The 60,948-nt window shown below is 35.2% G+C and overlaps 1 protein-coding gene and 1 long non-coding RNA gene across 3 annotated transcripts; one reads left to right on the top strand and one right to left on the bottom strand.

The window, feature by feature from the left end:
• Window positions 1-1,121: 1,121 nt before the first annotated feature.
• On the bottom strand, window positions 1,122-12,000 carry HSPA13 (heat shock protein family A (Hsp70) member 13). 2 transcript variants are annotated; one of them, XM_027102452.1, is made up of 5 exons: window positions 11,877-12,000; window positions 10,236-10,306; window positions 7,121-7,334; window positions 5,223-5,390; window positions 1,122-4,264 (listed from the first exon to the last, which is right to left on the bottom strand). In XM_027102452.1, exons 1-5 carry the CDS (start codon window positions 11,899-11,901, stop codon window positions 3,597-3,599), a joined length of 1,146 nt encoding a protein of 381 aa, XP_026958253.1. In that variant the 5' UTR covers window positions 11,902-12,000; the 3' UTR covers window positions 1,122-3,596. The 2 variants fall into 2 exon arrangements, with proteins under 2 accessions (XP_026958253.1, XP_026958244.1); XM_027102443.1 differs by having other exon boundaries at window positions 9,966-10,306; window positions 11,877-11,997.
• A 102-nt stretch (window positions 12,001-12,102) lies between these two features.
• Window positions 12,103-28,746, top strand: LOC113618373 (uncharacterized). Its single transcript, XR_003431993.1, has 3 exons — window positions 12,103-12,221; window positions 26,390-26,583; window positions 27,912-28,746. It is a non-coding gene; the product is annotated as an uncharacterized LOC113618373 (long non-coding RNA).
• The last annotated feature ends 32,202 nt before the right edge of the window (window positions 28,747-60,948 follow it).

Below are 60,948 nucleotides of genomic sequence, written 5' to 3'. Positions count from 1 at the left end.
TTAGTAAGCTTAAAACAACAAAAAATGTATTATCTCAGTTTCTGTGAATCGTGACTCTGGAACTGCTTAGCTCAGTGATTCGGGCTTAGGGTCTCTCATAAGATTACATTCAAATTTGAAGTATGGCTACACCATTTGAAGCCTTGAATACCAGGTCGAAGCATTGGAAGTCACATAAGCTGCCTCCCTCAATAGGGCACTGTGTATTTGTTAGTCAAGTGAAATAAATGTGGATGTATCACTATTATTTCCTCATATATTTTGAATCTCCGAGCAGCAGTAGTTAAAATAACTATGAAGGAATCACAGGAACTAGTGATTGGAGAGTCAAATCTACTGTTTTTATTTAAGGGCTCATTTGAAAAGACATTTATCAAATGAACTTAAAAAAAATTGTATTGAGTTTCTTGCCCAAAGAATAAACTTTATTAGAGAATTATAAAGTATTAATCACCAATCAAAGGATTACAGTAGTCTATTATGCAGGATTATTAACTATCTAGATTAGTTTTGGCTCTGTTATAGTCGGACTATAGCCGACTATAACAGAGCCAAAACTAATCTAGAAAAACAAATATCATATATCGCTTATATGTGGAATCCAGAAAACTGATACAGATGAACGTATTTGCAAAGCAGAAATAGAGACACAGACGTAGAGAACAAACATATGGACACCAAGGCGGGAAGGAGCGGTGGATGAACTGGGAAATTGGGATTGACACATATACACTACTATGTATAAAACAGATAACTAATGAGAACCTACTGTACAGCACAGGGAACTCTACTTAATCCTCTGTGGTGACCTAAATGGGAAGGAAATCCAAGTAAGAGGGGATATATGTATATGTATAGCTGATTCACTTCGCTGTACAGCAGAAACTAACAAAACATTGTAAAGCAACTATACTCCAATAAAAATTAATTTAAAAAAAGAAAAGTAAGTAGAAAAGTAAGCAATTCCAGGGACATTCAGGATGTAGGGAATTAGGTAATAGCTGCTGAGGTCACGTGCCGTGAGCATCAGATCAGCTCTATTCCCGTTTCCTTTCTTATTTACATACCTCAAATATGTACTCTGGGCATAGTCCAGAATAGAAAATGAAGGACACAATTTGAAAAACAAACTGCAAAGTGGTATTTATTTACATTAAAATGTGAAATACCTGTATACACACAAATCTAAGAGGCACAATCTGTTATGCACAATAACTATGATCTTCAGAACATGTTATACACAACAGTATCTGCTGATACATAAGTGGTTCCAGTGAAAACAGTAAACACCAAAACATTCCTGACACAAAATAAATTATTCATTCACGTATTCTAATCATACAAGACAGTTAATATTTTCAAAGTTATGTACTTCAAAAAACACTAGCAAGATGTACAACCAAAATGTATTGTTTTATGAAAAATGTCTTCAGATTATTATGCATAAAATGATCCCTTTCAGAATGCATTTTTACCTTTTAAATAAACTACATTGATTTCAAGACTATTTATATATAGCCCCCTAATATGATTGAAGACTTTTTTTTAAAGGTATAACTATACTAGAGAATAGTTATGCTTTTCTAATATGCTAAACTAATGTCCCCCAATTCCAACACTGCCTATTTTTCAGAAACAATCAAATTATTTAAATTCCAATTTTAGAGTATGAGATTAGCTGCCCTGTTTTGCAAATTGTTTCCTCTAAGGACTGTTAACAGATTGTCCTGAACTATCTCATATACTGGAAAAATTCAAGCTTTTTAAAAAAAAGTCTTAAAATGCTTTAGGTTAAAGCTGGTTACTATCTATGGAGATTTTGATAAATTGAACACTTTTCTCTTAAAGACCTTTGCAAAAAGATATTTTTCAATTTTAAAATCTAGTAAAGATTTTTATAAAGTCCAAAAGAACACTTGAATATTTTCAGAACGCAGTGAAGGATTCCTCTTTGGCATTTCTCCATTTAGGTCTAAAATAAAACATGTCAACATTTTATATTTTTCTATTTACCTACTACAGACATTTTCTGTACACAAAAGTATTTGATTGAAATTGTTTTAACAGCAATTTCATTGCTAAGAAATTTTTTTTTTTTAGGATCTGCAAAAAACACTCAGATTTTTACTATGAGAAGCAGAAATGTTTTGATGTTGCTGAAATGAGCTTGCTTATTTCTCTTTTTCAGTGGTTGGAACGTCAACATCCTTTCAAATTCAACAATGGATAAAGCAGACATATTTTATATTAGCGAAACTGCTGACCAGAGTTTAATTTTTGAATATCGATAGGAAGTAGCCTCTATTAAGGAAAAAGAAAATCTTCAGATAATATGGGCATCACATAAATAAAACTACTATATTTTCTTTCTTGGTTCCTGCATCTTTTCTAAAAGGAAACAAACCAAAACTACTACAAATACGGATTTGTGGACATTTTTTTCACATTGTCTTCCACATTAGATTTCCACATTATTTCCAGTATTCGCAAACTTTTTGCTCTCATCACACACTAACCTTAAGGCTAAAAACAGTCCAAGTCTGATTAGTTTTAAATGATGGTAGGAAACAATAACAAGGTTTTTACAAATGAGTACAATTTTCCTCATTCAAAACTAAATACGGGTAAAAATCTCAGTAAAACTGAATCAAATGCAAGCTAAATTCTCCAGGGCTTACTGAAAATAAACAATGAAACAAAAACAAAAACATAAAATAAATACTGTACCTAATTACTGCTGTTTATCAATGTCTACAAAGGTCTTAAATAACGAAACAAATTTATAGTAATGACGGCTTTATTGTGACATTAACACATTTTTAAAATGTAATTAATAATTCTCTATTGTTTTCAAACCATGCAGAATCATGGAAATCCAAGCAGAGAATGACACATAGCAGATGAAGGAACTAAAATATAAATTGGTAATGAGACATTTGAATAAATCTGTAGCTATTTTAGAAAGAGAATAAATTGATCCAATAAATATATTTTGAAAGTCTGGAGAATGCAGGTTATAGGAATAGGACACAAAATGGGATACTGAGTTTGTGAAAGTAATTTTGTTATATATGGCAGTTACTGAATATTATATATGCAGCTTATATTAATAACACTGCTATCTCCCAGCCACTCTAAGTACCTGACATCAACACTGTCCTTCAAGTATAGTTCAAATTTAAGAGTTACATGTGATAACCAAGTAAATAAATTACCAGCTCCTGCTAATACAATTTAGTAAGAACTGGGAATCCTATAATTGGCACTAGGCAATGTTTATAGAAGACAGTTTTAAGTGCACATGGATATCTACTTCCAGAATGCAGAAAATACAGTCACCTATGCTCCTGTAAGAGTTTTACCTCAATTCTTTCACTTTAGAAGTATTTGTTGAAATGGGATCTCTCCAAAATCAAGGATCAATCTGGCCACATTCAATTCTAAAGCAAAATGTTCTGTAAAATTTCATATATATAAATGTTACCTTTTAGGTAAATGTGTGAGATATTTTAGAGACTTGATTTAGTGGACAGAGGTGGTCTGATAAATAGGAAGAGATCAGCAGACAAGATCTCAAATGACCATCCCTCCATAATTCAGTTGAAGTTGGTCTTTTGTAAATGCTTACTGGGAATTTCTAACGCACTGACTTGGAGAGGCCAAGAGCCTCCATCAATCCCTGCTTGGATTGCCACTCCTGTCACCACTGCCAAGTCAGGGTCTACAGACGTGTTGGGATCCTTTCCAAAGAACTCTTGAATGACTTGGCGGATTCGAGGAATTCGAGTTGAGCCTCCAACCAAAACCACCTCATCAATCTCAGTTTTTTCCAGGTGGCCTTCTTCTAACACTTGCTGAATGGGTACTAGTATTTTCTGGAAAAGATCTTCATTAAGGGTGTCAAAGAGCTTCCGTGAAATTTCTGTTTCAAATAAAACCTGACTTTCTCCATTTTTCTTTTCAGGAAGGCTAGCTCCAAACATGCTGTTCACATGGGGGCTGTCTGCTGGGGAAAGTTCGTCCTTTGGCAGTTCAGTGTCACTACTCTGAGGTTCCTTCCCGTCCTTTTTCTCCACCGTTAGTAATACCGACATCTGGGCAGTCTGATGAAGAGTCAGGTTTAATTTGACCATTTCTACAGCTTGTCTTAATCTGTGGATTTCCTCTTTCCTAGAGGGTAGGAAGCCATATGTTTGATAGATCTGTTTATATAAGTACTGAAGCAATCTTTGATTGAAGTCTTGTCCTCCAAGTTTATTGTTTCCTAAGTTAAAAATTAAAAAAGTTTATATTATATTTATGAATATATGTGTATGTGTGTACATATATACGTGTGTCTGTGTAGTATGTATGTATAAATGATATTCTAGGAATAATAAGTCCTTATTTAATGTATTAAGATTTTATTCATATGAAGACTGATTAAAAATAACTGGATTAAAATGATTTTAATTCAAATGTGTACTATTAAAATACAGTGCACATCCGGGTTTAAATGATGTAATAGGAAGTATCTCAGTGATATCAAATACTTTTGCAGAAAGTAAGAAATTGAGAACACTGACCGGCTTTTAAGTAGCAATTTAAAAACACTAAATGTCATTATTTTCAACAGAAGGAAGTCGTTCTTTTAATTAAAAAGTACCAGTAAGCATTTTCCTTTTTAAAAAATCCTTTTGTTTAAATGATTAAGGGCTGAAAAGTAGAAAAAATAATTTAATTAGGAAAAGAATAATGCAATATAAATGCTCACCACTGAACTTTGTTCTAAATGGAGTCCAGTCAGGCCACCTATAACTTAAGCTACACAGGCTTAATTCCTGAAACTAAATTAACCTTAAAAAAAAAATTTAGAATGCAAAATACTATTATTAGATTTCCTAAAATATCTATTTTGTGAAACAGATTATTAAATGAAATAAACTGATCGTCCTTCATTTTAAAATAATTTCTTTCCTTCTGTTCCCTTTACCATGGAGGTGAAAACTACTGGCTCAGTTAGCTACAAATGGCAGTATATTTATTTGACTTACAGGATGTCCAGTTATTTTTTGAGACTTAACTTTTTGCTATAAATACAGTAAGTGGTGGCATAAGATTACATGTACAGAAGATTACCAAAATGAACGCAAAGAATACGGAAAAATTTTTAAATGAACACTTTACACATTAGATATGTTAACGTGCCTCAATCTCGTTAACGCTCCCTCTATTTTTCTTACCAGACATCGCTCGGGTTAAAAACATTCCTCCTTGTTTATTCAGCAATGACACATCTAGAGTTCCTCCGCCCAAATCTATCACCAAGACGTGAAAGACATCAGCTTTGTGGAGACCATAGGCCATAGCTGCTGCTGTGGGTTCATTTATTACTCTTAAGATCTTCAGTCCTATAAAATTGGTTGGAGGGAAGAACAATCATGAGAGGACACTATTAAGAAATTTCCTCATTTAATCTTACAACACATTAGTATCTTCTCTGATGTGAACTCCACTGAGTACACAGTCACAAACCCAATAAAAATAATGACATGGGATGGGTAAATATACGTTCTTCTAAATGGGTGTCATTAAAATTATTCTAAAAGAAGATTATAGTATAAAGAAATAAAGGCCCAGATTCACGGAATACATCATTCTATTATTTATTAATACTTAATTTTTAAAAATCTCTCAGCCTCTTCTAATTTTCCTATTTTACTTGGGAATATATGAGCAAATAAACTTTAGTCATTATGCACTGTAACAAACTGCTATAGAAATGAGGTAAGTTTAGTGTGCTCTTCTTTTAAAAATGACTTTTTGATAAAAAGAACACATGAATAAACAGAGAAGAAATGATAATAAAATGAAAAATCCAGATGATAGGCTCCAATAGCTACAATGACACTTTTAAAAAGTACTTAAGATGCAAGACCCTTGAATGCAAATCTGAAATATACAGCAAAATCTGACTTCAAGGTAAAGTTAAACAGTAAATGTGCAAGCAAAAGATCAGATTTCCTTGAGCAAAACTCCTGCTTTAAACTAACTGCCACACATAACGAGTGGCCGTGAAAGTCGTATGGCTTTATGTATCACGAGCTATAGAAACTAGTCAACCTCTGAAGAATTTATTCAAAGACCATAATACCTTCCCCTTAGCTCTCTGACTTCATCACTCACTCTGCTCTGGCCACACTGGCCAACTTCCTATCTTCTTATGTACCAGCAAATTCTCATATTATGGCTGCTACACTGGCACTCTCTCTCCTACAACACAGTTCCTCCATATATCTGCTTGGTTCACAACCTTGCTTCCTTCAAATCTGCTTAAATGTCACTTTCTCAATGAGGTCTACCTGACCGCTCCCTTTAAAACCTGCAAATCCCCCTATTCTCTGATCACCCACCCTCTCCCCTTATCCTGTCTTTTTTTCTACGGCAAGTGACTTTCTGACATACATTGTATCAAGGCTCTCAACCAGAGGTCATTTTGTTCCTCTGGGGACAACTGGCATTATCTGGAGACATAAAATTATCACTACTTGGTGGGGAGAGTGCCACTACCTTCGAGTGTGTACAGGCCAGGGGTGCTTCAAAATACCCTATAATACACAGGACAGTTCCCCACAGCAAAGAATAATCCAGCCCCAAATGTTAATAATGCTAAGTAAGAAATGCCATAATATACTTATCTTCGAGGCTGATTTTCTGTTCCCTCCAATAGAATACAAGCTCCATGAGAAAACGGATTTATCTGTTTTGTTTACCTAGGCACTTAATACTTGCTGAATGGTGGTGAATGAATTTTCTCCCACCTCAGATTTTTAAAAAACATTATATTATATTCATCTTAACATTAAAAGAATTTTAGAAGAAAAATTCCTCATTGCTAACGTGTGTCCACGTTCTTTCTTAGCCTTTCTCATATGCCTGATAGGCTGCTGTCATAATATACATATTTTACATTGTACCATGGGGCTTTCTAAATTGTTTGTAAACCTATATAAAAATCCATCTGATTTATCTACCATATAGATAGGTGCCTAGTTAGGTGGTTTGCAAATGATACACATTACTACAGATTTTCAGCCTAACAAAATTTTGAGCAAAATGTAACTTAGGCAAGTGATATTACCTGCAAGGTTAGCAGCTTGAATTGTCGAATTTCTCTGTTTTAGATCAAATTCTGCTGGTACAGAAATAACAGCATTGGCAACTGGCATTCCAAGATATTCCTCTGCCATCTCCTTTAATTTCAACAACAGTCTAGAGCCAACATATTCTGGGGAAACGGTGATCGTCTCATTACTTGTCACAGAAAACTCAACCATTCCATTTTTGTTTAAAACCTGTGAATAAGATTTGCAAAGATAAAAAAATATATATATAAAACTGTGTGTGTATATATCTACATATACATACATACACATACGCTAACACACATACATATGGAATGTATTCAATCAAAACTTACCTTTAAAGGGTCATAAAATTCATTTGTTATCTAGCAAGTGCATTTACTAAGATTAGAAGTTATTAAAAGTCATACTTTAAAAGCTATAAAACGAATCCACTCCACAGTTCTCAATAAGAGCAGAAAAATAAAATTCATTACTAAGCATATAATTGAAACATAGAAGATTCTCCATATATATCTGTTAAATGAAAGAAAAGATGAATGATAAAATAGAAGGAATAACAGTGGCTAAGTCATGTTTGTGACTCAAGATCTTCTTTTTTAAAAAATTAATTTATTTCCAAAAGTAATAGATAATTGAAAGAATGTTCTGGTACATATTAACAAGAATAATTTTAGTACTTCGATATGTTCTTATCTAAGAATCAATATCACTCACATTCTTGTTTCCATGGAAACATGTATTAGCATCTTTTTCCTGCTAATGTAGTTGTACATTTGTACATTTAAAAAATTAGACTAATTCTAAAACATACTAGTTTCACCAATAGATTGTATTAACATCAATAGTAAAAGAGAATTAGTCTGTTCTAAGAAATTATAAGAAGTTTACCCCAATCATTCAAGACTACATAATTAGTTTTCAATTAAGAAAATCTGACCTTCCAAAAAGTATTTTACCTGCCTGGGGAAAACAAAAACAAGCTATGAACACTTAAAATAAGGTCCTTAAAATAAGACCCAAATATACCAGTACCTTCAGAGTGATCATGAAACAGAAACAACAAAAAAATATGATCACTTAGAAACTTAAAACAAACAAAAAAAACCTTTAAAATAACTCTTGGATCAATAAGTAATGTACCCAAAGCTGTAGAGGAAACTGTATAGCCTTATATGATTTTATCATTACATAACAAAAATTACAAATTAGTAAAGGGTCTTAAGAAAGAAGCTAAAAGAGAACAAAGAAGTAAACCTAAGAAATTCCTGGAGAGATTGTTTTTTTGCTCCTTTGAAAATGAATAAAAATTTGAGAATTTTTATGATGCGTTAATCAATAAGCAGCACTGATACCACTACTTTAAAATCTATTTATTTAGAATCTCACTTCATAATTAACCAAAAGGGTGGGGGGAACCCTACATGGAATAAACATTTAAATGTTTAAAAGAAAAAAAACCCAGCAAAACCTAAACCTACAAATACTTATATAAAAGCATTAGAAAAAAAGTACAAGTGGATAGGATGGGAAAGGCCACTGTAAGCATGGTAAGAGTCCAAAAACATTTTTAAAAAATTATTAAGAGATGATTTTACCACATAAAAATTTAACAGTCTTGACAGTTCAAAAATAAAATTATACGTCAGTTTTATTAAAAAAAGGAAAAAATACTGAAAACACATCACAAAGGTATTTTATAGTCATTAAGGGAACGATAAACACCCCAAAAGAAAACAGGACAAAGCTTAAGAAGTGGATCACTAAAGAAAATGAAAATGCCAATAAACACATTTTTAAAAGTCTGACCTCAACAGAAATCACAGGAATGTAAATTAATACAAGATACCATTTTTTATTTATCTATTGGCAAAGATTGAAAAACAATAACTAGTGAAGATATAGGCAGTCTAAAAAATAGGTAAGGGCACATAAACTTTTCGGTGCACAATCTGGCAATACAAATCAAAACACTTAAAAACATGCAATCATTTGGCCTATCAATTCCAGTTCTTGAATTCAAATTTAGGAAATTATCAGAGAAGTGTAAAAACATACATGTACAAGGATATTCACTGAAGCTCCAATAATAGTGGAAAACCAGGGAAAAAATAAAACTTACACTGACAGAGAATGGACAATTAATTGGCGGAACAGTCGTTTCACAAAACCATGAAAGATAATGATGTGAGCCCACTGACTAACTGTCCATGATATATTGATGAGTTTCAAACAAGTCATTACACAGCATGCCTAGTATGATCTCTTTTTATGTATATAAACATGTATACACACAAACACAGGAAGAATATCTATTTATCCATCCACCCATCTATAGGTACGTGGGGCTTCATTAGCCTCCGGCTACAATGAAAGAGCTGTGCAGACATTCTGAGGATAGCAGAGTGAGGAGAGGGTAATGTCCTAAGTCCTCAGTAATACTGCGGGACCACTGAATTAGCTAACCCTGGAGCTGCTGTGGGATTGTTTGTTATATGAGATAATATAACTTCCAGGCAAACTGAGTCTGTTGAAATAGAATGTTTTGTAACTTGAAGCCAAAGCATTAATTTTTTTTTTTTTTTTTTGCGGTATGCGGGCCTCTCACCGTTGTAGCCTCTATCGTTGCGGAGCACAGGCTCCAGACGCGCAGGCTCAGCGGCCATGGCTCACGGGCCCAGCCGCTCCGCGGCATGCGGGATCCTCCCGGACCGGGGCACGAACCCGTGTCCCCTGCATCGGCAGGCGGACTCTCAACCACTGCACCACCAGGGAAGACCCAAAGCATTAATTGAAACAGTATGCTGAACTAAAGTTAAAATAGATTTTGGCTTCACTTACCTTAAATGGGTATCTGCCAATTTCAGCTTCTAGCTCTTCTGGGGTAAAAATCTTGCCTATGAATCTTTTAGCGTCATATATTGTGTTCTGAGGATTTGAGTCCGCCAGCTCTAAGCTTTCATACCCCACATAAACATCGTTGTCAGTAAAGGACACCATGCTGGGTAGGCTGACGTGCCCATTTTCATCTGGAATGACCTTTACTTTTCCTGTTCCAGGAAAAAACACCCCAACTGAACAGTAGGTAGTGCCAAGGTCAATTCCAATCACCTTAGGAGTAGGCAGTGGTAAATACTGTTGCGCGAAATAGCCAGCCAACAGGAGAGTCAGAACAGCTGATCCTGAAATACAGGCAAATTACAAGTTGCGTCTTATCAAACTAGTACAATGTGCAAAATTACAACAGTAAAATCCCTTTACTATCACGCTTCCATACTAGACTAAAAATACTGTCCAAATATTTTCTTTTATAGTACTCACGATAACATTTCTCAAACATCAAGTTTTTCATAATGCAAACTGACTATAATACAATTAAAATGAAGTAACAACAAAAACAAACAAACAAAAAAACCCCTGTATGTTTGTGTGCTTCACTTATGGGTGAGTAAAGGAATAAAAAATAAAAACATTTCGATAATAATTGTGCTAATGCTGACAGGAGAAGTCATTCATCTGGAGCAAAAGCTAGAATATAATCCAATTCTTGATCAAATGATATTTAGATTTTATAGTTTTATAATTAGCTTTAGATATCATTATTAAAAAGAAACTAGCATTAAAATTTCCACAGCAAAAGCTCTGTTATTGTAAACGTGAAACTCTTTATATCCCCTCTCTTTTTTCCTTTCAAAAGGATGAAATGGATAAACTGGATTAAAATAATTTTGGAAATTGCTTAGATATTTTTAAACGGTCACTTCATAACAGAACATAGTTAACTTTTTCTGTATTAAATACGAGTTGAGGACATCTTGCAGAGGTGATATTTCGGAGAAGAATTAAAAGTGTGTAACCCTGATGATAACATAAATGGAAGCTCTTAGAAGTCAGGTTTTAGTCACGCTGTATTCCCTGCACAAATGGTTCCCAGCCAGTAGAAGACTGTTCAATAAATATTAATTGCTGAAAAAGCCAAATACGAACAAACGCCACGCAGACTGTAAACATAAGTGATGGAGAAAGAAGTCAATTCGTATTTACAGCTAACCTGTTATTTGGTTTCAGGAGGCTGTGCTATACACCTGTGTCCGTCCACATTACATACAACTCAAAACACCAATTTGTAGGAGTCGGCTTTACTAATTATTAGGTCATCCTCATCAACACATAATGAAATGACATCAAGTGCCAATCCCACCTTCCTCTTGCCCCTACGTACACATTTTCGGAAGCATTTCATCACCTTCTCCTCCGGAGAGGGTAATTCCTACCCGGATTGGTGGAAAGAACACTGGACTATACATCAAAGAGGTATCTGACTCTCTCAAAATCCAGCATCCCATGAGTCTACAGCTCGGGATGCTGCTGCTGTTCCTCTCCCTTCCTCCACAAAGGGGTCTAGGGATCTAGGAGATGCACATTCTGGCAGCCTCTCAAAGGCCCCAATTCAACCAACGATTCAAAAATCGACGTTGCGTAGGAAAGAACCCTTCCCGAGGCCCAACGTCCCTGGGATGTATGCAGAGGTCGCCGCCGGCCTTACCCGGGCCTACTGCGGCTCGGGCCTTCCTAGAGGCGACCCCCAACCCGGCGTCGCGAACAGCCCCAAACCGCCTCTGAGTCACCTTTCTGGCGCCCTACCCGCTGCGTCAGCGGGATCCAGCAGATGCAACAACGACCCCAACACCCCGGCCTCCCTCAACCGCTCAGGTGCCCGCAACAGCGCAAAGGACCCTCCTGATCACTGACCTAAGATCGTCATCTCTCCGGCCATCACAGTCCCGCCGAAGAGGCTTAGGATGACTGTACCGGACGTGAGGCACCGCCCCCACGCCGCCCGGCAGCCCCGCGCTCCTCTGGGAAATGTAGTCCTGTTGCTCTGACGCGGCCCGAGAAGCTACATCTCGGACCAGAGAAAGGACTTCCTTTACCGTGAGGACGCGGGCATGAGGGCCCCCATTCAACCGCTGCCAGGGGCGCCCGAGCCGCCCTCCACGCAACGGACTACAGAGCCAATTAGGCTGGGGTGGAGGAGCGCTAACAAGAGGGACTGGAGTTTCTAACCAAACCTGTAGCGCCTGGAGCCAACTTGAGGTAAAAACAGTGTTTTTAGCACCGCCTCGCCGCTTTGCCTTCTGGGAAGTATAGTTACGGCCTGACCCATTCGCCTGAGGGACAGTGCGCACCATTAGGTTATTGCGTTTTAGGGTGATGTCCCTAACCAGGCCCAGGATCCAGCGTTTGTTATTTCGTTCTTTCTACCTTTTAAAGCGTTCTCGTTTGCCTGCGATCTGGATTCCAGATTGCGGGGGAGGGGGGGGTTGTCCCAAACATTCCCCCCGCCCCCGCCCCTCGCTCCAGCATCCCTAGAAGAGCCCCTGCCACAGTGCGGGCGTTAGAGGGAGGCAGGGGCTGGCGACCCTGGAACTTGGATACGATCCTCACTCCTGTGCTTTCGTTTTGGAAAAAAGGAATTCGAGGAATCCTCAGTTAATGCGATTTATCCAAAGGAGCAGGGACACATTTTCCTCTATTGCTAACACTGAAGAGGGCCGTTGAAAAGAAAAACGTAAACGAAATACCTTAACTTTCTCTTGAATTAAGTTATAAGTGTCAGGAATTGTTTTCATGCACAAATCACTTAACATGCAATGGCCATTTAGGACACTTGTGAACTGTTTTTCTGGTTCTAGTCTTAAATAGACCCGAGTTTTCTCGCTTCCTGGTCCCTAGTGTACTTTATGTGTGCTCTCCACTTTCGTGTATATTTTAAATGTGTCATAATGTAAAGAATAAAAAGCATGTGTGCCTATAGTGAGTAGTGTTCACTACCATTTCCTTATGAAGAATGCATAATTCAAACACTCAGTTCCTGAATATTACTGGGTATAATGATCATGTTAACATTTATTGAGCACAGTGTTAGCCACTAGTAACAACCAGAAGGAGAGACAGAAGATAAACACATAAATGTAACTTATTATGGTGTGTAACATAATTGCAGTATGGCCATAGGGCAGAAACAGGATTGAATAAAGGCTGTATAATTTTACCTTGAAGAGACGACTTGGTGGAAGATAATACGTCTAAGTAGTACTTTGAAGAGTAAAAGGGAGCCACGAGATGGGTTGATGGGATAATAAGAAGCAGTTGGCTGGAGGTGTTCTAGGAAGAGGGAACTGAATTACCAAGAGTGTGGAGCAGAAGGCAATCTCATAGAAGGCTGCTGGATCATAAAGCGTGAGGTGGAAGTTTCAGAGATAGAACTAGAGGTGTAAACCAAATCAGGAGGATTAGTCATTTGTGGCAGGCACTGGTCATTGCCATTCTCCTTGCCACCCACCCCTTCCTCCTTGCTAATAGGAACAAAAATTACTGGTAAGACTATCCCAGTTGTTTCTCAGGGGTATAGTGATGTTATTAAGAACAGAAAACACCGGAGTTGGGAAATAAGGATGAGGGCAGGGATATGGAAAGAAATGTGGATATACTGATTTCTTCATTTTTCCTAGCAGGGAGTTAATAGGTATTATGTAGAATGGCGAATTTCAGAAATAGAAACATAAGTAGATCATTTAAGTTTATGAAGGCAACTTCCTGAAGGACCAAAAACTGATAAAACTTATAGAAAAAGGAATAGGTTATTAAGAATAAGTGGGATAAAATTAAAATGTACATTTTTTCAGTTTTTCACGGAGGAATGTCAGTATATATAATTTAAAGTTAAACTTTTAAAATCTATATAGCAAAATATATCAACAAAGGAAGCAGTAAAACCAAAAAATATATCAGATGACAGATTTAAGATCAATTTTTATTATATTTATAAATATAAATGGGCTAGACTAAAAACTGGCACATTGTCAGATTTTCTTTTTTTTTTTTTTATGCAGTTGTAGCTATTTATGAGAGAATTTTTGAGTGGATAACTAAATGAAGTTCATAGCTTGAAAATATCCTAGAGGGCAAGGTGGACCTACCCCTTATTTACAGAGAGAAAAATAAAAGGCCAAGAGAAGTCAAGAAAATTATGCTCTCAATTAGCATTCATTCTCTTAATAAATTAAACCTTACCTTCAATTTAGTGATTAGAGGTAGGTAATCTTTAAAAATAGTAGGCAGAGTGAAAATTGTCTAATTATATATCCCAGTAATTCACATTATTATTTCAGAAATGTGCTCCATTAGGAAACTCATTGCCAAATAATTAAAATCTTACAACATATCAATGTAATTCAGAGGACAAATTGCCCTTGTTGTTTAAGAAAAATTCATTCAATGGAAAATTGATCCAGTTCTCTGCACATTCATTAAAAGAGTAAGCATATTGAAATTACAACTTACTGTGCATTACATTTTTAGACTGTATGAAACACTATAATATTTGAACATAAAAAATTATTCCTTTGTTAAAATTATGCCATAACAGGACAAATTTCATTTAATGAACCAGAATATGTGTACTTTTTTTTCTTTTACTAGAGTGTTATGGCTTCATATATTTCTATCTTCTGGGGACTGAACATTTATTACATGAAGATTTTTCATGTAGAGGTATAGTAAGTAATAAATTTGGTTTGTAACTAAAAAGCTGATGCCAGTGTTGTTTTTTTCAAAGAATCTATTACACTTCAGAATCTTTGATAAATGTATTTGCTATTTAGTTTGGAAATATCTTTTATTTTGGATATTGCCTATACGTTTCCAATGAATTTAATTGGAAATATATATTACATATGTCCCCAATAAGTAACATATTGTCTTTTAAAAATATATTTCTGATCAAAGCAAAACATAATAAAAACTCAAAGGCATAAGAAGGCATTAATACTTCTTACATGATCAACAATATATATCCCAAACAATAAACCAGACAAAACTTAGAATTATTACCAGTAAAACTGAGAATGAAATAAGTATACCCGTTTACAACTATTATAGAGCATTGCTCTGGAGTTAACAGCCAGTGCAAGAGAATAAAATAGAAGTATAAATTTGGAGAAAGAATAAAGAAGAAAATGTATGATTCTTTTCTAATTATATAATTATTGTCTTAATTCAGACAACTGTAACAAAATGCCACAGACTGGGTAGCTCATAAACAACAGAAATTTACTTCTCACAGTTCTGGAGTCCAAGTTCTGTGAAGTCCAAGATCAAGGCACTGGCAGATTTGATGTCCGGGAAGAACCTGCTTTCTGGTTCATAGAAAGCTGTCTTGTCTTTGTGTCTTCACAGAGTGGAAGGGACAAGGGAACTCTCTGGAGTCTCTTTGATAAGGGTACTAACCCCATTCAGGAGTGTTCCACCCTCAAGATCCAGTCACCTCCTAAGGTCCCACCTTATAACACCATCACACTGGGGATTAAGTTTTAATATGTGTATGGTAGGGGAACAAACACAAACATTCAGTCTATAGCAATTATATACATGGCAAAATTAGCACACCAAAAATATCTGAGAAACAATAAGAATTGAATAAGGGGCTCCTTTAATAATATTGTGCACAAATAATTTTCCTATATGCAAACAATAACCAGTTAGAAAAATATGGCAGGAAAGATCCTGTTTAATGTAGAAACAAAAAGGTAAAACCCATAGAATTAAATTTAAAAATAAAAGGAGAAACTTTCAAACTCCCCTAAGACTAGAACAATATATTTAAGTAAATGAAAGATAAAACCTTCTTGGATAGGAAAACTCAATAAATTTATTATAGAAAATTTTAAACATACGTAAAATAAATTAATTACATGTACTTTATCTAGATTCAATAATTATCAACTAGTGACTAATCATGTTTTGTATCTATTTCCACCCATTCCCCATTCCATATTAGTTTGAAACTAGTAGAAAATAGATATATTTTTTATCTTTAAATATTTCAATAAATATATTTAAAAATTAATAATTTGCAAATACATATTGTCAAACCCAAATATTAAAAATAATTCTCTACTATTAAGAATCTAGTTAGTACTCAAATTTCCAATTGCTTCATAAATATTATATCGTTTTCCAGTTTGGTCCATTGACTTAGAATTCAAATAAAGTCTACAACTTGCAGTTTTAAAAAAATTGTCCTCCAAGGTTTTGTATAGTCTGAATTTTGCTGATTACATCTCTATGGTATAAACATGTTTGTTCCTTTTGTGTATCTAGTAAAGATTGTTAGTTGGATATGGTGGTTTGATCGAATTTAGGCTCTTTTTTGTTTTGTTCTTGCAAGACTATTTTGTCTTTGGTCATGTGTTTTTCTATTGGAAGGCAAATAATACTTGGTTGTCTCCCTTTTAGTTGATGATTAATGCCCAAGCTCATTAATTTATTAAACATTGCAAAACAATGATATTCTATTTTTCCTTCTTTGTTAGGTGGAATATATTTATAAGCAAGAACTTCTCTCATTTACTATTTGATTACCTAGTGGCATAGTTTATGTCAAAAGGCAAGATTAACGCTTGATTTGTTCTCTTTACTTTCTACTTTTAAAAATAATCAGTTAGCTTACTTGCATCCTCCAGTGGTGACCAGTTAATTTGTTGTTATTGTTACTGTTTTTGTGTGGTGGTATATGTTCCAATCTATTTTAATTATTATCCTTTTAATACTTAGATTTTCTTAACTTTGGCCAGTGGCAGCCTCTTCAAAATTCACTGTTGAGTGCTTTTACCACAACCCTAGTAGGCTTTACTTATTTCCTTGCTACTTGCTCTGAAAAGATGCCTCAGGATCCCCTTATTCTTTTTTTTGCCTCATATTTATTATTAGCCATACCTCCAAGGATCTCTGCTTGGATTTGGTATTTAGAGACCATAATTTGTGAGATAGGGAGTTACTATTTTAAAGATGCAGTTCTCCTTATATTTTTAATTTCAATGAAATATCAAATACAATGCCAGAAGGATATTTTATAACTTGACAAAATGACAATAAAACTCATTTGGAATATTTAGGAATAAGAATTTAATGAGAAAGCCCTTTCACATGTTAAAATAAATGACAAAGCTACAAAAATCAAAACAACTTTATACTATAGAGGAAACAGAAAATAGACCAAAGAAGAAAGTGGCATTTCCTTTAAAATGAGGAGAAAGGGAGAGATGGGTTATCCAATAAGTTTTATTGGAACAATTGGCTATGTCATTAACCATAGAGATATTTTACTTTAACATCAAAATAAATTCCAGATGGATGAAAGATTTAATTCAAAAAGTATAGGTGGTTTTATTCATTAACTTGGGATTTGAAGAGGTATTTCAAATTAAAACTTAAAACCCAGAAATTGTGAAGCAAAACTATACAAAAAAAGAGAAATTTCATTATATAGAATTTTAAATTATTCATATATAAATATATATGAAGTCAAAAGACAAATGACAAGCTGAGGAAATATTAAACATACATGAGATACAAGAGAGATTAACTTCCTTACTTTATAGAGAGCTCCTCTAAATATAAATATTTACAACCTAATTAAAATATCATAAAAGTTATTAATAACCAATTAATAGAAAGAAAATAAAAATGCAAGTGCAGAGTCTGCACCAGAGAATCAGTGTCTCCTTAAATTTTGCACTCTGGTTATGGCCCTATGACAAAGTAGACTCTGAAGCAAGAAGTATTATTAGATGTAAAAAGGAATATTTCATGATAATAAAGGATAACAGCAATCTTAAATTTGCATATGCCTAAAAAAAGAGCTTTGAAATATATAAAGCTAAAATTGACATAGCTTTAAAAACACATGCAGGAAAAACAGTAAAACCCAGAACCATAGATGGACATTTTAGCATACCACTCTCAGTAACAGAACATGACATTATCATCATATGACATTTCTCTGTGTGTCTCAGTGTATCTTAGTTGGCCATTTTCTTATAAGGACATCAGTAATATTGGATTGAGAAACCACTCTACTCCATTGTGACCTCATTTTACCTAATTACATGTGCAACAATCCTAACTTTCAAATAAGGTCACACTCTGAGGTACTGAAGGTTAGGACTTCAGCATATCTTTTTTTGGGAGGGGGACACAATTCAACTTATAACAGACAGCAAAAAGTCATGTTACTCTTTTGATTTACATTTATTTAAATGTGATTAGAGTTTCTTTCCATTTACCACTCCTATCCTTGAACTATTGTTATGTTATATTTTGTACATAGAGTATGTTATTAACCCCACAAGGCATACTTATTATTACTTTTAAATCATAAATATGCATTTGATTTAACTTTAACTTTTATAGTGTTCATTTCTTTCATCTTTGACTATTTTCTTTCAACTTGAAAATATTCCTTTCATGGGCTTCCCTGGTGGCGCAGTGGTTGAGAGTCCGCTTGCCGATGCAGGGGACACGGGTTCGTGCCCCGGTCCGGGAGGATCCCACATGCCGCGGAGCGGCTGGGCCTGTGGGCCATGGCCGCTGGGCCCGCGTGTCCAGAGCCTGTGCTCCACAATGGGAGAGGCCACAACGGTGAGAGGCCTGCGTACCACAAAAAAAAAAAAAAAGAAAAGAAAATATTCCTTTCATGTTTCTTGTAGTGCTGGTTCACTGGTAACACATTCTTTCAGGTTTTTTAAGGAGGGGCTGAAAACATCTTTAATTCACCTTCATTTTTGAAGAATATTTTCATTGGATATAGGATTTGGCAGTTTTAATTTTTTCTTTCAGTGCTTTAAAGATGTCATTCCATTACTTTTGTCTTTTATTATTTATTTTGGAAAGTCAGTCATAAATCTCATTCTTACTTTTGGAAGGTGATGTGTCTTTTTTTCTCTGCCTGATTAAAAATGTTCTTTTTCTCTATAATTTGAGCATTTTAACTGTGTTTTTTGATATACAGTTTCTTTGTATTTATCCTTCTTGGGGTTGGCAGACATTCTTGGATCTCTGGTTGATGCCTGCCATCAGGTTTGGAAAAATTAGCAACCATATCTTTTCAAATATTGTCTTCATCCCTTTTCTCTTCTTCTGAGATTCCAATTACACATATATTCATGTCCTGCATTATTTATTGTCCTATAGTCTAATGTACAGTTCCATTTTTTCCAAGTTGTTTCTCTGTGTACTTCTGTTTGAATATTCTATTTTTATGCTCACTAATAATGTCTTTATTGTGTCAGTCTGCTATTTACTGTGTGTAGTCTGCTGTTAAACACATTCCATGAGTCCTTAAACTCATATATGTATTTTTTTTCAGTTTTAGAATGTCTCATTTAATTTTTATGTTGATTCTAATTATATACTGAAAATCTTTTATTCTTTCCAATTTACTTTATTTACAATTATTCTTGTTATTTATTTTAAAGGTCTCATCTGTTTATTCCAATGACATGATGGAGGGTGGAGAATCTCCTTATATCATCTTGTTTCTTTTTCTTTTTCTTTTCAGTTACATTCTCCTGCTTCTTCAGATATCTCATATTTATTTTAGCATGCCAAAAACCATAGAGAGAGAGGTTGATCTTATTTTCCCTCAGTCAGTATTTGCTCTTCTCTGTTACACACATAGACTGAGGGCAAATTACTTCCGTTCAATTGGAAATTTAGTGTGATGGGTGCTGAATTGTAGGTTAAGATAAATTTAGTACTTCTTGGGTTTCATATATTTCAAGTAGAGACATTTCTTTTGTTTTCACAGGCCCCTCCCTGTAGAAGGGCTTTGTCTCCTAAGCATTGCAAGAAAGCAAGAGTTTTTTGCACCACCCCAACACTCATATTCCATTTCCAGTGACTACCCAAAGCTCTGCTAGTTTCTCTTCTCCTAGTAGAGTTCCTCTACATAAGTCTTAACTAGATCTTCAAATCACAGATTTGACAAATGCTCCTAATGAAGCTAATCACTGCTAATCTCATCTTGCCTAAGAAGAGATATTCCATCTCTGGAGATAGTTTGTCCATTCCTTTTTGCTTCCTCACTGCTCTGGTGTCTTTATAAATTTGACTTATGGATGCATGCATTTTTCCCTTGTTTGTTAGCATGGTGGGGGGGGAGTTATAGCTTGCACCTATATTCTGCATTCTACTCAGTGGTTTAAATAGATATTTTAGCTTTTTTGTTAAGTCTAATTGATTAGTCATGGCTGGTATGAATACTGTGATGAAAAGGATTTTGACATCACATTCAGACTCTTGGGGAATGAGGGCCATAATTAATTAACAATTTCTACCATGGGTTTGGATATGGGAGTGTGGCACATATGCTAGTCCTGTGTCTAACTGCACTATTACTGTGTGCTACAAACTTTGGCGGGTGGTGGATGTGCCCAAGACAAAGAAAGATAAAGACGGAAAGAGGCATGTACATTATAGACTATGAATGGAGCCTCCATGGGAGAAGGGGCTTTGTTGTCTTGTTCTCCATTGTATTCCCAGTTTCTGAAACAGTGAGTGCTAAATACATTGGGGCTGCTTAAAATATATTAAGTGAGTGAATAAGTAAGAGAAGTAAATATGGAGTGAATATAATTGGATGTAGGTGAGACCCTTTCCTGAATTTTGGGGACCCAGCTGCTTGCAGACTATGATCATGTCTGGCTCATCTTAGTATTTCCACAGCATGCCATACATGGTGATTAGATGCTTTTGAATGAGTGATTGAATGTGTATTGGAGCAGGTTATCATATATATTTTTAGTGTTGCTAAAATAATTGGATTTATCTATTCATTACATGAACTTTTACTGATTGCCTATCTGTTGTCAAATTCTACATATACTGAGGACAGCTTTTACTTAAAGTAATAACAATATGAAAATTTATACAAACAATAAGATAATATCTTAAATTTCTTTTTCACTAAATGCTACATAAACAGTGTATTTCTTTTTCACTAAATGCTACATAAACAGTGTATTCAACAACGTGTTAAAATAATTTTAGTCTTTTATCTTGTTTAATGAGCATTAGTGTCTTCTGCCACAAAGCTAGTCGTTCAAAGATTATACTACCTTGAACTTGAAGATCAAAACAAATGACTCTACTCATGAGAGATAAACCACTTCTTTCTGAAAAGCCATTTATTAATGATGAATTTGTATATAAATATGTATTATTTAAGTTCTCTTTAAGTTATAACAGTCTATGATTTGCTAAACAATTTATTTAAATGATGAATAAAACAAAATAATATTTATCATTTATTTAATTCTATAATAACTGCTTTATGTGTATTATAAGCTGTATTTCTAAAAATGGATTTGGGGATAGGTTAATAATTTTTTACAGACAGGTAGCTAAGATTTAGAGAGTTAGCTAAGGCAGAATTTGAAACCAGGTCTATCTTATTAAAAGCAAACAAAGAAACTATCTTCTTGTCTTAGTCAGCTTGGGCTGCCATTGCAGAATAGACTGGCTGGCTTAAACAACAGAAATTTATTTTCCCATAGTGGTTCTGGAGGCTGTAATATCCATGATCAAGATGCCAGCCAATTCAGTTCCTGATGAGAGTTCTCTTCCTGGCTTGCAGATGGTTGCCTTCTCACTGTATCCTCACATGGTTGAGAGAGAGAGAGAGAGAGAGAGAAAGATCTTTTTTCTTCCCTTTAAGACCACAGTCCTTTCAGATTAGGGCCCCATCCTTCTAACCTCGTTTAATCTTTCTTACTTCCTAAGTACCCTATCTCTAGATACAGTCACATTGGGGGTTAGGGCCTCAACATAAGATTTTAATGGGAGTTCTTCAACACTATAATAGGCAATTTTGTAATTAGTACTATTTATAATTTTTAAATAAGGATGAAATGATTTAATATCTTGAGCTTTTTTCAGTTATTTTATTCGTCTTCTGGATGTAATTTGCTTTGTGACCTACAATTAATAACTCCATGAATAACTCTCTGGCAAATAGTAATATTTGTTGAATGAATGAATGAATTCTATTTCCTAAGAGCAAGTTTATGGTCATACAGATTTGTGTTCTTGTATGATTTTCAAGTTTTTCTCTCCAAAGTATAAGTTATACATTATTTTTAATGCAAATGACACTCTGTAATTATTCTTCCTAGTAGCTCTAGAATTCAGGGAATGGTTATAAACCTAAACTATCTTTGGTTTCCTAAATTTAATTATGCCTTACGATATGGCACTTCAACAGTCTAATCCTCTTTGCCACCTTCATTGTTCCTCAGCCCATCAAAAGAGTATGTAGCCACAGCAAGATCATTATATTTTAGATATGGTTTTGGAGCACATGAATAAAACTGTCCCAGTGGTTAAAAATTATTTTATATAGCTGGAACATTCCATGGGGAGTTAATATGGGTTCTAGAATATGACAGCGTGTATCAATTTTCAGGTGGTTTTCTCTTTTTCAACAAAGAAAGCCTTAAGAAACATGGTGTTTTTCAAAGTATTTATTTGTTTTCCATAACAAAAAGTTTTGGCCTTAAATTTTTATCTGACATAAAGAAGAAGTTCAAGAGAAGTGCAAAATAAAATAACTTTCTAGCCTCAACTACATACAGGCTGAAGATAGAGGAGAGAAGGGGAGGGATGTAAAATGTTCAGAATCTCTAGGTCCTATTCAAATGGTCTGACTTAAATATTTTAACAACAACCTATCTGAGATTTTAGTGATAAGTGTTGAAAAGTTTGGCTAATTTTTACCAGATTGTCTGTACTAAGATACTCTTTTGGTTGAGATTGGGATGAAATCTATAAACTTGAAACAGAATAGCATATGTTGCCTGGTAGAACAGGAATAACTCTGGGCCAGCTATTAGAAGAGAGTTCCAGGGCCAGCTCTGTGACACTGATTACATCTCTTCAACAGAGATGGCCTTGGAGATTCATTTTTCTTCTAAAATGTTGTAACTGATTTCTCTCCCTCCCTTTTCCCACCTTTCTTCCCTCCCTTCTTTCCTTCCTTCCTTCCTTCCTTCCTTCCTTCCTTCCTTCCTTCCTTCCTTCCTTCCTTCCTTCCCTCCTTCCTTCCTTCCTTCCTTCCCTCCTTCCTTCCTTCCATAAATATTTATTTTACACCTACCGTTTCTTACAGTAAGGAACCAGAATGAAAGAATTTCTGAGCTCAAGGAGCTTATAACTTAGTTGGAGAAGCCCACATATTTAACAACTACTTGCTAAAATAGTCATACAATTTTAAGTGTGATAACTGCTTCAGAGAAAGATTTACCTTAATGGAGAGGGGACGTTTTGGATAATATTTTATGTCTTTATTTCCCAACAGTTATTTCCATGTATTAAAGGGAAGCATTCAGCCTTTTTTTTTTTTTTTACTGTAATGAAATAGAGATTTAATTGCTAATGGGCCAAAATTTCTATAAAGAAGATAATACTGATAATGCAGTCTACTTAGGACTCTTTTAGACTAACTTTAGGACTATTTTAAATATATTTTTAAACAAAATTAGCTGTACTTTCCTAAAATTTTTCTTTTGCAGTATTCTAGGAAATAGGTTTAAACTTATTTCAGTGCCATTTCAAATGTTGGCAATGAGTTGTTTTATTCATGAAGATGATGAGCTCAGAGGATTAGGTGAAATATACTGTTGCTCTAGATTTCTCATTTTTTATGTGAAATTTTTTTCTGTAAATTTTAGGCCAGCTGAAAACATTTTCTTTATATAGCTTGTTGTAAAAAATTTAAACAATGCAGTAGTATGTAAAATTAGAAAACTTTTCCCCTTTGAAAAATCCAACTTTCCCATATGGTGTGTTTCCTTGAATTTTTTTTTTTTTCTGCAGACATACATAACATAACTATACATTTTTTAAAACAGAAATGTGCTCATATGATATATATTATTCTGTAATTTTGCATATTTTCCTTAATAATATATAGTAAATATCTTTCCACGTTGTTATGCAAAATTCTATTCCAATCTAATAGCTATGTAATTCTCCACTACACTAATGTACTGTAATTTATTTAAGCAATCAGATATGTACTTGGGTACTATTGGACACTTGTGTTATATCTAGCTTTTTGCTCTTATAATTATGCACTGAAATCTTTCTGCATCTGTCTTTCCTTCTTCTATAATTATTTCTGTGTATCACTTATTAGGAGTTAAAAACTTTAATTTTGAATAGGTATTTTGATAAGTATTGCTAATTTGTCCTCCAAAAATCTGTACAAATTTATACTCCTGTATATAAATGTGTATGTGTAGCTGCCCCTCCCTTCCTTCTGGCCAGTGCTGCATATTATCAATACTTGCTAATCTCATAGGATTTGCTAATCTCATTACAGTAACTGTAATCTTACAGTTACTTTATTTTTGCGTTTATATGTTTATTAGTGATGTTAAAAAATCTTTGTTAATATTTATAGTTCATTTATATTTTATTTTGTTCATATCCTTCATTCATTAGTTGGTCATTTTTATTTATTATTTTGTGGATACTTCTTATTAATATTCATATCAAAATTCTCATTTATATGCTGTAGTAGTTTTTCCCAGTATGTTGTTTGTTTTTTATTCTGTTTATGCCATCTTTTGTCATGTTCAAGTTTTAAATTTTTATATAGTCAAGTGTTTTCTTTTATGGCTTCTAAGGTTGGTGTCATTCATTGAAAGAACTTCCCAAATTAAGATTTGAATAACGTTCCCACATTTTATTCTTATATATTTTTGTTTTATATTCAAATCTTAAAGTTAACAGAAATTTATTATAACATATGTTGTGAGATTGATTTCCAATTCTATTCCTAAATATACAGGCAATTGTTTAAATAATAGTTACCAAGTAGGCTGTTCTGTTCCTCACTGGTTTGAAATGATTCATTTATAGTGTTCAAAACTTCCATATGCTCATGGGTCTTTGCTTGACTATTGTGTTTCATTAATCCAATTATCGGGGTCAGTAACATACTGTTTTAATCACTGAAGCTTTATCATAAATATTGTATCTGATTGGATAAGTGTATATTTATTACTCACTTTTGACAATTTCTTGCCCCTTTTCATTGACTTACTTTTCCACATGGATTGAAGAATCAACTTAGTTCTTTTTTCTCTAAAAAATTCTAATAGGATTTTGATTAAAACTTTAATCTTTTGTATTGGTTTGAGGAGAATTGACATCTTTCCAGCAATGAGATTTTCTATCTAGGAATAAGATGTATTTCCGTATTTAAAGAGGACTTCTATGTCCAGTGGTACAGTTTTAATTTCCTCAAATAGGTTTTACACATTCCCTGTTAAGTTATTCAAAGGTAATCTGTAGCCTTTGTTGGTATTATTATGCAATCTTTGTTAGAATTACACTGTCAATTAAAACTCTTAGACTACTGATTTTTTGATACATTTAATCAGTTTAATTCTCATTTGATTTATTTCTGATTTTCTAAGTAGCTATCATCTTTAAATAATGATAATTCATTACTGTTGTGGAGTGAGAAAATAGTGAAGGAGTTCCCTGCAAGTGTGGGGAAGCATTTTTCTTTTTATTTATACTGTATGGAGCAGTGCTATATGGGGATACTATTCCACTTTTTCTTTGGCTTTGAGAACCGTGTTAGGAACCTGTTTAACTTTGTCCAAAATGGAGTCCTCACTGGTTGTAGCCTTCATTCATTAGACAGACAAGCTAGTACCTCCAGAGTATTATAAAGGCATGCTTTACTCCTAAATTTTTCCAATTACCCTGGGAGTTGCTTACTCCCGGGCCTGCTCTTGTTTCCAACCTCTGCTGATGGGTTTCTTCCTAGCACTGGTTCAGAAAGTTGGTGCAGCTTCGCTCTGGATACTACATTCTTTTCCTGTTGAATTTTTGATTTTTTTTTCTTTCTTTTCATGCCCTTCTTATCTCAATGCTTTATTTTTTATGATTCTTGTATAATATTTGGTACACAAAATTATGTATATAATCTATGTGTAAATTGTGAAGCAAAATAATAAAATGTACACTGATGAATCCCCCTCCTACCTTAAGAACTTTACCCATGCCATTCCAAATACCACTGAATCTACCAATGTGTTTCTTTCCTATCTTTTCCTATTCCTGCCTTCCTCTTAGAAATAAATTTTGTGTTACCCATTTCCTTTCTTTAAAAATTATCAATATGATGCATACCAAAACAGTACATTATTTAGTTTTAGTTTTGAGCTGTGTAAAACATTTGGCCACATGTTGGCATCAGTTAGGGTTTGCTCGGGGAAGCAGAACCCATATGAGTGATATAGAATTAGGTATTTATCGTAGGAATTAGAATTTAGGCAATTATAGAACCAAATACGCAGTCTCCATAGGTCTTTTTTTTTTTTTTTTTTTTTTTTTACTCCCCTCAGTTTGAAGTCAGCTAGGACTGGGTCTGTAAGTGAAGCTGTACATGAAGTGCGAGAGACCGAGGACAAACTGGAAACATATTTGCCTCCCATGGCCTCCAGTTTTGATGAGGCAGATGACCTGCAGGATAAGATGACTCTCTTGACCCTGGAGCTGAACCACAGCCAGAATCAGAGAAGCTGAACAAGACCTGGAGGTATCTGGGGGGGGAGCTGTTGGCCTGGCTGCTGTCCTTTGCCAAGATCAGTCACAATGTTTGTGAACTGCAACTGCACATGAATGATACTGATATTCTGGGAGTTAAAAATTTCACCTTCCAAATCTCAGATAAATTTCTCTTGTAGCAACCTAACTAAAAAGCACAGAGACAGGGGGACTCTAGGGCACATAGTTTCAAATTAGTTGAATCGACCTAATGAAAAGTTATCCACTCTTTATAGATTTCTGTAACTTTTTTCTCTCAATATTTACTTTCTGAGCTATTTTTTGTAGTTATATATCCTTAATTTTATTGGTATATAATAGCTCATTATGTGAAGAAACCTCACAACTTATCCATTCTGCTGTTTTATGGACATTTCATTTGTTTCCAGTTATAATTGTCGTTATGAAGAATGCTGCTGTAGACATTCTCCTGATGTAATTATAAAAGCATTTCCCAATGGTTTAGAAATAGGAGAATGTAGAATACATGAATATTTGGCTTTATAAAATAAATCCAAATTGTTTGTTAGAGTGGTTTTACCAAATTTATACTCATAGCCATGCCATACAGAGTTTTAATTGAACCACATGGTTGCCAACACTTGGCTTTATCATACTGGTTAATATTTTCTACTCTGATGAAAGTAGAGTGATATCTCTTTGTGATATTTATTTGCATTTTCCTGATTGTTAATGAGATTGAGTTCTTTACATGTTTTTAACACTATATTTTGCAGTTTTTAGTACTAATATATGTTGCAAATATTTCTATGGCCTATCTTTAGCTTACCTCTATAATGTTTTTTAGTGACATAAACTTTAACTATATAATGTGGTCAATTTTATCAGTCTTTTATGATTAATACTGTTTATATCTTGTTTAAAAACACCTAACCTACTCTGAGGTCATTAATATATCCTCCTATACTCTGTTAGCTTTGAGATTGGGTCTTTAATCAAATTGGAATTGATTTGTGTGTGGTTTGTGGTAAGGATCCCATACTCTTTTTTTTTCAGATTTATAACTATTAGCTGAATATTATTTATTGAAGAGTCCATAATTTCTATGTTTTGCATGGCCATCTCTATTATACATCAGATTTCAATATTTATAGGTCTGTTTCTGAGCTATTTTATTTTACCAGTCAATTGATCTAATATCATTTTTATTATTATAGTTTTATAGTAGATCATGCTATTTATCAGGGCAAATACCGTTGCTTTATTCCTTTTCTTCAAGAGTGTGTTGGCTGTTTTTCTTCCATTTATTTTTTATACAAATATTAGAAAAAAAGTCTAGTTTCCATTTCTGTATTCAAGGAACTTAGAAGCCTCCATTCTGTCCTACAACAAGTAAAAAGCTGAACAGACTGAAAAATCAACTCTTCTAGGATCCATAAGAGAGGTGGGTAAATGGTTGGAGAAAAATATACCACGCTAACACTAGTCAAAAGAAAGCAAGACTAGCTATATTAATTTCGTGCAGAGCAAACTTTAAAGTAAGGAACGTTAGGGATGCCCTCTTTAGAGGGCATTGCCTATTGATAAAGGAGTCAATCCTTGTAGAAGAAATAACAATCCTTAACATATATGTTCCTAACAACAGAGTGTCAAAATACATGAGGCAAAAACTGCCTTTATCAGAAATAGATCCAATAGGTAGAAAAATCAGTAGGGACATAGTTGAACTCAATAATCCATCAATCCATTGGATATAACTGACATCTACAGACCATTTCATCAAAAAATAGTAGATTACACATTCTTTGCAAGCACATATGGAACATTCACTGAGACAGACCACATTCTGGGCTATATTTGTTAACATGACTTAACAAATTTAAAAGAATAGAGATCATTCAATATCTGCTCTCAGACCACAATGGAAGTCATAATAATAGAAAGATGATTGGAAAATTCCAAAATATGTACAGAATCAAACAATGTACTTTTAAATAACACATGGATCAGAGAAGAAATCTCAAGAGAAATTTAAAATATTTTGAACTAGATGAAAATAAAAACACAATTTATCAAAATTTGTGAGATGCAACAAAAGTAGTGCTTTGAATGAAATTTATAGCACTGAACGCATACATTAGAAAGAAGAAAGATGGAAAATAAAAAGTCTAAGTTTTTACTGTAAGAAACTAGAAAAAGGTCAAATTAAATTCAAAGTATGCAAATAAAAGAAATAACAAGAATTAGAGCAGAAATCAATGAAATTGAAAACAAGAAATCAACAGTGAGAAAAAATGAAACCAAAAGCTGGCTCTTTGAAAATCAACAAAATCAATAAGCCTCTAGCCAGGCTAATTAAGAAAAAAAGTGAAAGAGAGGATACAGATTACTAATATCAGAAATCAAAAAGGAGACATTACTGTACTCCCAATGAACATTAAAAGGTTAATAAAGGAATACTATGAACAGTTCAATGCCCATAAATTTTATAACCTACATGAAATAGGCCAATTTATTGAAAGATACAATCTGCCAAAACTCACACAAGAAGAAATAGTCTGGACAGATGTATATTTATTGAAAAAATTGAATCAATAATTAATAACTTTCCAAAACTGGAAACAACAGGCCCAGATGGGTTCACTGGTGAATTCTGTCAAACATTTAAGGAAGAAATTATGCCAGTTCTCTACAATCTCTTTCAGAGTATACAACAGAGGAAATACTTCTAACCCATTCTATGAGGCCAACATTACTGTAATACCAAAACCAGACAAAGACATTACAAGAAAAGAAAAATACAAACCAATATCTCTCATGAACATAGATGCAAAAATTCTCAGTAAAATATTAGCAAATCAAATCCATGGCCAATTGGGATTTATCCCAGGTATGCAAGGCTAATTCAACATTCAAAAATCAATTAGTGTAATTCATCACATCAACAGGCTAAAAGCAAAAACAAAAACACATGATCATATCAATAGATACAGAAAAAGCATTTGACAGAAGCCAAAAACCATTCACGATAAAAACTCTCAGTAAACTAGGAATGGAAGGAAACTTGCTCAACTTGATTAAAAAATATCTGTAAAAAACCTTTAGCTAACACCATACTTAATAGTGAGAAACTCGAATCTTTCCTACTGAGATCAAGTACAAGGCAAGGTTGTCCCCTCTCATCACTCATTTTGACATTGTATTGGAAGTCCTAGCCAATAAGAAAAGAAAAAGAAATAAAAGTTATACAGGCTGGGAAGGAAAAAACAAAACTCTCTTTCTTTGTGGTTGACATAATTGTCTACGTATAAAATCCAAAAGAGTTAACAATAACATCAAAAACTCCTAGAACTAATAAGTGATTCGCAAGTTTTCAGGATTCAAGGTTAATAGACAAAAGTCAATTACTTTTTTATATATCAGCAATGAACAAGTGGAATTTGAAATTTAAAACAATAACATTTGCCTTAGCACTCAGAATATGAAATTTTTAGGTATAAATCTAACAAAATGTGTACAAGATCTGTGTAAAGAAAACTACAAAATCCTGATGAATGAAATCAAAGAACTAAATAAATAGATACTCTATACATGGCTAGGAAGACTCGATATTGTAAAGATATCAGTTCTTCCCAACTTGATCTATAGACTCAATGAAATCCCAATCAAACTCCCAGAAAGTTATTTTTGAATATCAACAAACTGATTCTAAAGTTTAAATGGAGAGGTGAAAGACCCAGAATAGCCAAAACAATATTAAAGGAGAAGAACAAGTTTGGTTAACTGACACTACCTGATTTCAAGACTTACTATAAAGCTGTAGTACTGAAGACAGTGTGATATTGGTAAAAGAATAGACGAATAGATTAATGGAACAGAATAGAGAGCTCAGAAATAGGACCAAGTAAATATAATCAGCTGATCCTTGTCAAAGGAGCAAAGTCAATACAATGGAGTAAAGGTGGTCTTTTCAGCAAATGGTGCTGGAACAACTGGACATCCACATGTGAAAAATTGAATATAGACACAGATTTGACATCTTTCACAAAATTAACTCCAAATGGATCATAGACCTAAGTGTAAAACACAAAACTGTAGAACTAGAAGATAATGTGGGAGAAAACCTCGATGACCTTGGGTATGATGACTTTTTAGATACAACACCAAAGACATGATCCATGAAAGAAGTAATTGTTAAGTTGGACTTCATTAAAATTAAAAACTTCTGTTCTGCAAAAGACAATGTCGGAGAAGACAAGCCATGGACTAGGAGAAAATATTTGCAGAAGACATCTGATAAATGATTATTATCCAAAATATACAAAGACAGTAAAACTTAACAATAAGAAAACAAACAACCACATTAATAAATGGGCCAAAGGCCTTGACACCTGAACAAGAAGATATACAGATGCCAAATGTTCATGTGAAAAGATGCTTTACATCATGTGTCATTAGGGAAATGCACATTTAACAAACATGAGATACCACTACACACTTATTAAAATGGCCCAAAACCAGAACACTGACAACACCAAATCCTGGTGAGGATGTGGATAACAGGAACTCAAATTAATTGCTAGTGGGAATGCAAAATTGTACAGTCATTTTGCACAATAGTTCTGCAGTTTCTTACAAAATTAAACATACCCATCTGATTGAGCAGTCGTGCTCACTGATATTTACCTAAAGGAGGTGAAAAATTAGGTCCACACAGAAACCTGCATGTGATTGTTTATAGCAGCTTCCTTCATAATTAACAAAATTTGGAAGCAACCAAGATGTCCTTAGGTAGGTGACTGTATAAATAAACTGTGGTACAGCCAGACAATGGAATATTATTTAGTGCTAAAAAGAAAGGAGCTATCAGGCCATGAATAGACATGGAGGAACCTTAAATGCATATTACTAAGTGAAAGCAGCCAATCTGATAAGGCTACATACTATATGGTTCCAACTATATGACATTCTAAAAAAGACAAAACTATGAGGATAGTAAAAGGATAGTAAAAAGATCAGTGGTTTCTAGGGGTTAGAGTGGCGTTGAGTCAAGGGATGAAAAGGCAAAGAACAGAGGACTTTTAGGGCAGTGGAACTATTCCGTATGATACAATAATGATGTATACATGTCCTTATACATTATCCAGCCCTGTAGAATGTGCAAAACCAAGAGTGAACCCTAAGGTAAACTGTGGACTTTGGATGATTATGATGTGTTAATGTAGGTCCATCAGTCGTAGCCACTCTCGTGGGAGATGTTGATAATGGAGGAGGCTATACATGTGCAGGGCAGGAGGTATATGGGAAATTTCTGTATCTTCCCCCCAGTTTTGCTGTGAGCCCAAAACTACTCTAAAAAACTTGTCTTTTTGTTTTTTTTTAAAAGCACTTGGGTGATCCACTTTGATCAGAACAGTGGATCTGGGACCATTTTAGTCCTGTCCAGGGACCTTAGCTAAATCCGCTAGTCTCAGATTCATTTTCACTGTCTTGCTACTAGCAAGGATTTGGAGTGATGATTTTTGCATTTGCCCTTAGGGCATCTCTGCCTCCTGAGGATTCTTTTTTGGCTTTCCTTTTGAATTTCAGCAAGCTTTTTAAAATATATATATTTTAGTCACTTAGAGATTTTCCTCAAATTTTCAGCTGCATGCAATAAAAAATAATGTCGTATTGAAGCTCTTTTTTTTTTTCCTAGTGAGAGGACTCTAATGTGTCTAATATACAATTCTTCCAGAAGTGCAAGTCCTCCAGATTTCTTATGTTGCAACCTTAAAAACTCTGAGCTAAAAATGGCATAATTTAAATTGACTGATGACCCCCCAAAAGGCAATTTTTACTTGTGAGTTAGGGCCAGTGAAAGTGACCACACACCTTAATTTCTGCCATTAAAATCAATTGACCTGGACCCATATCCTGTTTCTCTATTGTACATTATTACCGAAGTTGGAAAGAACTGTGTACCTAGATAGCTGAGAACTGTTAACCACCTTTCTTGCTTATTTAAAAACTATAAACCAGAGATTATTTGCTCTCCAGATGGGGTTATATGAATCAATAATAGTGAAAAGCCATGCCAAAATGAGAAGGATAGTCAAGAAAATCTCAATATCAGTAGTTTAAGAACTTTAAAAAACAGTCCAGAATGTAGATATGCCTGGATGGTATCCCCAAAACTAAGAAGTCTCTGAAACAAAGAAACAAAACCAGAAGATTATTTTGTTAACCTCTTATTCAATATCAGGCTTCATTATGACTCTCAGATACTTCAAATTAATTTTAAAACTATGAATTGAAAGTCTGCCACTTGAGTTCTTATCCAGACCTTGCTATCAATACTCATGCTTTCCACGATCATGGCAGTAGCAGTTCACTAACATTTTGGCATGCTATAATTTGGATGTAGTTTGAAGTGACCTTTAACTTTGACATTTAGTTCTATGGGGATGAAGTGGGAAAGGAGTCATTTCAATGTTTCAAGCAGTATCCTCACTAGAGAGACTGGGTAGAAGCATGCTGAGAGCACAAGCTTTGAAGCCAGACAGACCTGACTTCACATCCCAATACACAATCCGAGGGAAGTCCTAGACCCTGTTAGCCTCAGACAACCCAGCTGGAAAAATGATCACAGTTCCTTCTTTGCAGGGCTGTGGTGAAAATGAAGTGAAATAATATGTATATTATACTTGACACATAATAGGCATTCAGTAATAGCATATACTGTATTCCCTATTATAATTATTATGTACTTACTTGTCTTGGACAAATCTACATTTTCCTAATGAGGATTAGATAATAAGAGGAGAATGATAATTATTCCTTCCTCTTAAGCAATATTTATCCTTTAATCAAGGAGTGGAGCAAAGGAGGTAGAAGAGGGTGAGCATGGGGATCTCATTTACTAGGTTGGTCATCAATATGAATCACATTTATTGCTCAACTGTCTTCCTCATTTATTATTGGCATAGACATCAAGTAAATAATTTAATCACCATATAGAATGTATGAAGTTATATATGAACTGCTTTCCCTGTAGCTGAAGTTCGAATCCAAATATTATTAGCAAAGTAACTCAAGCAGAGCCAATCTATTTTAGACCACTTATGGTGAAGGTTGCTGCCCAACTAATCTTCCCTAAACAGTGAATTTATCAAGTCACTCTCTTTGAATTTATCAAAACTCATCTTTCTTACGTCCTGATTCACCAAATCTAAACTTTCTGCCAAGCTTGAAAGCTTGAATCTCCCTATACTGGCCACTCACTTTCAAGCCAAGTATTTCTTGCTATTCCCTTACCCTACTCTCTGCTTTAGGGTGACCTACTCCCTGCCCACAAACAGATTCTGACCAGGCTTTGCTCCCTCCCCATTGCTCATGTTCTCTTTGCCTGATGCAACGTTCACTAAGACTTCTGCCTTCTCAGATCCAGACCAGTATTCACATGCCCTTTCATTGCTTTTCCATTATGAGCATTTCCCAAACTAGTCTCTAACAATCCCCAAACTTGTGCAGGAACTTTTACATGACTTAATTTAGCTCATAATTTAATGCTGACTTTTGTTGATAATATTATTTCATGTGAAATAAAGTGGTCTATCCAATCAGAATATGGGGTCCTTGAAAATAGATTGTCTTATAGTCCTGCATCTCTTACAATCCTAAGTATAGTATTGAACACAGAGGCTTGATACATGTTAACTGATGAACTATTTGATTATAATTAGCATTTTTATATTTGCCCACATTGTGACTTTAGCCATGGATAATATCTAACATACTGAGTTAATTTATGGTACAAGCAAATTAAGATTCTGCTTGCAATTCTTGGTTTTTGAAATATTTTTTAAATCTCAGGGTTCAAAGCATGAAATTTGAGGGTGCTAAAGAATATGCAAATTATATTTTGTTACCCAAAGGTATATTTATAGTATCTTAATTAACCTAAACTATTTAAGAAAAAGGGATATATTTCCACTGAGTCAAAGTGCTCTTGGGACAGGAGTCCCAATTTATCAGTCACAATCAGCTGATTAATGCTTATGTCTGATGACTTTTAGGTACTTCTGTAGTTGATACATCTATCTTGAGAATTTTATAGCAGTGGGAGAAAATAAACCAGTTTCTTTTACTGCCTTATAATACTATAAGATAAACTTTTAATATTTTTACATAATCATGGCTTACATTCATTTTCTAAGACAGAATCCTAATTTAATGTCTTCGATATATTTGTTTTATACTTTTTTTATCTTTTTGATTAACCATACTATTATTATGTACTTTCAAAAAGCAAAACTAGTTATTTTACTCGAGTTGTATGGTATACTATAACTTTTAGTAGGATATTATTATACATTACACAAAGCAGGCTTAATGTAATTAAAGGTGTCTTGCTAGCCCAGATTTTGTTCCCAGATTCGAGGAAAAATGCACTCCATTTATTTAATTATTATCTTTTTAATATGAATCTCTCACCGTGTTCATGCTGTGAAATTTTAATGGTTTAGAGATGATCTGGCGAACAAGTTACAGAGTGAATGAACAAATGGTATTTTGAAGGTTTGAACAGTGAAATATATAGTGACCAGCAGGTGTCTCTGTTACACAATGTAGTTGAGATTCTGGAGGCTTTTCTAACATTGACCCTATTTTACATCTAACTAAATTCTCTTCAATTTTTACATTTAAATTTCCTCTCTTCTTCCACAGCACTTAAAGAAATCCTTACTCCTTATATGGTTCATCATGGCTCTGCTTTTTATTTTCCTTAAGATGCTGTATCCAAAATTCATTTTTTAGTGCCCAACTTCTGCCTTCTTTCTTTAAGTTTATCTTGTACCATTTTTTAGAATGAGGATTGGATTAAGATCTTTAGAAGCCCTCAACACTAAAAAGATTGTAAAATCACATCTTCACATATGTAACGAAATCAAAATATAGTAAACTGTAAAGTAATGGTAAGGAAGTTTGACAAAGTTGCTCTTTTTATTTTTATTTATTTTAATAGTTTAACATCTTTATTGGAGTATAATTGCTTTACAATGATGTGTTAGTTTCTGCTTTATAACAAAGTGAATCAGCTATACATATATCCCCATATCTCTTCCCTCTTGCCTCTCCCTCCCTCCCACCCTCCCTATCCCACCCCTCTAGGTAGTCACAGAGCACCTAGCTGATCTCCCTGTGCTACGAGGCTGCTTCCCACTAGCTATCTATTTTACATTTGGTAGTGTATATATGTCCATGCCACTCTCTCACTTCGTCCCAGCTTGCCCTTCCCCCTCCCCATGTCCTCAAGTCCATTCTCTAGTAGGTCTGCGTCTTTATTCCCATCCTGCCCCTAGGTTCTTCATAACCATTTTCTTTCTTTTTTTTAGATTCCATATATATGTGTTAGTATACAGTATTTATTTTTCTCTTTCTGACTTACTTCAGTCTGTATGACAGACTCTAGGTCCATCCACCTCACTACAAATAACGCAATTTTGTTTCTGTTTATGGCTGAGTAATATTCCATTGTATATATGTGCCACATCTTCTTTATCCATTCATCTGTCGATGGACATGTATGTTGCTTCCATGTCCTGGCTATTGTAAATGGAGCTGCAATGAACATTGTGGTACATGACTTTTTTTGAATTATGGTTTTCTCAGAGTATATGCCCAGTAGTGGGGTTGATGGGTCATATGGTAGTTCTATTTTTAGTTTTTTAAGGAACATTCATACTGTTCTCCATAGTGGCTGTATCAATTTACATTCCCACCAACAGTGCAAGAGGGTTCCCTTTTCTCCACACCTTCTCCAGCATTTATAGTTTGTAGATTTTTTGATGATGGCCATTCTGACTGGTGTGAGGTGATACCTCATTGTAGTTTTGATTTGCATTTCTCTAATGATGAGTGAAGTTGAGCATCCTTTCATGTGTTTGTTGGCCATCTGTATATCTTCTTTGGAGAAATGACTGTTTAGGTGTTCTGCCCATTTTTAGATTGGGTTGTTTGTTTTTTTTGATATTGAGCTGCATGAGCTGCTTGTAAATTTTGGAGATTAATCTTTTGTCAGTTGCTTCGTTTGCAAATATTTTCTTCCAGTCTGAGGGTTGTCTTTTTGTCTTGTTTATGGTTTCCTTTGCTGTGCAAAAGCTTTTAAATTTTATTAGGTCCCATTTGTTTATTTTTGTTTTTATTTCCATTTCTCCAGGAGGTGGGTCAAAAAGGATCTTGCTGTGATTTATGTCATAGAGTGTTCTGCCTATGATTTCCTCTAAGAGTTTTATAGTGTCTGGCCTTACATTTAGGTCTTTAATCCATTCTGAGTTTATTTTTGTGTGTGGTGTTAGGGAGTGTTCTAATTTCATTCTTTTATATGTAGCTGTCCAGTTTTCCCAGCACCACTTATTGAAGAGGCTGTCTTTTCTCCATTGTTCTTGTATGTAGAACATACAAGAACATTGTATGTTCCTTGCCTCCTTTATCAAAAATAAGGTGACCAGGGCTTCCCTGGTGGTGCAGTGGTTGAGAGTCTGCCTGTCGATGCAGGGGACACGGGTTAGTGCCCCAGTCCGGGAGGATCCCACATGCCACGGAGCAGCTGGGCCCATGAGCCATGGTCACTGGGCCTGCGCGTCCGGAGCCTGTGCTCCGCAACGGGAGAGGCTGCAGCAGTGAGAGGCCCGCATACTGCAAAAAAATAAATAAATAAAAAATAAATAAGGTGACCATATGTGCATGGGTTTATCTCTGGGCTCTCTATCCTTTTCCATTCATCTATATTTCTGTTTTTGTGCCAGTACCATACTGTCTTACTTACTGTAGCTTTGTAGTATAATCTGAAGTCAGGGAGCCTGATTCCTGCAGCTCTGTTTTTCTTTCTCAAGATTACTTTGGCTATTCGGGGTCTTTTGTGTTTCCATACAAATTGTGAAATTTTTGTTTTAGTTCTGTGAAAAATGCCATTGGTAGTTTGATAGGGATTGTATTGAATCTGTAGATTGCTTTGTAGATTATGCAAAAGGCCTCAGCCAGGAGTTTTCATTGATCAGATAAACAGGATTGGATAAAGGGTGTCAAGGGAGAGCCAAATGAAAGCAGAGGAGGTGTGAATGTGTGCACCTAGACATTGCCAAAGGGAGTGTAATTTGTATGTTCTTACAAATAAAAATCTAATATTTATCAATAATTTATTATGTGCTAAACTTTGTATGTATTCCCTCATTTTTCCTCACTGTAGCCCTAATCAGTGCTATGATGAATCTCATGCTAAAGTGAATAAGCTCAGGCTTAGAGATAAGTTTCAAAAGTTTCTGCAATAAGAGATTGGCTAGCATTCTTAACCTCTATGCTGTATTTTTAGAAGGTAGCTTGACACTATGTATTTTCTTATTTAAAATTTTGCATCCCCTTGTCTTAGCACTTCTAAGATACAAAGTCATAAGAATGGATAAGTGCAAAATATATCTACAAGGTTTTTATTAGGGACTTTTATAATATTGAAATTCTTAATGTTATAGAATCAGGTTTCCACAAAAGTTTGTTTCCCATGAGGCTTCTTGGGCATCTCCAGAAGAATGGGAAGCTGATTTGATGAGGATCAAGTTATCAAGAAGGAAGAGGAAGGAAGCAGTTACCGTCCTATAGCTAGCAGATCTGGTCCAGATGCCATCACAACTCTAGCAGACATTACCACTGTTGGGATGAACAAACTCTAGCATTTTCTTTCTGTACTTAATTCAAAATTCCAGGTTCTATGTCCCAGGAGAAGACCTCCAACTGACCAGATTTAGGTCACATACCAATGCCTGGCTATTGAACCAGGAGAGATAATTTCTCTCTTTTGGCATCTGGAATAGAAGACAAGTCTCCTAGAATTTTTCTCCCTGAAGACTTAAAACACTGGAAAACAGTTACTTTACTAGTTGGAAATTAGGATGCTACTGGGGAGAGGGAATGAAGCTGGGAAGACTAAAAATAAGAAAGAGACAAATGAACATAGACTACTTTAAAATGGAAATATCCAGCAATGGAGGATTAATGGATTAATTATATCAATCTAATAGAATACAAATGAACAATTAAAAATGAAGTTGTGAAAGACTGTTTCTTGACATTGGGCAATAATCACGATATACTGATAAATTAAAGTTAAATTAAAATTAAAACAATATGTAATGTATTAATCCTTTCTTGTAAAAACACATACAGAGTCACAAATATGCATTCCTTTATGTGGAATTCAGAAACACTAATTCTTAGTTAGTGGAACTAAGTACTTTCCTAAAATTGTCCGGCAGCTTTTTCTTCTTCTTAACAGTTTGTAATTCCTTTTCTCATGACTTCTTTACTAGGTCTCCCATCACTTTTCAGTTCCAGTTAATCTTTAGAATCTTTAGTGGAGAGAAGAGTGCTGTGTGTGTGTGTGTGTGTGTGTGTGTGTGTGTGTGTATCTTCAAGAAATGTAACTTTTCCCTCCCCATTGTCATTTGTTTTGTGTGTTTATATGCCTGTGTAAATAGGTGCAGAGGCTGATTTAAGCCATGTGGACTGTGCCAGGAAATTGTTTGAGAATCACTGAATAAGAATGAGCATTATCTGATTTGAAATAATTGGAAAATCTGGGTGGTTCTAATTTCTTTGCTTATTTCATGAATTTACCTTATTTTCTCTATGAGGGAGAAGTAATCATACTATTTATTGAATTTATAGGAGCACTGAGAAAATGAATAAGAACATTTGTAGCATGTGTTAAGTATTTTAGGCAAATTTTACTACAAAAGCATTAGATAGCAATGATAAATTTCCACTTATAAAGATTACTAATTTTCCAGCATCTAATTTATAGCCATTTCTTTGAAATATCATCTCATCTTGAAAACACATCTGAGAAGAGCTTGAGACACAATCTGACAATGCATGTGGGATCATGCTGATGTTTGTCAAATGGTTCTTCTAAGGCAGTCTAGACTATTAACCACTGCAATGCCTCATCATCTAGATGTCACCCCCACTGTGCTGACATGCGACTTGTAGTTGTCTAGGTGTCTGATTAGTGTAAAGAATTGTTTGGAGTAAATGTAATTTTGAGCCTTCTTGCTCTCCCTGGTCAGCAGAGAATGATCTAATTCACACAGGCTTCCTTAGTGCACTATAACTTGTTCCAGAAGTTACAGCTGAGCATATTTTGAAGTTAGAGTATAATGTTAATGAGGTTAGGGATATGGAATTTATAGTCCATTTAGCTTTGTTGTGTTCCTCTCCCCAGTGCCTTAACTCCATATAATAATTTGACAGTTACATAATGTAGGGGAAGTGGGTTGAAGTTTGCCTATGGATTAGCAGAAATCAAGTACCTATAATAGAAAAAGGAAGCAAGATGCACATTACCGGGACTTCCCTGGTGGTACAGTGGTAAGAATCCACCTGCCAATGCAGGGGACACGGCTTCGAGCCCTGGTCTGGGAAGATCCCACATGCCGCAGCACAACTGAGCCCGTGCGCCACAACTACTGAGCCTGCGCTCTAGAGCCCACGAGCCACAGCTACTGAAGTCTGCACACCTGGAGCCTGTGCTCCACAACAAAAGAAGCCACCGCAATGAGAAGCCCACACACCCCAACAAAGAGTAGCCCCCGCTCTCCACAACTAGAGAAAGCCCGTGGACAGCAATGCAGCCAAAAATAAATGAATAAATAAATAAATTTAGAAAAAAAGATGCACATTATCTTCCTTACGTGAAGCTCGAAGCATTTTATGAAACAAGCTATTCAATAATTTGAAAAAAATTGCTTTTCTTGAAAAATGTAATGACTAAGAAATGGCAATTTAAACAATTTAGTAGGTTGTTAGAGCATATTAGAAAAGATTTAAGAATCAAAAATCTTGGAGTACTTGAGATCTCCTTTGGGCTGTACATTCCTTTGTCTGCCTGGAAGCAAAACACAGTCAACCATCCCAGAAAAATTGTTCCCTCCTCCTTTATAATTCTGATTTCATACCTTCCCTAATAACACACTGTAGGAAAATAATTTTCAAAATGATTTTCACTCATTTTTGCATGTATATTTCCAATTTATTTTTTTTAAATGTCATTTTTAGGAACATGGTAAAATGAAATCACAGAACACATATGTTATATACTTGAAAGCAATTAAATAGATTAAGCAGGGCACTGAACTAATAATGTGTAACTATATGTTTCTGTTTCATCTGCATAAATTAATATGTATGTAAATGTATTAAAATAATGAGTCCAATATTTGTACCACCTTGATGTGAATGTAATTTTGGGACAAAACACATTTTGAACACTTTTCTATTTTACATAATTTGGAACATACTTTGTAGATAATTTCCACAATTCTTGTTCTTTGCCTCCATGTAAAATCCCTTCTCAAAGTTGTAATAGTCTGTATTTCAATGTGGAAATAGGGAATTAATAGGTGTACCTCTTAAATTTCCATATGTAACAATTAAGGAAGATGCTTCCAGAAGGTCTCCTGATTAAAACAAACAAATATGTGATTCTCCTCCTTTCGCAAACATGGATAAAATAATTTGTAACTGCACAAATGAGTTCAAAAGAAGAAAGGGAAATGCCAAGGTGCCAAAAATGAAGAGGCAACTGATCTCTGGAGCACTAAATGCATTAATTCACCATGCAGTTTATGGAGATCTCAGTTCTGGTAGTAACCAAGGTGCTGAATTTTAAGATTCATATGGCGGCTGGACATGAGGCCTGGGATCTTATGGACCTTTGAAGCCAAGATCTATACAAAAGCCAAAATCCTTGAAGAGCTCTGCTATTGAGAGAGAGAATACACTAAGGGAAAAAAAAATCCACATCCAGCAACAAGGGAGCTTTCTCTAAGACCTGAGTGAAAATAAAAGTGAAACACAGCAATGGTGGTCTTTTCTGAGAAATCAAAATCCCTAGTTCTTCATTTTACAAGTTAAAGAGTCAAATTTATACTTTATTGCTGACCCTGAAACACCAAAATGAGAGATTAACATAAAACTTGACCCTAGGATGGGGATACTCTTGAATCTCTTGCAGAAGCCTTTGCAAAATCACACTGGAATTAGACTACATAATCAAGGTCACAGAAATCCACTCAAAAATGACAAAACACAGGAGGTGACAAACAGGAGGAGCAGAATCTCTAGAACTTTGTATAATAGAACAATCTGAAAGGACTGCAAAGAAAATTTTGAAGGCATAACAAGAAATTGAAACAATAAGAAAAATATTGTTTTAAAAGGAACCAAATAGAACTTTTGGAAAAAAATGCCTCACTTGTTTATAATAATAACAGATAGGTAAAAGAAACAATTTGCTAAAAGAATATAACAATCTTGAACTTGTACGCGCTGAGAATATAGCCTCAAAATACATGTATTTATGTCCATTTTTGTTTCAAATGTAATGGGGAATTTTAAACCCCATTCAGTTAATAATATATTAAGCCAATGAAATATTAATAAGACTGTAGAAGACTTGAGCATTTCAGTTAACCTTCTTAACCCATGGACTTTTATAGTACCCAATGTTTATAAAATATATGTTCTATTCAAGAAAACATGGATGTACCAAAATTAATTATACTCTTATTGTGAAAAAAGCCTCAAAGATGCAAGTACATCATTATTATGCAGACAATATCCCCTGACCAGGTAAACATGTAAAAATAATAAGGTAAATAAAAATGAATATCTTTAATACAAAAATATAATCAAAATTCCTTATACATTAGTAACTTAGCACAATACATTTCTAACTTATTCATGGGCCAAAGTAGAAATACAAATGTAAATTAGAAAGTATTTAGTACTAGATAACGATGAACACATTATATAACAAAACTTAGCAGATGCTGCTGAAGCAGTAAAAGAAATGTATAAACTTAAATTCATTTGAAGAGAAGTTATGGTGATAAATAATGATTGAGGCATTCAACTAAAGAAGTTAGAGAAAGAATAAAAATAGAAAGCAGCCTCGTAGCATATAATAAAGGTTAGAAAATTAGTGACATGAAATAGAAATGAATAATAAAGGTCATCAAAAGTCATACACCGAGTTCTTAGAACCGTGCAGGTTTGTTTATATGTGTTCTAACATTTTCTTCTTTTCTCTTTTTGGCCTATCTCTGACATTGTTTTAATTACAACACATTATTATAAAAGCTATTGCAAGCAAGACAAAGAAAGCGTTACCAAATCAGTAGAACAAGGATGGACTATCAAACGGTACTGTAATATTTCCATAGCTATACCTATGTAAATATATAAAACTAGACACCTGTTACCACGTACAAAAATACATTCCAAGCACATTATATACTAAATATAGAAAACTAAACATTTTTAAAGATCATGTCTTTATGTTATTGGAGTAGGTACTTTTGTAAACAAGACAAACAGAAACTTTAAAGGAGTAACAAGTAAACATATTCAAATGTGTTCAACATCATCGAGGAAATGCAAACATAAAAACCACAACGACACAGCTCTGTTCTCCCACTAGAGTGTCTAGAATTAAAAGCACTGACATACCAAGTACTGAGATTGGTGTGGAATATTTGGAACACTCATACACTGCTGATGGGAGTTTAAATTGAGGTAACTACTTTGTAAAACTTGTTAGTTTCTGTCAATTCTAAACAGATGCTTACCCTGTGATCAAGCAAATCCACACATTCAATAATATTCGCAGCACTTTTATTCATAGTTCCAGTGTTCCCATCACTAGAAACAACCCAGATGGCCACCAGCATGAGAATGAATGAATTATGGTAAAGAATGAACCACTGCTACTCACAACATGGATGAATCTCACAAACAAAATGCTGAGCAAAAGAAACCAGATACAGGAGTAGACTTTGTATGTTTCTATTAGTATGACATTTAAGAGCAGGCAAAACTGATCGGTCATGATATGTTTACAGAAAGAATTCACAGGGATAAGACACTAGTAAGCCTACCAGGGTGCTGAAAATGTTCTATACCTTCAGTAGTGTGGTGGGTACCCAAGTATACAGACATGTAAAAATTCATAGATCTGTACACTTAAGATTTGTACACTTTAATGCCACTTTGTACCTCAAGAAAAAAATAAAAACCAAAATCACTTATCAATTGGATTCACTAAAAAAGTGAAAATACAAGTGACAAAAGGGTGACAATATTTGCAACTATGTAACCAAAAAGGATTGGTGTCCAAGCTCTATAAAGAACTTCTAAAAATTAATAAAACAGAAGAAAAGCACAAAAAATTCAGGAACAAATAGGCAAAATACACAAATGGGAATTATTAGCCAGTGACCATGAAGCTGATAAGCTGTTCAAGCTAACTAATATTTAGGGAAATGCAAATTAAATCAAAGTGAAATATTTCACACCTATCAGATGGGCAAAAATAATCTGTCAGGTAACACAAGTTTCGGCAAGGCCTCAGTTTCTAGGAGCTCTGAGGGATTTCTCGTGGGTGTACATACTGATATTCTTGGGAAAGCAGTTTGGCAATTCTAGGAAAATGAAAGATGTGCATAGCATTGAACCAGTAATTTTATATCTCTGTCGGTAACCTAGAAGCATCTTCTCAAATATTCACACACACACAATAAACAATTCAAGAATAGATTATTTATAAAAGAGAAAAGGTGGAAAAACCTGTCACCCAATAGTGATATAAATAAACTTTGCGCTCTACTTATACGATGTAATACAATTTCTTGATTAAAATAAATGGATGTATCAAACTATATCAACATGTAAATTTGTCACAAATGAGTTAAAAGTAAGATATAGTGTGATACCACTTATGTAAAATTTAAAACACACAAGTGAGAGTTTATATTGTTAATATACATATACATATGTAATACAATTACAAAAAATATTCGTGAGAATAATACACACCAAGGTCAGGATAGTGGATGATGAATTGAAGGGGGTAGAATTTTTACTGTGTCTATAATTTTCTATTAAAAAAAAGACCTAAAATAAATAGGCCAAATGTTCTAATCTGTTATATTTTGTATGAGGGATATAGTCTCTCTATACTTTGGAGTTACTTCATAATTTAAAATTTTAATTAATCAAAAAGAAATGAAACTAGGCTATGCCTTGAGTTTTCTATGAATTAACTTCTGTTTGACTTGTTCACATATTCTCACACAATTTTATAAAACATGAGAGAATATTAGTATAGGGAATTTTCCATGTCCTGTCATTTGTTTTTAGACCTTTTAATCCTAGAATGGTTTCTTCTTCTAGGGACGAGGTAGTAACTGGGGCCAGAATCATCTGATAGCTTTACTCATTCACCTGTTGCCCCTGGGCTGGCAAGACTCCAGCAGCTGAGTCTGCTCATGCATCTGTCTCTCTGCGTTCTCTCTTTGTTTCTCTCCAGCACAGTGGCTTCAGAGAAGTTGGAATTCTTACATCGTTCAGAGCTCCAAGGCCATGTTCCAAGAGAGAGCCAGTTGGAAGTTTTATCTGTTTTTATGATCGAGACTCAAAATTCATGTAGCATCACTGTTGATTCTGTTATTTAAAAGAGTCACCAGGTCAGTGTATATCCAAGGGGAGGAGATTTAGACTTTACCTCTTGACGAGAACACTGTCAAAGAACTTGCTGGCATGTTTTAAAATCACCAGAACCAGAGTTTGAACTGTGCTAATTTTATCTTATGAGGTAAAGCCTTTACCCAAGAATCCACTGGTTTGGAGAAAGACATCAAGTAGCGCCCTGTACTTCTGACAGCAGCCTCGTGGCCATTCTCACAAATAATTCTACCAATAGTCTGCTTTTCTGTAATACATTAAAGAGGAAAGGTGCTGATTCTCAAATTCCTCAAAACTTTCTCTCTCCTCATCTAAGCCTATAGCACTCCCCAGGGACTTTTTCCCATCAGCGCAAAGCTGTTTCCACTCTGTCTGGACTGGGGATAAAGTTTTTACAATAAAAATCTTGTTTTTTCATATTTTGCTTTTTCATCAAGCTTTAACATAAATTATTGGTGTCACTCATTATTGTACTGAACACTTTTTGGCTCCTTGTTATTCAGCATACCTGACACATTGGTCTCTGGAGTGCACTTGCTTTCTCCAAAGCCAATGACAAATGAAAGAACATAAATATCAGAGCCATTGTCATCGTACTGCATTGAAAATTGTGCCTCAAACATTGCTCCTCCTAAATGAAAACAGACTAAATACAGCTGACTTCAGAGTATGGCGGTGTGCACCTGTCCTTAGGTGCGTGCTGAAGACACTATTTCTTTCTCCTACTGTCCCTTTAAACTGCTCAGTGAAATAGTTCTATTTTTTACCCCATCTGCTATCTCAGACTTATCTCCTAACTTTTCTATTCTTTCCGATGATAAAAGAACTCTGATCACTTTCAAACAAAAAAAAAACCCTCTCGCTTTAGTGATAGATTCAATCCATTGTATTCATATGAATTCTTCATTTATAGCTAAATAACCTCTCTCAGCTCTGGCCTGCTACAGCTGGGAAGCCACATGTGGAAGAGGTAAGGACTCTGTTGTTGGATTTTTCTCCCCTTTCCTGCTTTGAGCTTTGGTTCCTCCCGGCTTGTCTTTTGCTCTTCAAGTTTGGGAGGATGTATGAAAGAAGTCGAGGAGGAGAAATACATGCGTACATTTCACTTTTCAGGTTTGAAGACACTACTGTTACTATCTTCCTCCTTTTATTCATTTCACTTTTCTCATTCTCAAATCTTCCTGACCTTTGTACACACTCAGAAATTTCAGCTTGAGTAATTTGTAAAATGAAGGGTTTAAGGAAGTAGAACTTCTAGGCCCTGTGGACATGGTGCTCTCTAAGCACCTGGGAGTTTAGATAAACACAAAAGAGAAAAGAAAGCACAGGGTAAATGGGTTTTGATCACTGAGATATTAGGTTCTTGAGAAAAAGAATGATAACGGATCACTAGAGGAAAGGAAGCACGAGGCATGAAGAGTGGAGCTTGAACAGGTGGACGCAGGGCACTGAAGCTGTGCCCGCTGCCTGAACCCACAATCTTCTGCTTTCAACCAGCTCTGGACTCCCTCAGTCACTGCCATAGTCCAGTCAGGCTTCTGCTTATTTTCTCTTTCACGCAAGAGAAAAGATCATGGAATATGATGAGAATTCATAATTGCGAAGTTTTATACGATGCCTAAGCTTAATTTAATGAGGAACAAAATATTTGTTACATAATTTTTACACAATTAGAAGCAAGGCTTAAGTGCAAATTTCCCAAGAACAATTACGATGATTAAAGCCATTCACAGTCAAGTGTCAACGATTAATATAAAATCAGTCTTTGAAATGATGGTAGAAGGAGAGAAAGACCACTGGATTTCCGATGGATGGTAGAGGACAACATCCAACATCTAGGTGGGAAAATGGCACACAGATGTTTAAGGAGACCAACACTGGCTCTTTTTACCACAACTGCCTTTGGATAAGTAAAAGCGTTTTCTGCAATACATATATTTTACATGGGTCATGTCCCAAATGTTCTGTCTCAAAGTACACAGAAAAGGACTTAAAAGGGACAGGGGGAGCCAGATTTCCTGTGGACAGTAATTCTGATTCTGAAGAACACATGCAGTTGCTCAACCACACTGCTGGATTGAGAAATGAGGTCTTGAGAATTTCCAAAGAAGTGCTTTCAAGATAATAGAGCTTTGCAGTGTTCCATCGCCTTCAGGGGAACAGCAGGATGGATGGCTTTCCCTCTAAATGGACTAAACCTCTAAAACCTAACAATGACGGAACTGAGGCTTTGGAGTTGTTTTAGGGAAACACCATGAAAAATAAAATTCCTGTCACAGTTCACATCACTTCAGGATTGACATTACTTGCTTGTATTTGTTTTTTATTTAGTTTTGGCGATGTTGGTAAATGTCACTTGAGGGATCAAGTCTTCATAACAGGAGAAAAAAGTAGAGAAGTAAAGCAACTACGTGGAAAATTTGGCCAGATTTGCAGCTCATGCACTCATTAGCACAAGCATTTCTTTCAAGAAGCTGGTAAGCCACTGACAGTGCTAAGAAACTGCTTTTGATATAACTTCTGAAATAATTCATTCTTTACCTTGGATTCTTTCACCTCCAGAATTTTCATGATTATTGGCTTCCTATCATTTGTGGTTTCATAAAGGAATTTCAAAAATTGCAGGTGTTGCAGCTCGTTTAAACTTCTTTTCTCACCTTCGAGCCAGGCCTCTTCTAACATTTACTTACCTTATGGAAAAGCCAAACTTTAGTCTATCACTAGACACAAAATTTAAGGGATATTGTTTGTGTTTTGTGCTCACTCAACTCTGTTGTGAGCACTGCTTTCAGTGATTCTGTTGCCTCAGTCTGCTCTGGCTCCTACATCCTGGCATCAATTCTCTCTTGGATGCCATTCCAAAGTAGTTTTTTTTTTTTTTTTCCCACTCAATAAATAGATATGGAAAATGGTGGTATTCTTATGTTTAGCATGAGGTGAGAATGTTTATACTTGATTTGAGGACCCCACAATAGAATTTTGAAGCAAAGATAGATAGTGGTAGAAGTGTCAGGTGAAATTATATGGAGCCCTACCTGATGCCCCTTTCAACAAATACACCATAAAAATCCTCATCCTCTTATTAGTCAGATTGAAGGGGAAACCCTCTTCACTATTTCTTTGTCTGGATGTCACTTGTGGTTATCTAAAAAGACGAGGAGATTCTCATCCTTCATTTAAGATAAGACTACAGCTATAAGAATTGAAAAGAACTAGAAAATGGTTATAGTATATTAACAAATCAATCATTTGGAATAAATGGCCAAACATGATAAGTAGGAGGTCTCCCAGAATCATCCGGATAACATCTTCAAGATTCCACTTCTTGTTATGATGACTTGGCCCCATCTATTTGAGACTATCACCAAAGGAAGGAAACAGGCATGAGAATGATTGTAGTACAGTAAATCAAATTCTTTGTCACCGAAAATCAGTAAGGGTAGAATTATGGTGATGCATTTATTTAGCTGATAATATAAAAGACAGAGTGAGTTTCAATAAGATAGAATTTTGAAAGGTGTTCTGCTTCTTTGGTTTTTGCTTTCTTTGACAATAGAATAGTGATTCTAATAGCTAGCAAAGATCTACCTGATCTGGGTTCCCTAGAAAGATAATTGTAAGACTTTACAAAATAATCAAAATTTTTTTTGTGAATAACTGAGCCTACACTTTCTTTACACATAGTATTGTATTACACACAAAATTTTACTGTCACTTAGAGCTTTTAATCCTTAAAAAACTTTCCTTTACCCACTCCCATTCCCCTTCAATTCCATTTCACTGTAATCTCTGTAAATTATTTTGTGATTATATCCTTCCAGATTTTTTATTCAATGGCTTTCTTTTTATTCTCTCCAGCCTTTTCTTAGCATCTAACAGGATATTCAGGATGTATTTCCAGGTTATCCACCTCATTCTTTTTAATGACTGCATAGTATTCCATTCTAAAGACATATTATGATTTGTTTAATTACTCCCTGATGGATTAAGTTGCTTTCAGTGTTTTGCTATTGTAAACAAATTTTTGACAGGATATTCTTGCTGTTTTTTTAAAATTGTATTAATATATTTTTTTGGGGGGGTATAGTTGCTTTACAATGCTGTGTTAGTCTCTGCTATACAATGAAGTGAATCAGCTATATGTGTATATATCCACACCTTCTTGGACCATCCTCTCACCCCCCTCATCTCACCCATCTATGTCACCACAGAGCACCAAGCTGAGCTCCCTGTGCTATACGGCAGGTTCCCGCTAGCTATCTGTTTTACGTATGGTAGTGTAGCAACTGATGAGGGATTAATTTCCAAAATTTACAGGCAGCTCACGCAGCTCAATATCACAAAAATAAACAACCCTATCAAAAAATGGGCAGAAGACCTAAACAGACATTTCTCCAAAGAAGACATACAGATGGCCAAGAAGCACATGAAAAGATGCTCAACATCACTAATCATTAGAGAAATGCAGATCAAAACTACAATTAGGTATCACCTCACACCTGTCAAAATGGCCATAATCAAAAAATCTACGAACAATAAATGCTGGAGAGGGTGTAGAGAAAAGGGAACCCTCTTGCACTGTTGGTGGGAATGTAAATTGACACAGCCACTATGGAGAACAGTATGGAGGTTCCTTGCTATTATTTTTAAAGGATAGATTCTTAGAAGTATGATCACTGGGTTACAGAGTATGCACGTTTTTAACAATTTATACTCCCATCAACAATATAGGAGAGTCTTTGTTTCTCCACCTTTAAATTAACCTTAAACTTTTTTAATTTTGCAAAGCTGATAGATGAAGAATGGTATCTGACTTATTTTGACTTGTTGTTTCCATTATAAAAAAAATCTATATATTTTCTAGGATGATTACAATTCTGTTTTTTCCCATTTACATCTTAAATGATCTCTCATTTATTATGGTACAAGTGTGATATAATGATTCAACTATTCTTTTTCATATGACAGCTAAGTGCCTTAATACTATGAATTGAATAAAACATCCTTTCTCCACTGATGTGAAATGCAAAATTTATCATATATAGGTTCCAATATATACTTGCGTTATTTCTGCACTCTATTCTAGTCCACTAACCTAATTCTCAATTCTTGTATGCATATGAGACTTTATAATAATAAGGAAATACATTTTAATATCTGGTGAGCCACATCCCTTCTCATTATTCTTTTCAAAATTTTCTTATTTTTTGTATCCACTTGTCAGATTTCAAAGAGAAAAAAAGTCAAACTTATGTTTGGAATACTATTAAATTTATCTAATAATATAAATCCTTTATATCTGAATAGGGTTAAGGCTTCCCATCTGGGAAAATGGTATGTTTGTTCCTGTATGTTCTTTAGTAAGACTATATAGGTTTCTTCTTATAATTTTTATTACTTTCTTATTAAATCCATACTTAGGCATTTATAAATTTTGTTGCTAATATAAATTTGATCTCTTCCCCCATTTTATTTTCCAAATTAATTTTTTATTCATAAAGGAAAACTGTTAATTTTTGTTTTTTCTCACATAGAACCACTTTATAGAACTCAATTGTTAGTTTTAAAATTATTTTAGGGCTTCCCTGGTGGGGAAGAGTCCGCCTGCCAGTCCAGGGGACACGGGTTCGTGCTCCGGTCCAGGAAGATCCCACATGCTGCGGAACAGCTGGGCCCGTGAGCCATGGCCGCTGAGCCTGCGCCGCCGGCGGGGTGAGGGGGAAAGAAAAAAAAAAAAAAAAGACAAAAACACAAAAAAAAAAAAAAAAAAAAAAAAAAAAATTATTTGAGCACAGTAAAGGAGACCATATTTACAAATCATATATCTGAGAAGGGGGTAAGATCCAAAATATATTTTAAAAAAACCTATATAACACAATAGCAAAAAACAAAGAAACAAAACCCCAAACAAACAAGCAATCTAATGAAAACATGGGCAGAGGATCTGAATAGACATTTTTCCAAAGAAGACATACAGATGGCCAACAACTATACGAAAACGTGCTCAACATCACGAATCTTCAGGGAGATGCAAATCGAAACCACAATAAAATATTGTCTCACACCTGTTAGAATGGCTATTATAAAAAAGACAAGAGGGCTTCCCTGGTGGCGCAGTGGTTGGGAGTTCACCTGCCAGTGTAGGGGACATGGGTTTGAGCCCTGGTCCGGGGAGATCCCACATACTGTGGAGCAGCTAGACCCATTTGCCACGGCTGCTGAGCCTGTGCTCTATAGCCCGCGAGCCACAACTACTGAGCCCACATGCCACAACTACTGAAGGCCACGTGCCTGGGGCCTGTGCTCCACAACAAGAGAAGCCACTGCAGTGAGACGCCTGTGCACTGAAAAGAAGAGTGGCCCCCGCTCACTGCAACTAGAGAGGGCCCGTGTGCAGTGGCGAGGACCCAATGCAGCCAAAAAAAAAAAAAGACCAGAAATAACAAGTGTTGGCAAGAATGTGGAGAAAAGTTAACCCTTATGTACTATTGGTAGGAAGGTAAACTGGTGCAGCCACTATGGAAAATAGTATGGAGGTTCCTTAAAAAATTAAAAATTGAGCTACCATACAATCTAGCAATTCGATTTCCGGGTATTTATCTGAAGGAAATGAAAACACTAACTTGAAAAGAGATAGACACCTCCATGTTCTCTGCAACGTTATTTATAATAACCAAGACACGGAAGCTACCTAAGTGCCCATTAACGGATGAGTGGATAAAGAAAATGTGATATATATGTGTATATGTCACACAATGGAATATTATTCAGCTATAAAAAAGAATGAAATCTTGTCATTTGTGACAACATGAATGGACCTTGGGGGTTATGCTAAGTGACATAAGTCAGACATATCACATGGTGTCATCACTTATACATGGAATTTAAAAATACAAAACTGAACTCATAGATACAGAGAACAGATCGGTGGTTGCCAGAGGAGGGCAGGTAGGGGTGGTCAAAATGGGTGAAGGTGGCCAAAAGGTACAATCTTTCATTTGTGAAATAAAGTCCTGAGAGATAATGCACAGCATGGTGACAATCGTTAACAATACTGTGTTTTATATTTGAAAGTTGCTAAGAAAGTGGATCTTAAAAGTTCTTATCACAAGAAAAAAAAAATTTAACCATGAGTGATGATGATGGTTAACTAGACTCTGTGGTGATCATTTCATAATATGTTCAAATATCAGATCATTATGTTGTATACCTGAAACTAATATTATATGTCAATTATATTTCAAATAGCTGTGATGATAATTGATTGGAAGGGAAAGAATGGAGTTGTGACAATAACTCAGGCCAGAGATGTTGGTGGCCTGCAATAAAGGGGTTGTATTGGATACAGAGAGAACTAGGTTTATGATCCTAGTTAAAACTTGAGACTTTGATATCTCCTTTACTCTTGCTACCAACGTGCAATCAGTCATGAAATCTGATAGGTTCCAACCTTTATAATTTTTCATACATGACACTATTTCTAAAAATAAAAAGTTTTTTAAAATAATAATATTTTAGTTATTTATTTTGGATTCCCTAGATATAAATTTACATCATCTGCAAAAAATAATAATTTTATCTTTTTTCCAAAATTTAATGAATTAGCAAATTCTTTTCTGAAATTTGTTGCATAGGCGAAACTCTCCAAATTATTGGTGCCCCTCATTCTTACCTATCTTGCTCTGGCTTTATTGGGGATGCTTTTAGTATATGACCCTTTAATATTTTCTGTTAGTTTCTAATAAATACTACTTATGATATTTAGGAAATTGTCTTTTTCTATTTTCATATTAGAAGCATTTTTTAAAAATGAGAAAAATATCTGCCACATTTTATCAAGTTTTCTCTGTGAGGAACTAGTAGTGATCCTACATCAGCTGAGGAAATACCTCTGGCTTGGCCTGGATTCTTCTGTGTGCCTTGTATTTCTCTTGTCCCACGTGATCTTCACTGGAATATCTGCTACTTACATTTTTATCATTATCTTTTATTGTATGCATATGTATTTAATCAGAGTACACAATGCACTGAATCATTCTCAATGGATTTTTAGAATATCTGATTTTGTCCAAAATCTCACTGAATGTCTGAAGCCATGTGATACTCTGACTCTCTTCTCTCATGCCTCAATCATTCGTTTGGATATATGTTCTCTTTGGCAACTCTGTTCTCTCTGTGGTAGTAGCAACCTCAGTGGCAACAGGAGAGAGGGAAATTTTACATCTTCTTTGGCAGGAATAAATACTTCCTGCCTGGAGTCCAAAATGAGAATAAGTTGCCCACTGTGCAGAAACATGGAAGTCATGATATTCCCGATGAAACATCTTTAAATAGTCTCCCGGCAGTCATGTTTTGGGTGTTACTGTTTACAATACCGTAGGGGTTACATTTCCATGAGATTTTGAATAATTTAGCAATAAAAAACAAATTGTTCATTCTGTAATGTCTATTTTATTTTGCACTGTTTACACTTTAGCATTTTAATAGCATTGAGGGATGGTGTCCAGGTTATTTGCATCTTTATTTCTGTCATTCATGGGAAAAAAAGAAAGAATGGAAGTGACTTGGGCAAGTCAAGCAAGTTGGCATTGTGGATGATTACAGTTATGAACCTCAAGTTACTTCTTAAAAATGGGGCTTTTTTGCACTCAAATGAAACTGGATAATTGACGTGTCGCTGTGTATTTTCTTTTGTAACAATAGATCCTACCAGCAAGAACTTTAATGCATCATATTTTATCCTTTGCTTGCTATGTAAAATGGTTCTAAATTTACCATCTATCTTCCCTTGACCTTTTACTGTGCTATTTGTTTTTCTCAAAACTAAGATTTCCCCATCTTCTCAACCCTTTATTTACTAAACTTTTTTTTTAACCCCCAAATATTTTATTCAAAGTAAATTGTAGTTAATATGTCAGACAAAAACAAATACCTTCATATGCATGGATGACATTTTTCAACTTTTGTTTTGATCTAATTTTAGATTTATGGAAGAGTCACAAAAATGTAGACATTTCCTGTATTAAACTTTTAAAGTTGGTAGCCGTTCTCTGAATTTCTTCCAATTTCTTGGTGTATTTTAACAAAGAAAACCCAGAACCCTGAATGGTGAGGGCTTTTAAATGCCAAATAGGGCAGAAAAATTACCTCATTTGTTTTCACATGTGATACTTTTATTAACAGCAGTCCAATTCAGTGTTTATTTTTCTGGCAAGAATATTAATTATTGACTCATCCATTCTATTCCTTTCCTTATAACCTTGAGGGCAACACACAATGAACAGAAAATGAAACTTAAAGCATGGAGCAGAGATTGGGGGTCAAGGGAACGTGGCATTATGGTTTCTCAAAATTAGCTTAGCTTTTGTGATATTTGCTAGGCAAATAAACTTTGGGTATTAAATCGACAATATATTGACAATTATACAAAACTCAAATGCCACCCTGCATCTATCTGACACAGCACTGATGTAAGTAGGATCCCATTAAACATTACTGTTGCTGACGTTATAACTTTGATTTAGTTCCTGCAGATAGTTTTCTAGCTTTTATTTTTACACTTCCAACTAATCGCCTCCTGTTAGCATTTTAGTTTTATTCCAGATACAAGCCTATACTTCCTGACCATAAATATGAATTTGAGGATATTTTATAGCATTTCACAGTTTGTAAAAATAACTTTCATGTACATGATCTTACTTGATCCCACACCTTTTGGGGGTGGACAGAAAATAAATTCTTAGCTCCATTTTACAAAGGGAAAGCCAAGGTTCAGATTCCTAAGAAGCTGTCTAAGGAGTTAGCACATGTGGCTAATTACATGGATACTGATTAGTAGAACTTGGGCTAGTGCACAAGTCCTTTGACTCCTGGCCCATTGCTTGTTCAAGTATACAACTCTACCAGAAAAGGTTAGCATTATTTTAACTCTGCTTTATCACCGAGCTTAGACTATGCCCACAGCGTATCAATGGCAGTACTCAAACGCAGGTGGAATGAATACCGGTTACAGAAGTTAAGAAGGAAAGAATAAAAAACTAAGTCAAGAGATGAGGTAGAGAGTAATGTCATGCAAATTGTCTCTGGACACTCAGTGGTACTGTTGTCATAGGTCACCAATCCAAATTTTGTTTTTAAATCTATCAGCCATTTAGTACTGATTCTGTAAATTATGCCAACGAGGACATATATGGTTATCAGTTACTCATGTAACTAATATTCCCAGTTTGTGTGTGTGTGTGTGATTTGTGCTTGTGTTTGTAATAATAACAAAATTAATTATTGCTACAACAACTCTTTCACTCTAAACCCTAGACCTCAGAAATCATTTCTTTTCCTTTCTCGGAGGCCCTGCACCTTGCTGCCTCCATGAGAGCTATTCCCTCCCCTGGAACAGACTCGGCACAGTTCTGCAACTAAGCTCTTGCCATGTGTCTTCATTGCTAAATGATAAACTGCCCAGCCTCGCCCCCCCATAGTCTTTCCATTTACCTTGTCAGTACAGATGTTGCAAACTTGGGATCAAAAGGAAAGTCATGACTCATATCACGTATCATTATTATTTTTGAAAGTGTTTATAGAGAGCTGAATCCAAAATGTCAAATGCTGAGATTTCCTGGAAGTAAATAGTAAAAATGCAGTAACATAAACTCTAGGTGTTTTAACTTTTCTCTCATTTCTGTTTGACTTCTGATCCTATGGTGATTCTGTCAGAATATTCTAGAATTGTCAATGCATCTAATCCATTTCTTTAGTACTAGCATTCTAGCACTGAGTAAGTTATAATTATGGGACACGGTAGTGTAAGGCAGAGACTCACCCTCCTTGTGCTGTTCTGGCTTCCATTTCTGGCTCACTGCCACTCTCTCCTATGGCAAAGACCCAGAAGCCTGGGAACAGGAGAAATACACTATCAGTTCTCATCACACCTACCTGGCTTTTTGCCACTCTCAGGTGAGAGCACCTGAAAAATAACAGCCAGGTAAACTGCCATTTTATTGACTTGTGGAAAAGGAGAAAGCCAAATGGGCTTAATATACCTGATTTAAACTGAATTCAGGTCAATGCATCACATATGTTTGAGAGCACACTCTGTGACTGGAAGAAAGCACACAGAAATAAATAGGAGTTTGTTTCAGATGAGGCAGATGCTTACAATATATTGTGATAAGGGAACTATTCGTTCTATGGACAAATAAGCAATAGTGCTGGTATCACCCCAATGAGAGGCACTCATCCATTCACATTAGACCTCTCAGCTCCTTTCCTATCTCTGAAGGTGGCAATGGACTCCAAGTGCTCTGTGCAGCTCCATAGGGGTCACTAGAACAACCCATGAGAAGTGGTGGACTGTTCTAACAGTCTTGTACTCTTGCAGTGGCTGACAGCCAAGGGCATTAAAGGTATTACAGGTCTAACTCTCTTAAGTTGTGACTTGGCAGGGGACCATTTTACTAGTTAGTAGGAAGATGTACCACACAAATACATTTTTTTTATTATCAGTAGCAAACCTGCATTGAAAGCTGTCATGACAATAAGGCATCCTTGCAGACCAGGGAACACAGTAAGTAGATGGAAACGTATCGAGATGATATTGTAGTATTGAATTACAACAGGGATAATAGCATTGACTCATCCCAGAAGGATATTGTAAATAATGACCAATTAATTGTTGCAGAAACTTTGAAAATAAATCAGTGAAAATCAAGAAGACAGATCTGGATGACTCAATGAATCCGTTTTTTTAGAAAGACCTACTGAGTCCTCTATGGCCAGGGTTAATGGTATTATTTGTAGTTCTGTTTGGTAGAAGCTCTGAGGAAAATTATCACACTATGGTGACCAGAGTATGGACTTTTCCAAAGTACCTATGCTTTCTTCTTTGCTCATTACTGAAACCTTAAAAACAACAAGGCTGACAAGCAGAAAGACACCTGTAGAAACCTCAGGGGAAAAACATACCCTTTAATATTTATTTTGATTGAGGAAACAACCAGAGGTCTCCGGTGATGAGGTAGGGGTGGGGTCTATTGGTTTAGAAGAGTGACCAGGAGAGATCTATTTTTCTGTCTGCTGCATAGCACTTTTGTAATATGTATTTTCCTTTTCTTAAGATGCAAATAGCACTCATTGGCTTCTCTGACCCTCCATCTCTCTTGTCATTCCTGTAGTCACATTGAGAGAATGACAGCTTTACAAAAGGTCAAGTATTTGTCATGTAAGAAAACCGCATTACTCTTTCTCAGAATTAATGATTTCAAGATACAAAGGCAAAAAGTTAGGTTACCACAATCCTTCAATTAGTTTATTTGTTTGAATCATAAGGAATGTACCCACTTTATGGATGTTTGAATTACTTATGTGGAAGTAAATCTTTAATGAAAGTTTTCATCCTCTGTCATCTCTTTGATTCCTTAGTGGGCATTCAGAAATCTAAGCAGTTCTCCCCCTGCTTGGCGTTGTTTTCAGGATATGGTGAAGTTATGAGGCAGTTCCAAACCAGTGAAAAATAACAGTATCTTCAAAGACGTGTGCATCTAAGGGAAGGTTATGATTCAAAATTAACAAGTTATTACCCCTAAATTTTCTTTAACTCCCAACCAGTATAAAGATACTTTATGGGCAATTTAGAATGACTGCAAATCATTTTGAAATGCTTATTCTTATATCGATCTTTGTAATAATAATAACTTACATACACTGAATGCTTCCTATGTGCACCTGATATACATTATCTTATTGAATGCTTACCATGAGCCTGTGCAGTGGATCCTTTTTTACCCCTCATTTTAAAAGGAAGTCAGCCATCCCTTCACCTCACACTTACATCATCACCAGCCCTATTGACTTTACCCCCAGAATACAGCTCAAACTGTCCACTTAGCTCCATATCCAGGGTTAACCTGCTAGTTCAAGGCACTATCATCCCTCACTTAGCTTCCTGCAATAACAGTTCTTTCCATTCTGGCTCCCATCCAACCTACACAGTAGCCAGAATTATCTTTTAAAAATGCATATTGATTCACATTGCTCCTCCCTGTAAAATCCTGGTCTGTGAAGTTCTGTGGAAGCTGACCCCTCACACCTGGCCTGTTCTGAGTCCACCTGCTTCTCCAGCTCGTCTTTACCACCCTCTCCTAGCTCATGCCATCCAGGCTCATGACAGTCTTTCTCTTGTAGAACATGCATACTTGTCTCACCTTCAAATGTGCTGTTTCTACCCAGGCTGCCTGAAGCACTCCTTCAGAATCTGCCTGGCTACTCCTACTCATCACTTAGGTCTCTGCTGAAACATTGCCCTCATAGTTTCCTCAACTCATCCATCTAAAATAGGTTCTTCTGTTCTCATAGCGATGTTATAGCTATACATATATATATGTATCTACATCTCTCCCTCATAGCAGTTTTTATATCTATATCTGTATATATCTGTGTCATAGCCACTGTCCTTTCATCTATATGGATAGATTTTGTCTCAAACCCTTGCTGATTTTTATGTAGACCTAGACCTGTGATTTTTCACTGTAAATCCAGAATCACTTAACATTTGTTAAAAACAAAGCAAAACATTTTGGAAGTGCTTCTTAAGATTTGGAAGCCTTTCTCCTTGGCTTGTAGACGACTGTGTTCTCCCTGTGTCTTCACAAGGTCTTTCCTCTGCAAGTGTCTGTGTCCTAATCCCCTCTTCTTATAAGGACACCAGTCATATTGGACTAGGGTCCACCCTAATGGCCTCATTTTTATTTAGTTATCTCTTTAAAGCCCCTATCTCCAAATACAGTCACATATGATGTCAACATAAAAATTTTTGGTGCGAGGAGACACAATTCAGTCCATAACACATAGTGAATTAAGGTGTCTGAGGTTCAAACAATGGGCTTTCTGACTCCAAAGTCCAAATTTTTCTACCATACCAAATCTGCCTCTATGTCATTAATTCTCTTTTCCACTACCTGTAATCCCTCTTATTAAACTCTACTTCTCACCATCCCAGGGTGCTGCTCCTTGCTAGTAAGATTTTGAGGAGATTAAAGTCCTTCTTCTGTTGAGAATATGGAGTGAGTGAGCTATAAGAAAAAGAGTCAGCAGTCAGGAAGTAAAACGTTTAAAATATAGATTAAGGAGGTTGTACAATTATGTGTAGTCTGAAAAAAAGACAATTATTGAATGAATATGGATTTTTTGCAAATAACTACAAGATTAATTGAAATTATTCTCAACTCATGGGAACTAGTTTCAGGAGAAAATAATAGAAATCCCTAGCTCCAGTCATTGTTTTGTTTGCTCTTCGCCATAATCTTGTTAGGTAAACAGAGTTCCTTTATTTTTTATCATTGTAGAGAATAAGGAGTTGAAGCTCAAAGAATTTGTGTAACTTGCCCAAGTGGTAGAACTAAGACTCCACCCACTTCTTTTGATTCACAGTGCAGTAATCGTTTGCTGTACTGGCTGCCTTCCTATTCAGTGTACCCACAGGATACTGTGTGAAGTTCTGTACGTAACTTGTAGATTCACCACAGGATATGCTATCAAAGAACTTCCTTTGTGAAAGATCAAACTATCTACTCCTCACCCTCTCCACCTTGCCCCTCCAACCCTGGAAGCCCAATGGCATGCAAATGGATACGCATATCCACACTCACAAAGCCATATCTTATACTTATGGGAGTGCATTTTCTGAATGTGGAACTTACCCAAAGGGGAGTGGGCACTAACTGCTACACAGTATGATTGAGAAGTTCACAAGCTCACATCTGCCTTCAGATATGTCTGCCAAGATGCTATACTTCCTCCTCTTAACTGATTCTAACACCTCATCTATAAGAAGAGCTAAAATTGGTAAAAAAAACAAACAAAATGTCTCAACTGTCACTATAACAACTGTTTTTCACTAGTGAGTTATGAAATAAATTTTGTGGGTCAAGACCAGCATTTCAAATATGAAGTACAATAAAATAAAATGGAAGATAGCAGAGTGCACTGCATGAAATGAGAGGAAATATAGTTTCATGAAAATTTTGTTTCCATTTTTTTTCCTCTGTGTGTGTGCAAGCCCACATACTGGATCCTTATGAAAAATGTATTTCTTGATAGATGGCAGTGAAAAAAGTGAGAAACATTTCTTTAAAAAAAACACCCAGCTCTCCATACTTTTGAATTTAGGATTCTTTTGATAATATGATAAACGTGTGGTCCCTTTCCCAAGATGAATGCACACACATTCATATACCTATGTTTTTGGTACCATTTTAAAGGACCTGTAGGCTATATGAATCTTACCTACTTATCTCACGTTAAGAACACTTGCTCTAGCTAAAATGCTTTTCCTGGAAAGGGGAGAAATGACCCCTTGAGATTTCTTCTGGGCCATTTTCTTCAACATTTCTGTATGTTAGCCTGAATACCTTTAGGATTTTAGAGCTAAGAACCTAGCCTAAAGAGGATGAGAGAATTTATTCAACACTTAGTTCATAATTTTTACTGAATAAAATAAATCTAGCAGTATAAGGGTTTTCAAGCCATACCATACCAGCTCCACTGAGCTTAAGTTCCAAAAGGGGAGAGAGGCAATAAGCAACCGAATAAGATGATTTTTTAGATAGGGTTAAGTTATAAAGGATACGATAGAAACAACTGGGAAGGAGGGGGATAGATTAAGGAAGGCAGTTTATTTTGAGCTGGGGATCAGAGAATGTGTCTCTTTTATTAACTTGGATTGCTATACAAATGTTTGTGGTCATGCCTCCCCTGTCATATTACACCTAACAGAGTACTTCACAATATTTCAAAGCACTTCGTGAATATTTATTGACTGGTAATTTTATTTAATTTTTTAAGG

This window comes from Aethalodelphis obliquidens, unplaced genomic scaffold, assembly GCF_003676395.1.
Source record: "Aethalodelphis obliquidens isolate GAN/ISIS:26980383/991018 unplaced genomic scaffold, ASM367639v1 scaffold1, whole genome shotgun sequence".
Classification (NCBI taxonomy): domain Eukaryota; kingdom Metazoa; phylum Chordata; class Mammalia; order Artiodactyla; family Delphinidae; genus Aethalodelphis; species Aethalodelphis obliquidens.
The sequence above is the reverse complement of the archived record's forward strand: the minus strand, read 5'-3'. Positions and strand labels throughout refer to the sequence as shown.

Coding starts and splice junctions, on each gene's coding strand:
- HSPA13 (XM_027102443.1), bottom strand. CDS start 11,901: ATGGCCGGAGAGATGACGATCTTAG. Junction 7,335..9,965: donor TTGGCAGATACCCATTTAAG/GTAAGTGAAGCC, acceptor TCTTATTCACAG/GTTTTAAACAAAAATGGAAT. Junction 5,391..7,120: donor TCAAGCTGCTAACCTTGCAG/GTAATATCACTT, acceptor CCAATTTTATAG/GACTGAAGATCTTAAGAGTA.